We start from the raw sequence: 72,089 nt of genomic DNA on the forward strand, positions 1-72,089 counted from the left end.
TGTGTGTGTGTGTGTGTGGATGCATTCACACACATTAGCACAGCTATATAGATGCCTGTTATTGCTCATCTCATGCTCATGTCTACACCGACCTGTTAGTCTCCACCGACACACACACACACACACACACACACACACACACACACACACACACACACACACACACACACACACACACACACACACACACACACACACACACACACACACACACACTCACACACAGTGTGTTTGTTTGTACACACCACATTATATATATATAGAGACGTACACATATCAACTCATGCGTTCATGTACACACACTTTTAGTCAGACCCACATAAATATTGTTGCATGCACGCACGTACGCTCACACACATACTGTACATAGGGCTGCATGCAACCATCGATTATTTTCTTAGCAATTTCTCTATGGATCACTTTTCTAATCGAGAAGCACATTTAACATTTAAGAAATGTCATGCAATAATGGGGAAAATAGCTGAACTTTACAAGCTCACGTGTCGGTAGATCGGCTATTTTCACTGCTGTACATTATCATTTTATTATATTTTTTTAAACTTATGTTGCTATGTCAGTGGTTCTCAAACTTTTTCATGTCAAGGACCCCAAAATGTATATGTATTTGGACCTCCATCTCAAAAAATGTGTTCCAGGGACCCCCAGAAGCAAAGATTTGAGTTACAAATGTTCGCTTTAAAAATCTATATATTCAAAGATTTGCAAAAAGAATCACATTTTTTTTTAAATATTTTTGAATAGCCAAAGTGTAAAACAATGCTTTTTAGCTCAAATCTAAAAATGACACAAATGCGTTCCAGGTCTTAATGGGTTAATAATATGCCCAAAATATAAAATCAATTATCGATATTTTTTTTTAATAATCCGTTACATTGATTAGTTAACGGGGAGAACTGTTTATGTATTAACACTGGCAGCAATCGTCCCAACAAGTTCCGTCTGGTCAAGGCGATTCCCCTCATAAGGTGGATCTTCCCTAAATCCGGTCTAGCGTCTTAGAGGCAGATTAATGGGGGCCCGAGTAATCAATGGCGGGACAGAGTTGAGTCGGTCGGGTTTATGAGGTCTTAGAATCTTACTTAACTTGTCAGAGTCAGCCTTCCTCATTTCCTCTTTAGTGGCGATATTAATGAATCCGACACTGTTCATATCATTGACTGTAGCTATTATGCTATAGGGTGGCCCACAGGCGATGACCACATCATACGTCATTCATATCATTGGTGTTAATGGGCAGAAACCTCTTATCTCCATACTCTAACTTTTTTGAGTTTGTTCGTAAAATGAACGCCCTACTCGATCATACCGCAGCGTCACACAAAAGCATCAAGCTCGAAACGTGAAGTGACGCGCTTTGAGCTTTGTAGATCTGCTACTTTAGCTATTTTTGAATTTGAATCTTGAAAAGTACCAGTTTTGGACACACGGGGTTTCCACCCGACAGAGACGATATATATAAGGGAATTCCCAGACATGAGGGGATTCTCTAACCCCTTTCTGACATATCAACTGTTGCAGCCCCTAATACACATACTGTACATATTTCCTGCACACACACACTCTCCCGCCGTAATTCACAGGGGCCCGTCGTCTCGAACAGTGTGTCAGATCTTTCCAGAGGCGGTGATACATGATCGGGCCCCAGTCTCTCTGCCTGCTCAATCCTTCTCGCCTTACTGCCTCCACAGTGTACTGCTTCATTTACACGTGAAATATTGATGTGCTTAATTTAACCCCCAGGGTGCTCAGGTATCCCTTCCTCCCCCGAGGGGAGGGGATGGGGAGGAGGGGTCCCAGCCCTCCACCCTCTCTATCTACAGCATGCTCACTTCCTTGCTGCAGGCATTAGTTATTAGGCATTAACTAAAGCAAACAACATTAGAATTGACAACTGAAATAAAAACAAGGCTTTTTTTTTTTTAAACAAACTAAATGAAACTGTATTGTGTTTACAGAACTAACTAAAATGAATACAAATAATTGCGAAAATCCTTAGTCCTTAGTTTTAGTCTTGGTCAAAAACATTCAAAAATATCAGATCTACAAGCTCACAACGCGTCATGTGACGTGTTGTGGGCTTGTACATCTGCAATTTCTTTGCAGTTTTTCTGACCTTGTTGAATCTCGCCCCCCGCCTATTCCATATTACAATGATAAAAACGACTACAAAATTATAATAATAAACCAAACAAGCAAACCCACTTTGAAAAGTATTTCAAACTAACAAATTGAAAAAATAAAGTCAAAACTAAATAAAAGCTATTTATAATAACCTTGCTCTGCTGCAGAGACTGGCTGGCTGGCTGGCTGGCAGGGAGTGTTTGGGCTTGGCTCTGATTTGCCCGGTCTGCCGTGTTGGGTTGTGTAGCGTGGCTTTCTGCACCGTCAGATCCCTGAGTGTTTAACTTTCATTCAACCCTGGGAGTGTATGTCACTGGTATTTGCCCACGGACCCCCCATCTGAAAATGTTTGTGCCAGGGACCCCCAGAAGAGATTTCTGTTTAAAAAAAAATCAACTCTATATTAACGAATTTTGCTGGGGACCACCTGGAACCCCACCAGGACCCCTGGGGGTCCCCAGACCCCACTTTGAGAACCACTGGACATTAAGTCTTGGTGGCACCACGTATGAAAGTGAGTGAGTGGCTAAATGTACACATTACACGTGTGTGTAAATGAGATCATATGTTTGAAATTGTTTTTTTGTAGGTGTGTGCTGTATGTGTGCAAGGGAGTGAACGAGGCTGACTGAGAGGCCTTTGAGAATGTGTTTGCATAGGAGTGTTGAGTGTATGTGTCTTCATGTTCACAGGAGTGTATGTGTCTCTTCACAGTAGTGTGTGTGTCTCTTCATAGGAGTGTATGTGTGTCTGTACATACAGTAAGTACGTATGTGTGTGTGTGTGTGTGTGTGTGTGTGGGTACATGCAGTGCAGCTGTGGGGTGGCTAATGTCATGATCCTGAGATGAGGTGAGAGGATCTGAGGGCAGATATAGGTATCAGCAGCAGGCCTCTCTCCCGGAGCTCCTTAACATTTAACTGCGGCACTATCGAGCAATTTAGCTGACGCCGTCTCATCCAGGATGACCTGACAACAGGTGCAAAGTACCGAAGAATGCGATTTCAGACGCTATACATCGACCAGCGTCACACCGAGTATGCAGCACAGGCAAAACTGGAGTTTTTCAGACAACATTCACGTGATTTGGGGTCAAAGTTTACGTTTCTTTTAAATGCAGAAGACCTCTGTGATGTTTTATTTTATCAATATTTTTGGGGGCTTTTCTGCCTTTTTATTGATAGATTTTCAAGTGAAGTTGGGACAGGAAAGAGGGAGAGAGAGATGGGGGAGAGAACGGGACTCGAACCCACGACACGCTGTCAGGCCACTTTAGAGCCTATGTGCCCAGACCGCTACGCCAGCGCTCCGGGCCACCTCTGTGATGTTTGACTAGTAACAGGAAGAGTGGGCAGTTGGGCACTAAGGAAGAGTGGGCACCTCGATGTAAAATTGCCAATTTTGTCCAAAATGTTTTAAAAAATTACATTTGAGAAATTGTCTTCAGTAATGTAAATATACATGATATAAACAGTACTGGGTTTTGTGATGTTATATACAGTCAGAATCAGCTCTGTCCGCTCTAACCTTTTGAGTTACATCATGGCAAGGTAACTACAAAACCCAAACCTCTACCAAAGTGGTCTTGCCCTTTATATATGCCACTATATATGTCTATGAATTGAATACCAAGGCCCTCATTGGAAACAAGTCCGCAAGGACTTTCATGAACAGACCTGTTAGACAAAGTATTTTAAATTAAAACTGTGTTGTAATAATAAAATATTCAATTAATCAATCAAAAGGGTCAAACATTTTGGACCACGGTTTTCTTAAGTTTTCTATGATGTTATAATATCTTAGGATGAATGGTACAGTAGAAAAAAATCGTTTTGTTTTTGGTGAGATTTGACGTTGGTGAGATCTGACGATAGTGACAGAACACTATGCAACCGAAAAAAGAAGAAAAAATACCGGAAGTCTGTCTAAAAGAGATTTCAATCTCGAGATTACAATCTCGTCTAGCGAGACTTCCCTTTTTTCTTTTTTTTATATATAGTGTTCCGTCACTATGAACGTCAGATAAAAAAAAAAAAAAAAGCTATTAAAATACAATCTAAAGCAATATTTTTCAAATATATATTTTTAACATTTGACAAAATAGCCGATTGCTAATTGTCATCATTGACTCACTGTCTATCTGCATTCTACTGTATGTGACTAACTTGCTTATTGTAAGCTGCTCTGGATAAGAGCGTCATGCTAAAAAATGACTAAATTGTAAATTGCATCATAGACATAAAAAAAATCAAAAAGTGACACATCGCGGTGCGTTGTAAATCTGCTATTCATGCTGTTTTTTTAAGCCCGATTAAGAACGCTGTCGAAACTTCGCTATTATATAAATCAGTCTGTATTTTTACATCAGAGCTATGAGTGTGCGGCTGCTCTCTCTCTCTCTCTCTCTCTCACAGGACGGGGGGAGAGAAATGCACACCATTGTTGAGGTAGTGCTGAGTGCTGACCACAAGGCAAGTAGAAAGTGTGAAGTACCACCATTCACACATAAGCAGTGAACTGTTTTTAGCTAAAAGGCATCTCCTACCCTCCCCGATCCCCATGGTGGTCACCGAGTGATTAGTGGACACCTTTCTACACTTGTTCACGCGGTGTTAATGAGGATTGGTGTCTCGGGGATCCATTGCCTCTAAATGCCATGCACTGTTTATGTGCGGTATTATGTGTACATGATGGATAGCTTTACAGTAAGTCAAACTTAAGACAGTGTGTCACGCATGGACACTTTCCATACTTCCATGCCAAGCTTGGTTAAATCCCTGCCCAAATATGGTCAAACAATGTGCCAAAGTTACAAGACTTTTTAGACCTTTATGTAGCATAGTGACGGTACCGAGCCTACGACTAGATCTGCTCAACTCCCCCTGTTAAGGTGCATGTTGGTATGCATCCAGTGCCTTTGTATCAATGCCTTTGGCACCAACAGTGCCGTCAGTATATAGCCTGGTTTGCCTTACTAGGAGAAGCACAAGCCAACATGGAGTCATCACCGGCAGCAGGAGGGTTTATTCAAACTCCCACTTGTCTTCTTTTTTTTTTTACCCCCTCCATACACCCCAGTTACAGTATGCTCCTGTTGCTTAGCAACCAGCTGGGTCTTGGGAGAGCTGGATAAGTGTCACTGTTGTGTATGTATATCCACGGATCAGCGAGAGAGCAAACAGTGCTCTCTCTCTCCTGCTGCTCCCATCATCCCACTGTCACTTGCTGAGCTGAACATTATCCACAGTGAGTGAAGCCCCGATTTATACTTTGGTCGTGCGCCGGTCGGTGGCATGCACCGGAAATAGCAGATCTACAAGCTCCATAACCCGTCACGCCATAACACGATGTGAGCTTGTAGATCTTCTATTTTCAGGGTGCATGACAGTGCACGCAACGGATTATACAGTAAAGCCCTTGGCTGACCACTGCATGTATAATAACACCCGTGCCATTTTAGATTTTAGCTATACATCTTTGCTGTGGGGCAGAAACCTTGCATCTCATGTTTCAACTTTTAATGTTTTTTCGGAAATTAATGCCCAACATCATACAAGAGTGTTGTGTCACACAAAAGTAGTGAAAATAGCAGATCTACAATCTCTCGTAGATCTGCTATTTTCACCATTTTAAAATGATAAAAAAAGGGAACAGTTTTGGACATACAAGTTTTCCACCCGACAACGACGATATATAGCAACTTATTTTTTTTCTTCCGAAAACTGTTTTTAGAATCGGCCCCACGTGTAAATGGACTAGACATGATGCTTAAGTTAGACTAAACATATAACATACAGACAGACACGGTATATAAAGTTTATGGTCTTTTTATTTGAAAAAAAAAAAAAATTAAAATAAGGACTAGCATGTACAACTTGGAATGAATGTAAACTGAACTCGGGGCGAGCGGTCGCGATGGCCCGTGCGCCGAGACCCGTTTACAGTGTGTGCACTGCGGTACGCGGCGCACCTCCTCGCTACGCTCGCATTCCGAGTCGAGAAACAGAAGAAAAGAAAAAAGAAAAAAAATAGAATAAGTGAAGGCCAGTGATTCTCTCTTGCCAGAAAGAGGACACTCCATCTCAGCAAAAAAAAAAAGAAAGAAATATTAAAGAAAGAAAAGTTCACCATAAGACTCTTGAAGCCCCGCCCCCTCTTTTAAACAGGGCAAGGACACACAACTAGAAGATGGCTGCCCAAATAACATTTAAAAAAAAAAGAAAAAAAGAAAATTACATGCCAAACATTTGAAAATGTATTTTTTTTTGTACATTTTTAAAACTCTTTATCTAGCATACAATTAAGTCCCATTCCACCTTTTTTTCCCCCCAGCTTGGGTCAGAACCGGCTTATATTCTCGTCTGGTCTTAACGGATTATGGGGGGGGGGGGGTTCCTCTCCAAATACAAAAAAAACTGTACCAAACCAACAAGAGGACAGCTTATAGTGGAATCAGCACGCTCTGGTCACCCGGAGGGAAAGGGGAGGGTGGTGTTTGGGGGTCTGAGGGGCTGGGGGGTGGGGGGTGGTAGTGCTCCGGCCTCAAGCTGCATGCATGGAGAACAGAAAACAGAGAAATAAGAAGTAGTAGTAGTAGAATTGAAGAGATGGCCAGCCCAGACATTTACCACTAGCAAAAGGGAACTGGAAGGAGTTCACCAAATGCGTCCGCTTCAGTTTGAAGGTAGTAGTTACAGGGTTTGTTGTTACCGTTTAGTCTTATGTTGTTAAGTACTGATGCTAAACGGATCTTCGGAGGGTTATTAAAGGGGGACAGGATCACTAACCATTGTTTTCATGCAGATATTTTTTGTATATTTTTCTCTTTTTTTTGTTTGGTTGTTTTGTTTATCCTGTGTGGACAGAAGGATATTTTAATATTTCAACATTCAATTATTTTCTATACAGAAACAGTATGAATAAATGAACATTTTTCTTTTTTTTCCCAAGAGGTAAGTAAAACATTTTGGATATTTTTTTTGTTTGTTTTTCTTTTTTTGTCGTCTTCTAAGAGGGGACAGGACAGGGCAGGCAAGCTTCACTTCGCAGTCATCATCTGTACAAATTCTGCAGAGACAAAAACAGACAGAGAGAGAAGGATAGAGAGAGAAAGGAGAGACAGAACAAGAGAACATTAGGACAGAGGCAGCAGGGCCAGTCACCTGCTAAATTGTTAAATGCTTTGTTAATTTTTTAATCAACTCGAGCAGGTTCGGAAACACGCGTCCTAATTAGTGTCCCCTTTCCTAACAGCTTCCGTGTCCATCTCATTAAGCCTGTTTCATTTTTAAAAAAAGAGAAAAGAAAAGCTGCTGCATTGTAGTTAGTTACTGCAGTGACTATAATGACACACACATTCAATCAATCAGAAAGGCTTTGCAAATGTCCACACTCCATCAATGAGCACAATGTGAGTCAGGCACATTTATGCAAATAACTGAAAAGACTTTTACAAATATTAACGCCCTGCAAGAAAATGAGAGCATCCTCTCATAATGTGCCGAGAGAAAAAGATAGGAGTGTGAGAGAGAGAGAGAAGGGGAGTTTGAAAGAGAGTCAGAAGGCTCTTGGCAATGTGATGTAATTCAGAAGGACGTTCTTTCTCCCATCTCTACTTTAGTAGCCTTCATCTATAGCCTTCATCTAATAGTCGATATTACGCGTGGCTGGCTGTGCTCTGCGGCTCACTGTCGCCCTTTTGACAAACTAAATCAAGAGCCTCTTTCTCTTCATGTACGGTATAACGGAGTTTAACTCTTTAAGACCGGGGAAGCATCGCTTGCGTAATTTTTAAGATTTCTTTGGCTATTCAAAAATAGCAGATCTACAACGCGCTATGAGCTTGTAGATCTGCTATTTTAGAAAAGTCGTGATAATGTGTGCAAATCTTGGAATATATATTTCTTAAAGTGAACATTTGTAAAATATTTAGTTCCAGGGACCCCCAGAAGCAAAGATTTGAGTTACAAATGTCTGCTTAAAAAAAAGAAATTCAAATATTTGCACTCAATGTTCATGATTTAAAAAAATTTGCAGATATACAAGCTCATAGCGCGGCACCGAGTGCTTTCCCCGGATTGAATGGGTAAACCAGTCAGTGCAGTGGTCTCGAATATAAAACGATCTGTATGGTGGGTAAAATGAGCGTACAGTATACAAATATTTCAAAAAGACGAGTTTTTGTATCCATGGATCGTTCGTTACCTTCGTAGTTGACCTGTCCATCTCCGTCAATGTCTGCTTCTCTGATCATCTCGTCCACTTCTTCGTCCGTTAGCTTCTCTCCCAGGTTTGTCATGACGTGACGGAGCTCTGCGGCGCTAATATAGCCATTTCCATCCTGGTAACACACACACAGGGGCAGGCCAAGGTGAGAAATACAAGAGGGAGAAAAAAAACCCCGTTGGGTGTTAAGTGGCAAGGCAAAATTCCCACCGGCTTGGTTAATGAACTGACATAGCAACAGGTGCTAAGCTAACAGGAAGTTGGAGAAACGCCTGGGCATATTTGACGAGGGTGTTTGTGCTTTAGTAGAGTAAGAGTCGTGACCTTTTAGCATATAATATAACTGGTTTGTTGGGTTTTAAAAAGGACCATACCAGTCATTGCCTATTCACAGCTTTGGCCATATATATCGTACATAAACATAGACCATTTTCCCTTTAATGGCTTGATTTCACATTTGATTTCACATTTTCACAATGGCTTCGTTGTAAATCAAACCCAACCACGAAAAGATATGCCAACCTAGTTCTCCTTTTGATCTCCATCTCATGAGGAGATAAAGCCAGGGAAATTAACAAAGTGCTAAACCGGAAGGACAGGAAGTGCAGTGCCCAGCCAGCTGGAACTTCCTGTAGTCAAGTACATTCTGTTACACTACACTTTTCGACAGTAGCTCTTGTCCAGCCTATGCCAGACCATTGGTGTGGTCTAATTTAACCTCAACGGTCATCATGCAGCGATGCGTCTTTGTTTATTTAGTTGATTTAGCATTAGCTGATGACACAGCAGTTAACACATTGGCTGCCAAAGACGCATATCTGCGTTCTAATTAATTTCTCGCCTGGCTGCCAAAGACACAGATCTGTTTTTTTTACCCAAAGACCAAGGAGATATGATTTATCGAAGATTTAAACTCCTATCCACTTCCTTGTTAACTTAAAACTTAAAAATTCTGTATCTCGGCTCCTGAGTACTATTTTTTTCAATGAAAAATCTCTGGCAGGCAACAGCTAAAAATCTGAAATAATTGGCAGCCAATGTGCTAATTAGTATCACATCAAATGGAAAAAACATATTTAATTGTTATAAAAGGTACAGAACAGGTGTGGTTAGTAGACACAACATCACTGTCATTTAAAAAGGTCACTGCGCTGTGTCAACTTGCTGTGACAGACACTGAAAACATTCAGATGGGTTACCTTGTCAAATACCCGGAACGCCTCGCGGATCTCCTCCTCGCTGTCTGTGTCCTTCATTTTTCTGGCCATCATGGTCAGGAACTCGGGGAAGTCGATGGTTCCATTACCTGGAATGAGAGATTACAAAAATCCTTCATCAGATAAATTGCTCTTGTGTAACACCTAACGGATAAAAATAAATGAGCGTTTAGTTGATTAGATCAATAGTATAATTTGGCTCCCCGCTTGTCTCTCATAATCATGAACTGATTAAGCCTCAAACTTCTGAATATGTACAAAGAAAGGCCAGCGTTTCTCCAAGCCCTTGAGAGGCTTTTCTCACACGCTGAGAGCAACTTGAGACCTGAGTCATCGTGGCGAAGGGAACACCCCTCGAGTCATTCTCTGTACACAGCTTCCCTCCTGCCGTAAACAGCCTCGCCGCAGGCACAGAAGCGAGAGGATTTATATCGTTGCTGTCGGACAGAAACCTTGTATCTCCATATTTCAATTTTCGTAAATCAATGCCCTATTTTGTCATACTAGTTTCGCACAAAAGTAGCCGATCTGCAAGCTCGGCTACTTTCACTTGAAGTACTGTGCATTTCGATACCAATACTTTTACTCAAGTACATTTTGAATTCTGGACTTTTACTTGTAACAGTGTATTTCTGCATTGCAGTATTGATACTTTTACTAAAGTAAAACACGCAAGTACTTTTCCCACCACTGCACGGGGAGAAGCACCATGGCAGGGAGGATGCTTAGCAGGTCATCCATAATGCAGACATATAGCCTGGCCTTCCTGGAACTTCCATAAATCAGAGGCTCGTGGCCCCTGCTTCCCCTGTCAGGAGAACCTGTTTGTATAGAAGCATCTCTCTCCAATCCATCCACCCATCCCCTCTCTCTCTCACTATCACTCTCTCTTCCTCCACCTAATCTGTCCATCCCTCTTTTTCTACCCTCTTCATCAACAACTATAGCTTCTCCCGTTGTATCCCTCCATCCCCTATTCTCTTCTGTTCCATTCAACCCTGGCGCCTCGCTCTATCCCTCTTTTCATCCCCCCTCTCTTCTGCCGAGTCCCTACACATCCATAGTCTATATACCTCTGCTCCTCGTTTGTTTCGATCACTCAGCGTTTTGTACGTATTGTATGTATGTGCGTGCACTTATGTGGGTGGGCTGGAAAGCATGGGAGGATGGATAGGGGGATCAGTGAACCACTGTGCTAGTGGTGTGTGTGGTGTGTCTGTGTGTGTGTGTGGTGGGGGGGGGGATCGATATCCATGTTGCTGTTGTCAAGGCGGGATTAGCCGGGGATCAGGCCCTGTAGACAGGGGGAAGGACCAGTGATCTCCACAGCTCCATGAAAGCCCCCCCCACAGACAGGAGGAGGGTGAAGGGTGGGGTGGGCAACCTGATAGCCGAATAGTTAGGGCACACATACCACATGGGCTCTAATGCCTGACAAACGAGTCCTTGGTTTGATTCCCAGCCGGCCCATTTGCTGCATGTCACTCCCCTACTCTCTCACTCCGTGTTTCCCTTCTCTCTACACTGCATACTTGTCAAAAAGACTCAGAAAAAGCCCCCCCGAACCCCCAGAAAAGAAAAGTTAAATATAAGAGCCTTGCTTTCAGCAAAGATGATTGATTTAGAAAGACCATTCCAATTGGAGCCACTAGAGGCGAAATGGTACACAAATCCTACAAAATGGTCTCCCAAGTGGGCACCGTCTGACGGCAGATGTTTGCTGGTGCTAGATTCTGTGAAAGTGTGTTGCTGGGACAGAGAAAGGTCGATAATAAAGTTGATTTTCTCCTTTTTCTCTCTGAAAAAAGCAATTTTTGTATGAAAATATTGGGAAGATCGTGTGGCTTGTGGTGATCGGGTCCAATATTTGGTTCAGAAGCTGTGTTCACGTTCACTCTTCCATTGGAAATAATAGACCTGCTTTTGATCTCCTAACAAGGCTGCAGCTTCAGGCAGATACAGGAAGTAAACCGGAGATGGCATGTCTTTATTTATTTTTTGTCTTGGCTTTCAGATATAGACCTGGAGATGCGCTACACAGTAAAATCCAGAGTGTTAATTGTACTTGTGTACGATCTGGGGCGTAAGACTATATGTTGGGATTATAGGGAAAGGTCAGGGACTGTGAGGGCGGGGCAAAGGACCCAGTGGGATTAGGGAGGGGCTGTGGGACTAGGATTAACCAGCAATACAACGCACCGCAGAGAGAGAGGGAGAAAGAGGTAGTATAATGGATAGGGGCGGGCAGAGAGAAGCAGAGAAAGAGGTAGAGAAAGATATATTACAAGAGATCAGAGAGAGGGAGGGAGGTGTGGTGTGGTGATGCGATGGGGCAGATGGTGATCTAATGGCCCGCGGTGGTGATCTAAGGACCTATTATCTAACACACAGAGACAGTCAGCAGCATCGAGGGAACACGTGCTGCCACTGGGGATGGGGGGGGGGGGGGGTTCCAGCTTTGGCCAGGGGAGGAAGGAACGATAACTAGAGAAGAAGTGTGGGCCCAGGAGTTGTATCTGCTCTGCTGCTCCACTAAAGCCTGGGGGCTCAATGCTGCTGCTTCAGTCACTTGGAGAGGAGAAGAGAGGGGGGGGGGGGGTAAGGGTGCAGGGAGGGAGGGAAGGAGGAAGGGTTGTGGGGGGAGGGACTGAGGCGAGAGAAGAGGTGGGAGGGAAGGAGAGCGACGTTGTCAATGAGTGAGTGGGCGAGAGCTGGAGTTGGGGAGAGATGGAGATGCGGAGAGGAGAAGCGTACGTAAGGAGCGAGCCGTGTGGGAGAGGGTAGTAGGACTACACATGAAGAGAGAGAGTGCTGACGCAAAACTAGACAGGGCTAAAGCATCTCAGTGGACTTCTATATATATATATAGATGTGGTCGTGGAGTAGAAGGCGAGGCGAGGAGAGAAAAGCATCGTCCTGACGATGCTGAAATGCTGTGGGGGTTAAAAGCTACTGTTGTTATCCTTGATCCCTCGGACAGACCTAGGCGAAATAGCTGTTGAACCCATCGTTCAGTATTATATAAAACATGAAAGAAATTCCATCTTCATACGATAAGTGGTGTGCACTCGACTATTACTGACAGAACTAGCAGTACACGTTGAATAGGGATAGGGTTCCAAACCATAATCAAATAAGATTTTTTACCTGTAACCGTGTAGTGAAGCAAAGGCAGACTTGATTCTGACATGAGCATTAGCAGAAACAATTGCCATCCAACAATTCTTTTCATCAAGTAGCCCAAGAGGTCATTCCTCATCTTCCTCAATTCTTCCTCTTGTCTAAAGCAAACTGTACCGTTTCTCATTCACCATCAGTCATTCGCTGCAAAAACCCTCATCGGTTGGTAAATAAAGCTGATGTTCAATGGCCAGCTGCCATCCCATTGCTTCCTATGTGGGTACTGGATGTGCAAAGCCTGGAGAGGCCTTATGTAACCACTTTTATTTTCCATTACTAGCTTCGTTGCTGTCTGACCTAGATTGCATCAGCCAGGGGAGGCAGAGGCAGAACAAGAGGAGGTTAGCAGTGGTTTGTGCGAGCGTGTGTATGTGTATTATGTGCATGCATGCACAATTGAGTGTTCGTACTTGCAGTCAGCTGTGACAGGGGGGGTGGGGGGTTGGGGAGAGAGTTGGCGAGAACGACGATGGTGGGAGGACATTTCGGTGGAGGCAGTCGAGCCGCGGTGCAATTGATTTCTCCTGATCAATGTGCTCCCCATTTACAAAATCCTATAAGCTGACAGAGCACCGGTGAAATACGGGCTGGGTTTGACAGTTCCCATTCCCCTACCTTACAGTCCCAAGGACAGACGGCCAGCTGGCCTGCAGGCATGCAAGCCAAGAACCAAATTCTTGGCTCATTCCCTTTCTCTGTCCATCTTTCTCCATCTCGGTCTCTCTCTCAATCACAGTGCAATTAGACGGTCCTACAGTAAAGGGACTCAACATTCCGAGAGCATGAAGAGGATAGAGGAAGAACACGTCTATCTGTCTGTCCGTGTATTTGTCCGTCTCAGTAATAGCACCCGATGGCCTCACAGCGCAGGCTCTAACGCTACCACAGTCTTTGACACTAGCTCTCACTTTTCTCTCGTGTACACGATTCTTCTCTGACATTGTCAACATTGATGGACCTTAACACACAGTGACTGAACTGCTGACACCCATCTGAGGGTGGGGGGGCTAACTGGACAGTTGATGGGGATGAATGGTGAGGAAGGACGGTTACAACACTGTATTGCAATGGCTCAGGAGCTAAAGCAGTCATCTGAGAATCGCAAGGTTCCTGGTTAATCTGGGAAGTCTTCAGATGTCAAAAGCATGAAAACACCAGATAGTGATTGCTTGACCTGTTATTTGGAATGTTCTCGTAATTCCATGTCTCACGCTTCCTCATTTCATGCTAATCATGAGAAATTGAGAATCATTTCCTCATCCCCATTTCCTAATTTGACATTGACCTGAAGTGACCATTAAGAATCCACATATACATTTTTGTAATATCTTTGGAACCCTGCTTCTCCACCGTGTGCGTGCGTGCGTGCGCGCGTGCGTGCGCGCGTGCGTGCGTGCGTGTACTAACCGTCTGCGTCCACTTCATTGATCATGTCCTGCAGCTCAGCCTCTGTGGGGTTCTGACCCAGCGACCTCATGACGGTGCCCAGCTCTTTGGTGGTGATGGTGCCATCGCCATCCTTGTCGAATAAGGAGAAAGCCTCCTTGAACTCTGGAAGAGGTGGAGTGGAAGGGTAAGGGTCAGAAAACTGAAGGCATGGCGTTTGGTGAAATGGGTTGTGTTAAGACTAGAAAAACTGAGGTTTTATGGAAGACACAGGAGAAATCTGAGTTTTCATTTTTGTATTGAGCCCTAAAGCTACGTAGAACATAATCACAGAACGGCGCAAAGTAGGAGCTTTCAAGTTGCTAAGATACAAGCAGATTTTACTCTGAATAACTTAAAACGCATGTGTCTATTCTGTGTTGGTACTGATGGGGTTCTGAATAGACACGGTACATGCGAACACATTCAAACTAAGATATTTGAAGTGGAGGCAATAGAGAGCATTAGCCTCAGAACCTCGGAACAAGCTAATTACCCACCAAGGGAGTTTGGCTGAGAAGAATCTGAACACTTACTCACGCCTGAAGACTTACAGCAAAGCCCAAAAGCTGAAATTAACTATTAGTCATTTATCAAGAATGTCACAACATGCTTGTCCGGTTGGTGTAAACCATTGCTTGTCTGGAAAACTTGTTTTACACTAACTGCTTAGGTTAGAGTCCTGACTCATGCTACTGTTTAAAAGCCCCCCCCTCCCCCCTATCACTCCACTGTCTGACAAGCTACCAAGGGAGGTACCAAGAGAGGGCCGACTGCCACCTTGTCCAATATTCTGATTCCTGACGCTTGATGGTGTAGACACGTGCAGAAACTGGCTAATGAGACACATGCACGTGAACTAGAGATGTAAAACATTAATCAACAATCGATTGATTGCCGTTAAGAATTCACTCGAGTAAATTGATCAAACATTTAATTGAAAGTTACGCGGTTCAGATTTCCCAACGTTCATTATCGGAAACTAAGGCTACATAATTATCTGTAGGACATACGCGGCTATAATCTGTCAGGACCAGGACCTACGTTACGTAGCCAGAGCCAGCTCAAACAAGCTATAATATACCAGATTCATAACATGACAGAAAAACATCAGGCGCTGACAGTCTTTGAAACACAGAGCCAAAGCCGTGGGTCTGTGTGTGTAGCCGTTCAGCCGAGAGCGCACGGTGACGCCAGCCTCTCACCTCTAACGAGCCAAAACATATTCCACGTTCATAACATAACTGGACAACAGCGGCGCCTCCCCTGATTACCATGATCTGATTGTTTGTATCTGTCCGGTGTGAATGCACGATTCAATGCCAAATACACAACACCAAAGCCTGAGGGATTTGGACAGGCAGCGGACAACTGAAACTATTGCAGAGTTTAGAGCCTAATTTATGCTCTGCAGATCTACAAGCTCACAACGCGTCAACAACTATTTACTGTTTCAGAGTTTAAGGGATATTGCTGGTTGGAGTGACCATTAGGTTAATAATAAACAGAGTCGCAGTCATGACAGCAATGGCACAAGCAATTGGCTAAATGATAATAATGAATGAGTAAAATAAAAGTGTTTCCTCATTTTCAGTCAGGAATTTTCATTTTAGTCAATCTTTAAAAATCATTGCTCATTAACTAATTGATTGAATGAATCGTTATGATAACTGCATCCCTAATGTAGATGATGACAGTATGCATTGTCAACAGCAACAGTTTTTACGGGGTGCCACTGTAGGGGCAGAGCTGTCTGGAGAGGGTCTGCCGAACTTATTTTACACTGGAAGTCACTGGAGGTGAGATTGGCCCAAATATGGAGATGACTGACGTGACGTCATAGAATGGACATCATAAGCCACGGCATTATTAGACCCCATCTCGTTTAGAGTGGCAGAAGGCTGAGCCGTGTAGAACAGGTTGTGTCTGTTACTTTACGTATGGCCCCACAAAACCAAACATTAACACATTGGGTGCCAAAACCGTATATATACGGTTTTGCGCATACTAACGTTGAGTGCCAAAACCGTATATATACGGTTTTTTTTTTTCATTTTTTTTTTTTTCTTTCACAGCAACAGGAAATATCACTCCTACAAGATTTAGACTCCAATCCACCTCCTGGTTAACTTATGACTTCAAAAACCTGTATCTCGGCTCCTGTGCACTTTTTTTTTTTACAATGTTAATTTAACTATTTTCAACTGGCTGCAACTATGGAATGGATTTCCGAATGTTTTAAATTTTTTCCCCCCGATTGTACGAGACCTGTATGTGTGTAATGAGGGGATCACCGTGAGGACGGTGATCACTGAAAATATTTTGTGACTACTTGAAAAAGGTTCAAAATGTTTAAAAAGTCCTGGCACTCAAAGTATAATATTTTAATAAACCTCTGGCACCCAATGTGTTAAGCTCACGCTGCAACGTATATAACGTCATGGAACAGTAAACTTAACAGCACATGTTCGTTCTCTGCTATAGTGAGTTACACCAAGCTGCAGCAGAGAATTGATACAGATATTTGCAAACTGAACTGCATCGCAAATTCTGTGGCTTCGTTCACCAGCTGCACCCCTAAAAAAAGGTAGTAACTTACCAACTAAAGATTGGGCAGTGTCATGACAGCTACTTTGTAGAACTTAATTTTCTTTGCACTCCATTTACTTGACGATTTACCCCTGTCGCTTGTTGACTAGGGTTCATGGCACTTCCGATCTTGCACTTTGTAAGGTAATCTGGATAAGAGCTTCTGCTAAATGCCTAAATTGTTATTGTAAATTGACCCAGAGGGATTTGAATGTCAAAAGTGTGTGTGTGTCGCAAATTCACTGTCTTCCTACCTGCGATCTGCTCCTCTGTTAGTTGGTCAGCCTGTGGTAGGAAAAAAAACGAAGAGGGAGGGGAGAAGAGGAAAGAAAACAAACAAGTTACTCAACAGGCGATTAATTCCAACCATTTCATCACTGCTTCCCACAAAATCCCCACCCTTCGGCCAAACTTCCATAACACAGGGAACAGTGTTCAGGGACCTACCCACTACTGAACTATGCCTGTGACAGGGGGTCCTTGGCCAGACCCCGCACACATCTCTCTTACAAGATCCCAAGATTTTATTTAAAATTTGAGTCAATATCCCTCCAGTCCAAAATGATGCCTTTTCTTAAAGGACATCCATTTGAGGGCGACATGTTCTTCTCCAAGCAGAATTACCCCTCACTCAATTGAGTTTGTCAAGAGAAGTGCCATTAGACCGGCATAAAACTTTCTAAGACCTTTGAAAAGGTCATTTTAATGACCATTATCGACTCCTATTGCCTTGGAATGGACAGCAACTCTATAAATCAAAACCAGGGAGGGATACTCGGATCCAACTGTTGCAGGTTTAGGGATCAAACAAGACTATATTGTTTTACAACCAAATTAATTCACAAGGTGCAGTATTACAATCAGTGAAAATATCACCCTAGTCCTTTAAAGAAAAAAGGGAAAAGGGGTAGGCAACAACAAGTGAAAGAAAGAAACTAGAGATAAAGGATCATCTGGAGGCCAGGAGTGGATGTCTAGGCAGGGTTTTTTCAGGACAGCATTGGGAGTATTTTTTTCCACAGTGCTTTTACTGCCTACCAACGGAGGGAATGGGGCTGCTGAGTTTGGTGTGGTTTGATTCCCTACCCAGGCTGTTCCCTGAACTAAGCGAGGCTTTCTGTAATGGCTAGTGATGACTCACACAATGGCTTTAAATGGCTTTGGTAGCCCGCATCTAGTATGGCAGTTGTTCCCGAGTCTCGAGGCTGAAGACAAAGGGTGACCGTGACTTTGCTGTCAGGGCTCCTTGACTCTTTGATGAATTCTTTTTTTTTAATGTACTTTCCAAGGCAGACCTTTGCGTAAATTATATTTTTATTTTTTAAATTTGTATTCTCTCGATGTTTTATTTCTCATGGCACAAAACATTCTATTGCTAAATTATTTCTTCAGTTTATATAATGCACTTTGTAACCTTGTTTTGATTGATGTGCTTTATTAATATTATTATTACTATCATCATCTAACTGGAAGAACCCCCCTCCCCCCCATGCACAGATGGATTGCATTGTGATTGTCGTTGCTTTCAAACAGACATCCCCCAGTAATAAAGTGTGAACAGTGCAAATGCCAGCTCCCGCAGGTACCCTCCCTTCCCCCATGTGGGAAAACACAAGCTTATTGTTATTATTATTACAGCAACAGGCCACTGACGTCATTCCACCTGGCAGAAAAACAGGGCCGCAAACAGACAAGCGCACAAGAACCCACCCACTCACTCTCTAAATGAACCTACAGACCTACATTATGAACCTACCCACACTGACTGACAGACAGATGGTACACACAGTCACCATCCCTATTAATGGCCATTCTTCCTCAACACCAATATTTTCCGTTCCCAAAATTCCTGTGAATTAGTCATGGTTTTGTGTTTGCACAAGGAGTCTGGCCTCAGATACAGCCGATCAACAGAAGCAGAACCATGCTTACATTCAAGGGTGCCGTAGGCTCGCCATGTGATGATGCATAATGAATAGAACTCGGTTTTGGACCGGATGCGATTTCATCCGATTGGCGTGCATACACCATCAGATGCTCTTTCAGCTCTAGCTTTTTTTCTAAACCATGTCTGGAGAATTAGCTGTGGGAGGCATCGATCTGCACAGACTTCAATGGCTTTGATAATATTACAGTAGCCCGACATGATTTGATCATGTGTGCCACCCACATAGCCTAATGGCCATTATGGCCTTACTGTAGCTTTTCATCTCTGTTGTTCCTCTGTCCCCGGCCTTAAGCCTGAGTTATACTTAGTTGCGAGCAGGTGTCTGAAAATACTAAATAGCCAATCTGCAAGCTCACAAACGTGTTGTGTGGGTGAGCTTGTAGATCTGCTATTTTCAGTACATACACGTGGGTGGCGTGTGCAAACACTGCTAGCATGCTCCTCCTCCTGTGTTCCCTCTCTATCCCTTTTACTTTCCCTTCTGTCCTACATCTATCATTCTATGTCATGCTCCTGATTCATTTCCCCCCCATTCATCTCTCTGTCTCTTCTCTTTTCCTTCCATTTCTAACCTTATCCCTCCCTACCCTCTCCCCTTTTCCATCTGCCTCTCCCTTACTTTCCCTCTCTGTCCCTTGTCCTGGGGTGTGGGGTTCAGTGACTCAGTACCGAGTATCCTCCCCTGGCTCAGACCCAGGCTGCTGGGCCTGAGCAACACTGCTGCGCCACCCAGTCCCGCTACCGGCCCATCCCTTCCTCCCTCCTTCCCCTTCTTCTTCCCTTGGCTTTTTGGAGCTCAGCCCATATGAACTACTCCTCCTCCTCAGGCCTCTCTCTCTCTCTACTTCTGATACACTGCTCAGAGGAAACTCCCTCTGATTCATGATCCATGCCACCCTATGGAGAGGCATGTGCGGTGCCAGGCCTCCAGCCCTAACGACAGCTTGTAGGGGCGAATAGGTGGTTGCGGGGGTGGGGGGAATGCTGGCAAACGCTTGTTGGCAACAGTGGGTCAGCCACTCCCGCGGTTGCCTGGGCAGCCAGCCCCTGCAGTGAGCTTCCAAACAAGAGCAAGGGGTGTGCATGTACCGTATGTGTGTTTGGGGTGAACATTTTTGAATCCCTCCCACAGAGAACAGTGTGTTTAGTTCAATGATTACAATGCAGAATTGTGTAAGGGAGGGCAACCAGGCAACTTGTGCCATAACAACAAACAACACAACAACTACGAGGTGTTGTTTTGCGGCCTGGCATCGTTGGCCTGTAACCACGTGTGGAAACATGCACAATAGTGAAGTAGCAGCTCTGTATGCAGTGACAGTCATGTGAAAGGTGCAAAACCAGCCAGTCACTCTTGACAGATGGACGTGACACACACACAAACGTCTACATACACACTCACAGCACGTGTTTTTTCCACACACAAAGAGTCATTGTGACAAACACAGCCACGCGCTCCCTTTCTATAGGAGCTTTCAGCTCAACAGAGTGCTGAACGCCTCTTCTCTATTGACCTAAGACAAAAGACAGAAAGGGGCCTGTTGCTCCAGGGGCGCAGGGAGAATGGGAGGGTGTAACCAACACCAGCCTCTCCATGCCCTGCAGGGCCAGGCCAGTCCACCATATGGCCCGATGGCACTCGAGGTGCTCGTGGGTGGCTGGGTGTACCATAGTGGTACACTACGTTATAGTGTTATAGTGCTGGACACTATAACATATAATAGGACATGGCGATGGTTTGGCCGCCAAGCACATCAATTATTCATCGCAGCGTATCAGATGTCCTCAGAGTTACTAAACATGCATCAGCAAACAAGGGCGTAACAGGAATAGGATAGCAGCCTCCGTATGGTCCGACTACTTATTGGATACTTCCACCTCAATGGGGGGATGTTTCTACTTCAGTGGGCGTATTGATGAGGACAAGGGGCTTACGCCTGTGGACTATAACTTCTCAGAGATGCTGATACGCAGGCTAGCTCCATAACAATTCCACTTTACACTCCAATTACTGCGTGGCGCTGCAATGTGAAACTGCGTTGTGGCTCAATACCATATATGGGATATTTGATCACAGCTGTGTGTGTGCTGGGGGGGGTTCTGTGGCTTCTTGGCTCCCTTGCGCTATCAATGATCCATCAAGGTTGATAATCAATGGATTTGCTTGAAGGCATCTATTCAATAATCAGATCCTGACTTCTCTTTGCATGACAAAGCCAGTAGGAAGATTCTGTTCATTATCTGTTTGCAGATGTCAGAAATGGCTGGTATGAGCATGTGTCTGTGCATGTGTGTGAAACATCTGGTGCAAATGGTTATACTAGACTAGAGAGTACGGTAACGCACATGTTTTATTTTATGAGCCAATTTAGGCCGATGGATCCCACATTATAGGGTTTACTGGTATTTTAGTTAGAGTTCCAAACTTAAAGTTACTACTACCAAAAAGAGACATTGCTGTAGTGTAGATATTATATTCATTTAAAAAACATATAACAAGTCATCCTAACTTTACAGCTGTTGATGTTTTGCACTAGCAAGTTCCAGAAAGCTTCTTGGACAAACTGGCACAGGATTTGCATACCATCGAGAATTTGCAAGAGGCAACCAAATCAACCAGCATATCATGAAGATAAAACCTATAATGCATGCATGACAGCGAAGGCGGATCTGCACCTGTTATCATTGTTCAGCAGCAGCCATATGCATGGGCCAGTCTAGCACATGGGTCTTCAACAGGGGGTCCGGGACCCCTAGGGGGTCCTCAGAGTAACTACAGGGGGTCCACCAAATATTTGCGTGATGGGGAACATTAGCCAAAAATTGCATATCTACAAGCTCACAATGCCTCGCAGCGTGAGGCGTTGTGAGCTTGTAGATCTGCTATTTTTAGTGTTAAAGCTTGTAGATCTGCCATTTTTACTTGTAGATCGGCTTATTTTCGGAGAGTTGGTGTAGAAGGAAAAAGAGCAGACCAAGTACAGAGCCAACGGTCAAAGTTGACTAAATATTGAGGGTTTAAAAAGGTGAACTGTCTGAAAATACACATTAACATGAATCCAACACTGATCATAGCTGTCGAACAAGTCTATGAAGCCATCTATGAAATCTATGAAAAAGTTTAATCTGCAACACAATGTTATAATACAATATGTATTGCTGGGGGTCCCTGCTTTATCTCTCTCTCAGCTAGGGGGTCCTTGGCCTGAAAAACGTTGAAAACCCCTGGTCTCTAAGTCTAAGCAGCAAATTGAATTGTAACATTTGCAATTAGAATATGGGGCGATTTCCGTTGCGGAACACTGACGATCATACGATGTTGCAATGCAATTCTCCACCATGGGTAGATCGTCTCGACAGACAGGCGCAACATGGTGCAACGCAGAGGGAAAGCCTATTCTAGAGACAGATTCATTTCCTCAACATGAGAGAGGAGCGCCCTTCAGGCATTCACCTCACTAGTGCCATTCTGTAAAAAATAAACTGCATGTTAACCTAAAACACGCAACATTATGGATGGTTCTGGTCCCCCCGGTGGAAGTTGAGTTATTGTATCGTTGATCGATCTGTCAGGACTCGGGAGGAATAAAAAATGCCAGCATGGAGCTAACGTTAGTACTCCGATCGTTCAGAGGCTATAGTGTGAACACGCCTGGTCTTCTTAAGGCGGATTGTGAAATGTAGCCCAATGCACTTATACGACTAGCCTACATACATTAATAACCCAGAATAGCTTCATCTAGCTAGAACAGTCCCGGAAATTAATTCAATCTGCACCGCGGAACCACAACATGATCACCCAATACAGACATATATATAGCCATATAGAATTGCGCAGTTTGTGGAGGAACAGCGTTCCATTTCGAAAGGAAGCATCGTCCCAGAAATGAGTAGTACACACCCAAATAAAATATCACACACACGACAATTCAACATGATCCCATACATACAACTTTTAAAAAAAAACGTTTAGAGGAATAGGCTTTTACGGGGCGTTCCTCGTCCTTTTAGTGTAAAGAAAAAAAAATCCTGCCTGTATGAGTATCTATCGCGAATAAATCCGGGGGAAAAAAAGACTTCAACACACCACTACCTAATGCTACACCAGACCGTGCCTAAACCGTGCCAAACGACCATTAAAACGCGTTTGCCCCGATAACACAGAATGAATGAGGAAGATATACGTACCATGTTGTCTGTTGGTGGTGGTGGAGGTGGTGTTTGTGTGCTTGGTGGTGGTGTATGGAAGCAGACTGTTCCTTAGATGGAGTTCCACTAGCAGCAGCGTGTATATCGGCCGTGGTGTGGTCTCAGAAACCCTGGGAGGGAGGGGGGGAGGGTTGTAGAGGGTGGGGGGGGTTGGCTCAACAGCGTTTTGTATCCCTCCGCCACAATGCTCTGCTGCTGGCACAGACCACTCACTTCCTTATTTCAGTTCAATTCAGTGTTGTGGTTCAAAGCTTCAAGAAGATTCGTCGGTAACAGGACAGTACATCTGGGCACCTCGGTGTTGAATTCATGTCGAAAAATAAAATATTTGGAAAATGTTTTTAAGTAAAGTAATGTAGGCTATACATGATTAGAACATGCTTAAACAGTAGACAATTGAGGTCTAATATTTCTACAATACTGCTACAAATTGCTACAAAACCTGTATATCCAGTCATTTTGGGGCAAAAAAATGAAGTTGAAGGATATTAGGGAAAGGAAATTAAGTATCATAATGATGTACCGTGCATGTTGTTCACATCATATACTTTAGATCATTTTTCAAATATATATATATTTTTTTCATTTTGGACAAAATAGACAATTTTACGTCGAGGTGCCCATATGTCCCCAAGTGCCTACCTATCCTGTATCCAACACTCCCTCCCTCCCTCCCCACGATGGAGTATATTGGAGTATAATACATTAAAGCTACTTGACTTGGCCCGGCACGGTTCTACTACTGCTGCTGCTGCTGCCGGAGACGTGCCAGTCACCATGTTGGATGTGTTCTGAAATGCATGCAGTGCAAATATTGTGCACCCAGAATCATCAGACATAGGCCTACTGTAATAAAGCTGAGAGTGGGTGGGCCTGTTTTGTGCACCATGGCACTGCTAGGGTGCAGACTTTATTACTATTACCACCATGACGGTGCAAATACTGCCCTGCAGGCTGCAACAGCTTGTTTAGCCTATGGACTAAAATAGCCAGTTGAGAGCATTCAGCCTAATTGCCAAACGTCCATAGACTGGACCAGGTCTGATTTTGTGAAGCAGATTAACATGTCAGTTTTATGTGGAGTTTTTTTTTTTATTCCTAAGCCTGCGAGAGCATTGCAAAATTCAGTGTTAAATTATTTAGCTCAAGCCCTTGAAGCCAGGCTGTTTGGGATATTACACTGTACTCAGTTGCTTAGGCAGTATGAACACAAGGGGCCCACATTCATTCATTCATTCATTCATTCATTCATTTTAGTTGTGGTAGGCTACAAGTGGACTGAATAGTTCAATCGTAGCCACTACAACATCCTGTTGGTTGGGTGGACTTATCTGTGTAGCTGTATGAAACAACATGCCTTTTCTATGGGTACATAAAGTAGGCTAGTAAAGTTTACATGCAGCTGTCTTCTCACGCAGTAGGCCTACACATATCCTGAACCCAAACCTGAAAATGGAAGAAATAGAAAAGACCACAACTTTTGAAGGACACACTTAATTCAAGTGTTTATTATTAAGATTCAATCACACCTTGACTTAAAAAAAAAAAAAAAAAACAGCACAAAAAAACTGTGCCGAAATGATCACATATATATTTCAGTTTTTACTGAATACTTTCTCTTACTAACTGCATTTTCTTAATCCTTGAAGTGTGTTTTTTAAGATTCTGCCTTGTTTTTTAACCCTATGTTAACACTTATCCTACCCAAACCCAAAAAGGGAAACACATAATTTCCCTTTTATATTTTTTTAATATTTGGAAGTATACAACATACAAATGAACACAATAGATTACATCTATATTTGTCTTTTTACTAAATACTTGTGTGCGTCAGTTTAAGAGTAGGCTAGGCTTAAGGACAAGGCCACTTTGGTAGAGTTTTGGGTTGTGTAGTTACCTTGCCATGATGTAACTCCAAAGGTGGACAATAAATGAAAATAATTGCTCCATTGATTAGAAATCTAAATATGCTCCCCATTGACTTACATTATACAGTGAAACAGCTCTTAAAGTCACTATTTTAGCATGTAAACGAACGTAAACAAAGTTGATTGAGACAATATAGAGCACCGAACCCAGTACTGTTTTTTTTTAATACAAATGTTAACTTCCTGTTGATTTAGCTATTTTTATAAGGAAGAAACCCGGACTGGATCCGCGGATCGTTTATGTGCTAAAAGAGTGACTTTGAGAGCTGTTTCGTTGTACAATGTAAGTCAACGAGGAGCATATTTTGAATCATCAATTTCTAATCGGTGGAGCAATTATTTTTGATTTCTTGTCCACCTTTGGAGTTACATCATGGCAAGGTAACTACACAACCCAAACCTCTACTAAAGTGGTCTTGCCCTTTAAAACGTTCCTTCCATTTAGGGAACAACAGCACCATCATCATCATCCATAGTCTCTAATGTCATCATAGCCAGTGCAGTGCACGTTTGATTATACCTCAGTAACAAATGACATGACCTGCCTGGTGAAACATGATCAACAACTCTTATTAACTCGTAGTGTGGTGAAGTAAGTATGTACATTTTATTTGTAAATAACACTTCTCACAGAGAGAACTCACAGTGCTATATCAAGTGCTATACAACAGAAATAAAAATTCAAATGATTAAAAACAACAAAAACACACAAAAAAATCTAAGACATTCCACAAGTGGTTCTTAAAAATGTTCACAGGGGCTGCAGCTCTCAAGACCTGTGGAGGGGCATTCCATACATTTTAGTTTTTGACCTTTTTTCGTCCCACGGGGGAATTATTAAAAAATAGAACGCATCACAGTGAGCTTTTAGAGCTGCTATCTTCACTATTATCCCTATTGTATTTACATTTCTGAAAATTCATTTTTTTTTCTTGGAAAGTGTCTACATTTAAATACAGCATTTGATATTAAAAAGAAAATCTACTTTTGAATACTTTCATTTGTAGTTGAGTAATGTTTCACCAGGAGTATCTATACTTTGACTCAAGTACTAGGGTTGAGTACTTTGGTCCACCACTGCTGCCAGTAGAGCCTCATTTTGAAGCATATAGTTATGTCCAATTGTCCAGGACCCTTCACTGACCTGCTACAACAATATTATGTGCCCAGCAGGACCCGTCCATAGTCCAGAGTCTATTGGTCATTCCTCGTACCAGGTTGGGTGGCCATAGTTGAATGGTTAGAGAGCCTGCCTGGGAAGCCTAAGGTTCAAAGTGTCCCTGAGCAAGACACTTAACCCCTCACTGCTCCCCCCTCCACGTTCTCCCACGAGATGAAGAAAGGTTAAAAAAACAAACATAACAGGTATGGAATGCCCTTCCACAGGTCTTGAGAGCTGGAACGAAAAAAGGTCAGCCTCTGTGGAATTTTTTAAGAGCCACTTACAAACATTAATGTTTAAACAAGATTTTTTTGTGGAATGTCTTCGATTTTTTTTTTATTGTTTTGGGTTTTTGTTGTTTAAGCTGGAGAAAACTGAAATTCTTCGCTTACTGAATTAAGATATTTTATAAACATGACTCAAAATCACGGTTATTATACCTTAAATTAATTATTATATTGAAAGCCTGTTTCAAAGCATAGAGTAGGCTAATATATCGTTTCAAAGTAGGCCTAGACTACGGAAAAAAAAGAAAAAGACTGCACCTTTAAAATGGGAGCACCTGTTTGGGAGGCATGCAACTAATGTAACTTTGGTCCAGGAATGATTTTCCACATTGTGTACATTAGTAGCTACTTAAAGGGATACTTCACTTTCACATAAAATAAACATTACAAAAAAATATTTAAAAAAAATGAAAGAAGTTATGGCAAAATAAAGGCCCCCTCACACATTAGTAGGACACTCTAATGTGTGAGGGGGCCATGAATTTTCCATTACTTTTTTCATTTATTTTTAATATATTTTTTAAATGTTTCCCTGACCCGAAAGTGAAGTATCCCTTTAATATGACGCACAATCATGCTCTAAAGCATTGGTTCTCAAAGTGCTGTCCGGTCCGGAGACTCCAAAGGGGTCCTTGGGGGGGTTCCAGAGGGCCCCCAACAAAAGTAGTTAACAATAGTATCACAATCATCTTAACCACTATCCATATGTTGGCTATTAAAAAATAGCAGATCTACAAGCTCAAAGCAAGCTTGTACATCTGCTATTTTAGAAAATATTTGACACAAATCTCCTCTTCTGGGGGTCCCTGGCACAAAACATCTCAGATGTGGGGGGTCCATGGCCATATACATATCAATTTGGGGGTCCTTGACACGAAAAAGGTTTGAGAACCACTGCACTAAAGCATGCATACATACCATAAATTCACCCATTCGACCGGTTGGTGGCGCCAACACGACTTGGTTTGGCCACAACCCGGGGGTACTAGTTAACGGCGGAAGGATACTTTCAGTGTAAGACGCTGCTTGGGTTGACACTGGAGAATGTGCTGTGCTGTTATGTGACGGGCTTTCTGATTGGCCGCTGCAGACCCGCAATATTATACTCCATGTATTGGCAGCAATTATTGGCTACGTGGGACCTGCATTGCACCAGGCAGCGGCACTTGATGGAAATGTAATAAAAATATAAATATAAGAAGCTTAAAAAGCCAAAGCATCTTTCTGCAATTATTGTTTTCCACAATCTTGTTAATTATCGAATAGATTTTAATTAACAGACTAGCGGTTAATCCGATGGTTTTTATTTTTTATTTTTTTATTATTAGCGCTGGGGCATTGCTTGATAGGTTAGGAAATGCGAGTATTGCTATTGGATGATAGGCAACCTAGGCTGATATTCTCCCAGACAGACCTACCTGAAATTTAAGAATGAAGCTAGTTTAGACTTTTGTACTCATTTAATCTACACATAACTGTGATAAAGGATACATGAGCTTCTATATTGAGGTTAAACTGAAACAAGCATAAGTTAGTAGGACATAATATATGCAATAGCCAGCCTATAGGCTACACAACACAGTAATAAAACTCAATGTTTACAAAGACAGCGCAAAAAGTGGTAAAGCTGGTGCTATAGTGTTATGGTCGTAAATAATAAACATGTGTTTTACACTAGTCCCAAAGCCTGGTGGATGGAGGGTGCAATGTGTCTAACAACAGCACCACCCAATGGACAGTGTTTAGAATTGCACGGTAGCCTTCTTATCAGTGGTGGAAAAAGTACTCAAATGTTTTACTAAAAGTAAAAGTATCAATACTGCAATATAGAAATACTCTGTTACAAGTAAAAGTCCGGAATTAAAAAAAAAATGTACTTGAGTAAAAGTACAAAAGTATTGGTATCAAAATGTACTTAAAGAACCAAAAGTAGAACGTACTCATTATGCAGAATGTCCCATTTCAACTTTTCAAAAGTATAATAATCTTTTGAAAATAGCAGATCTACAAGCTCACAATGCATCACGATGTGACGCATTGTGAGCTTGTAGATCGGCTATTTTAAAATCGCCAAAATGTATATAGGGCTGAAGTGATTAATGTATGTTTTGTAATAATAATCAAAATCTACAAAGTAACTATAGTAACTAAAGTTTTCAAATAATTATAGTGGAGTAAAAGCATGATATTTGTCTCTGAGATGTAGTGGAGTAGAAGTAAAAGTATAGGAAATTGGAAATACTCAAAAAATACCTCAAAACTGTACTTAAGTAAATGTGCTTAGTTAGAACACATGATGACATGACACATCTGTGTTCCAAAGAAAGCACTGCTGGGTTTGTGTAGCTATCAAAATAAGTCAAGTCAAGTCAAGTCACCTTTATTTGTATAGCACATTTAAAACATTTAAAAACAACAGAAGTTGACCAAGTCAACTTCCATCCATCCAGTACTTTCCATTCATGATAGCATTATAACAACCTCATAAAATACAACATAGTAAAAGAAACTTAAAAGCAATACCTCATACACATACAGCATAATTAAAAGAACATAAAAGCAATACAAAAAATACATTCAATGATTTAAACCTGTCAGTGGTGGAGCTGGACTTAATGTGCAGTGGAAGATTGTTCCTGTGTGTGGGGGCAATAACAGAAAAGGCCCGGTCACCTTTAGTTTTAATGCTTGTTGGGGGAATGGCAAGGAGCATTTGGTAAGATGACCTAAGTACCCTGGGTGCAGAAACCAGATCTGAAATGAATGTACTGTGGCGCGAGGCCATTTAAGGCTTTAAAAACAAAAAGTAAAATTTTAAAATCAATACGATGTTTCACTGGTAGCCAGTGCAGTTTGTATCTTTTTCCAGGACATTTATTGGGTGCTTTCCCCACCTGTCAACACCTTACACCAGACCCAGTGACACTGTAGAGCTGTCATCTCTCTAATGTAGTTTGAGATCTAGTGCGGTTCCAGTGGGTCCCCAGAATTATTTTTTAATATGGCATCAAAGTCTGTTTAACCACTTTAACACTATACTATTTGAAAATAGCCGATCTACTAGTTTTGCATTGCAACACCTTGTGAACTTAAAAATGGAAAAAGTTGGAATGTTTTTGAAACATTTTTACAAAACAAATCTTGTATGGGGGTCCCTGGCACAAAATAATTTCAGATGCAGGTCCTAGGCCCAGTACACATTCGATTTGGGATCCTTGACATGATTTTTTTTTGTTGCTCTGCTGAGGGATAATAATGATAGTTATTAAGGGAAGGGAGAGCAGCACTTGTGCATTCTCCCTGCACATATTTTCCAGGCAAGCCTAAATTGGCACGCCTCATCTGATCACAAGCACAGTCTTTGGTATAGGCTGTACAGCTACCTATTTAAAAGATAGCTTTATACTGAATTGATAAAGTGGTCAATTATACTCCATTGTACTATGCTACAGAGTACAAATGAGACATTACTTCCTGAAACAGCTGTAAACATGCTCTTGTCTAAACTAAAGCATATTCTAGAATGCTTATAAAAAAAGGTCTGTTAAAATGTAAGCACCAATCACAGTTTTTTCTTTCATCAGTTGAAAGGATATACTTATATACTAGTAGTAGATCATTTCCCTTTAAAAACTATTTAAATTAAAAAAGTTTAGCCGTAATAGGCCTATACTTATAACTTATAAGTATGCCTTTTGTGGTGTCCTTTTGTTTATGTTTAAAAATTTTGTCTTTGATAGCTAATTGCCATAGCCGTCAACATTGTATTATACCCTGAAATAGTCATGGAGTTGCAAGTCAATATTAATTGCTGTTTATCTGAAAAACAGGGAAGTTAGTTGCAAAAATATGATTTCATTACATTATTAATCATTTTAAATTTAACTAGTACATGGCTTATATCTTGCATAATTTAGAAGGTAATGCTGCACTTTACTCTCTTAAGAGGAATATGATCCAATGAAGCAAAATCTGTCCACATCACCATGAATGAATAATAATGTGAATGTGACATTTCAGAGAATGCCAAAAAACACGGTCACCACAGCCTTATCATCCCCCCATCAGTAACTCTGCTCTTGCGGGGGAGGTTTGCAAAATACCCAACCAAGATCTGCCTTGAGCTGACAGGGCAAATGCCTCATTATACACACACACACACATGCACATACACACGCACGCACGCACGCACGCACGCACGCACGCACGCACGCACGCACGCATGCACCCATGCACGCACTGCACACACGCATGCAGCACACACACTCCCCTTCTCATCCACCCAGCATCTGTGGTTCAACACGCCACGCTTGATTTGAAAGTGTAGTCTTTTCCCCCCTTTTTTCTACTATTTGCTGAATGTGCTGCGATGTGCGAACTGTGGCTGAAATGCGTGACTGATTTAATAAGGGTAGTGAGAGAGAGAGAGAGAGAGAGAGACAGAGAGAGAGAGAGAGAGAGAGAGAGAGAGAGAGAGAGAGAGAGAGAGAGAGAGAGAGAGAGAGAGAGAGAGAGAGAGAGTTAGTGAAGAGGGGGCTGCAGCCGCAGTGTTCCCACTCAAGCCCGAGCGGACCCCTGAGATGTAAATCAGTGGTTCTCAAAGCGGGGTCTGGGGACCCCGCTTTGAGAATGAGAGTGAGGCCGAGAGTGATGCCGTAATAACACATTTTGCTGGGGACCCCCTGGAACCCTCCTCAAGGACCCCCAGCAAAATGCGTTATTACGGCATCACAATCATTTTAACCATTTTTATCCATTTATACATTGGCAATTCAGAAATAGCAGATGTACAAGCTCACAGCTTGTACATCTTCTATTAGAAATCTTCTCTTCTGATTGTCCCCGGCACTAAACATTTTCTGATGGGGGTCTGCGGGCCAAATATATATCTATTTGAGGGTCCTTGACATGAGAAGGGTTGAGAACCACTGATGTCAAACGCCTCGCTTTGCAAGGCGTTGTTAGCTTTAACACAGCTTAACAGCTTTAACAGCTTGTAGATCTGCTATTTTCACAATATTTATCTGTGGAACCGAGTCAAACAAAATTGAATGCCTTAACTCCTACTCCAAGCGCTGATCAAGTTATCAGGGCCGGGGGTCCCCAGTTCAAATATATTATTGTACATTATTTTGGGGGGGTCACTGCCTGAAAAGGTTGAGAACCACTGGCATGACTTACAGAGAAGTTGTCCCGACCCAACTCCACCTCCAGAGGTGAGACGAGGAAAGATGTTTTAAATAATGCCCAATATCTCGAGCAGTGCCTCGTAGTCTCTGAACAGCTTTCTCTCGACTCATCCGAGTCGAGAGGGACTCAGGCTTCTTTAAAGGTTTAGGTTTCGTTTCACGAACCCCTGAAACAATTAATAGCCGGCCTTCTTTTTTTTGCCTCTGAAAAGCCTTGGATGCCAAGGCAAATGTTTTAATATCAGTGCAGTTCTGAGGGAAAACTCACTGAGACATGGTCAGCATGTTGACAAGTTTGTTTTCTACTTCAGTGGGCATGATAGGGCTTTCTGCCAGACGCATGGGAGAATCCACTGATGAATCCTTTCACCTGACTCTGCAGTCCCTTTGGGGACATTCTAATCTCTGGCAAAAAAAAACCTATACTTAGCCTACCTCCTTTTTTAATCAATTTCCCCTTTCATCCTCTTCTCACTCCACATATCGTGTCACATTCCTTTTCTTCGTCCCCGACTTTGTCCATCCATCTTCCTTCACCTTGACTCTCCTTGAGCCATTATGTATCAGAAGTCTAGTTTTACCAATGTGGAAAATCTATGTGTAATGTAGAAATGGGGTGACAGTTTAGTTGATTTGTTTTATATAATAAAGCATACAATAAAACCTTATTTGTTTTTCAGCCAGTGCTTAAACCAAGTGTGATATAACTATGAGAGTGACGACACTAGCGTAGACTCCCATTGTAAGAATGGAATGAGGAAGTTCCAATGTTTGGAATTACAGGAGGCAACATCCCGCTTTGCGACGAGATCAAAGCGTGGCGCAACTCTCTCTCTCTATGGGTCTGGTTAATCCACCTAATTTCAATTCCATTAAGACTTATCATTGAGAAATAGACTGTTTCGTCACTGAATTTACAGTGTGTTTGTACTGTACGGACTTCCTGAAAAGACAAACCAGGCCAGGTTAGTGGCAAGAAGTGTATCAATTCAAGATCATTTTTGGCAATTGGCTGTTGATAAATCAGATCATTACAATGAGATGCCCTACAGTACCTGAAACTGTTAATACAATACAATGAACTAGCGGTCTTCCATTGAGAAATTTCAACCAGGGTGTCGGATAGGACACCTACTGGTTGGCAATGGCACAGTGAAGCTTGGTGCCATCTAAAATCTTTAGACAGAGATGTGCTTTACGGTTACATTCTGGCAAGAAGACAATTTATTATAGGACTGTAATGTCTAGTGTATGTCTAGTGTAGTGTATAGCGGCCATCCAATGTTGACATTTAGGCTACACTGCTGGATTGCTGGTAACACTGGATTCATTAGAAATGGCAACGTCCAAGGATTGACACTAGATGCGCCGTCATCTTTATTGTAGTTTGCAATTTACTTGCTGAGTAGGAGACAATGTACAGAACACTTATGTATAATGGCTTTGAAACACTGGGCCATCAAAATATAAAAGGTTCTCTTTAACAACAAAAACTGAAATCAGAAGTAGAGGCCATTCTCAGCAGACTTTTTTGTACCCAAAAAAAGCCTACAAATTTTCACATTTTAGACAAATTTACTTTTAGACTTTACTTACAGTGGAAATAACTAAGCAATTGCAGCATTGCACAGGCACAATGCAGGCCATGGAAACTAAATCTGTGCAAGATGCTGCAATAAGGGTAGTTTTCTCCCATCCTGTAACCTTCTCCCACATTTAATTATGTGCATCTGTGCCGTCAAGTGTGTGGAATATTCTGGCAATTAGCGGAGAGCAGTTCTTTTAAAGGAAAAAAAGGGAGTGAGGAATGCATTTCAGAATGAGGGAGGACAGGCAGTCCCCTCAGGCCTTTTCTGTTATCTCACAGATGGTTTGCCATGAGAACAGGTACTTCACACAGTGTGTATGAAGGAAGTAGTGGAAAACAGAGATGAAACATGTAATGGTAAAGGGGGAGACCACTTGTCTTCATTATACCAAGTCGTGCCGCAGTTAGTGACAGCCTTGTGAATGGACCCAATTGCATACTTATATTTCACGATTATCCACAAATAACTGGAGTTATGCAGCAATCGAATGACGGGAAGAGACAGGAGCATGCGAATGTTCTCAGGGTCCTATGTTTCCAGGGTCATATGTAGAGTTTGAAGCCATGTTGGACAGGATAGGTTATCACGTGAAGCAAAATGAGCGCTCACTCTATGCTCTGTCCTGGGGAACACAGGACCCTGGGAACATAGGTACGCTTCCGCAGACGCATGTTGCTTCCTCTCAAACAAGACGGGAGGACAATGTACCACTACCAAGTCAAAGAACCAGCCGTCACTTCCATAAGTTTATTTATTCTCATACTGTGGATATTGGTATAAGCCAGAACATGACATGCACAAAAAAAACAAATATCAAAAACTCTCTCGGGAGGAGACAGACAATACAACGACTGACTCCTCTTGTTACTCTCTCTCTCTCTCTTTCACACGGCGATGGGCGGGTGCCATGAGGGAGGGTGGCCGGGGGCGTGAAAGCAAAAAGAGGGTGAAATGGTGGTGAAAGGTTAGAGGTACAGTCCCTCTGGTGTGCCCTCCTGTTTCTTGTAAAGGACGTTCTCTTTTGACTTCTTGAAGTCCTCGTTGGTGACCTTCATTCGGCGCTCTCGCAGTGCCATCAGGCCCGCCTCCGTGCAGATGGCCTAGAAGATGGGACGAGAGGAGGACAGACGGAAAACCATGAGAGATATTGTTGTTGTCGGACAGAAACCTCCCATCTCCATACCTGAAGCCGATTCTACATGTCTCCTAAATCCCAACAGTTTTCTGAAAAACGTATGTTTCTATATCAGTGGTGCTCAATCTTTTTCATGTCAAGGACCCCCAAAATTATATGTATTTGGCCGCGGACCCCCATCAAAATATTTTGTTCCAGGAACCCCCCAGAAGCAAAGATGTGAGTTAAAAATGTTCACTTTAAAAATATATACATTCAAAGATTTGCACACATTTTCAAAAATAGCAGATCTACAAGCTCGTAGCGAGGCACTCGGTGCCGCGCTATGAGCTTGTAGATCTGCTATTTTTGAATAGCCCAAAGTGTAAAATAATGCTTTTTAGCTCAAATCTAGAAATGACACAGTTCCAGGTCTTAATGGGTTAACTTTGTGTTTTTTCGTAAATTTACACCCTACTTGATGACTACAGCGTCACACAAAAGCATCAAAAGTAGCAGATCCTCATGCTCGAAACGCGTCTCGAAGCGACGCATTTTGAGCTTGTTGATATGCTACTTTTGCTATTTCTGAATTTGAATCCTGAAAATATGAGGTTTCCTCCCAACTAAGATGATATTCAGGAATAACTGCCCACGCAAAGCAAAATTATACTTCTTAATACTGGCAGCCTCTAATGACGTTCTTCCCCCTTCCTTTGCGATTTAATTTGGTCCAACATTTTGTCTCCATTCCCTGCAAAGTCCCTTTCGGTAAAACGGAGGCAGTCGAATATGCCAAGAGAAAATTGCTTGTGTGAACTACAAAGTGGTTGCTACCGATTTGACACACTGATCTTTTCATTTTTTGGCAGAGAGAAAGCTGTTTAGTGACCAACGATAAAAGAGCCCCCATTATTTTTCAATTTAAACTAATACGAGTGCCATTTACTGTAAGTGGGCCACACAGGTGCACACGATGCTGCTAAATGTATATTCAAAGTGCCATTGTGAAAGACCCCACAAGAGGGCAGCAGAGTAAAGCAAAGTGGGGTTCCACAATGTTGGCCTGTTGTACACAACACAACAAATGACCTCCGCACTAGGATACCTTAAGACGGGGGTTCTCAAAGTGGGGTCCGGGGACCCCCAGGGGTCCTCGAGGGGGTTCCCAGCAAAATGTGTTAATACAGCATCCCAATCATTTTAACCCCTTTATCCATGTATATGTTGGCTATTCAGAAAAGCAGTAGTTCACGGCTCGTCACTTCTGCAATTTTTGAAAACTTTTGAAAAATCTTGAAAGTGTTTGAATAACAACATTTTTTAACACACATTTGCTTTTCTGGGGGTCCCTGACACAAAACATTTTCACATGGGGGTCCGTGGCCAATTATATATCAATTTGGGGGTCCCTGGCGCGAAAAAGTTTGAGAAACACTGCCTTAAGAAACCGCGAACCTGGTGCTTCTCATCAGGACATGCTGGAAATAATTATTACAAGTTAAATCCGTTCAATGTGGCTTGGCCAAGAGCTAATTGAACTCAACTAATCCATACATGGCAACAAAATTAGCAAATTAAAAAAGGCAAACAGAATCCAGCCTAGATTGTCCAAAAAAAAATTGTCCAACTCCAAATGCCATTGCAGCTAAGGAGGAGCGGCTTAGAAAGGGTACAGAGTAATGGAGCAATTTTCTAAAAAACACTCATACATGGGAAGCATAAAAGGAAGATATCTTCTACTAAATGCAGCTCGTCTTTTACATGCAGCCCGTGTCTTTGTCAAGTAAATAATGTCACTAGCAATTTCTGCTCTAAAAATCTATTTGGCTCCAAGAGCCACCAAGCAAAAATAAGTCAGCTTGCTGCAGTGATATGAAGCTCTGAATCATGCAAAGTAATGTGTTCTAAGACTCTATTTCGCGACACGCATGCTCTCCCTCCTGTAGTCCCATACCTTAATGTCTGCTCCTGATAGGTCGTCCTTGGCCAGGATGAGGTCATCAAGGGTGACGTCAGCAGCCACCGTCATGCGGCTGGTGTGTATATTGAAAATCCTCCTCTTGGTCTTCTCATCTGGCAGGGGGAACTCAATCTTACGGTCGATTCTCCCTGTAGGATGACAGGTTCAGTCAGTGCATGAGATGACAAACGAGCAATGGAGCAATGAGTATCAAAGCGAGGTCATGAAATCGTACCTGGTCTGATGAGGGCCGGGTCCAGGGTCTCTATCCGGTTAGTGGCCATGATGACCTTGACGTCTCCCCGTGAGTCAAAGCCGTCCAGCTGATTGAGCAGCTCCAGCATGGTCCTCTGGATCTCTCTCTCACCACCAGAATTGGAGTCATACCTACAGCAGACACACGGGGACAGAAGAAAATCAGCCTGGCCTCCACACAGCCCAACATATCTTACCTAGGCCTCTCCAATGTGAAGACCGCACACAGAGCCGCACCCATTACATTTTTTATATTATTTTTTATTATAAGTACATTGTTAAATAGTGTTTTTGTGTTTGTTGCTGCTCACACGGGTAGTTGACAAAAATAGCTTTTGATTCTGTGCTCTAAACCATTATTAGTTGCCCCTGGCAACTGCCCAGTCTCTTCCTTGCCTCTGCAGAGTGGCCCTCGAAATGAAGGGCACCCAAACTTGAGTAAAGTGAAGTAGGCTAAGAGGACATGCCAGAATTAGACTCCTGAACTGGACATGTTCCGTCGTTATTAGCTGGGTTTGCATTTGGCCATCTTGTGCGACATGGAGAAAAGGTAAAATCATGATTACCAATATACCGACATCGTCCGACTGTGCGAGTGGAATCGAATCTACCCGTCACATGCAATGCTTATTCTGGGAGCAATGTTTTACCTTGAGAAAACAAAACAAAAAAAAGGACCCGGTCTCGTCCAGGCAGAATAAGATGTTATGGGTTTGCAATTCCTTATTAAATTGTCTGCACATAAATAAGCAGACAGTGATCAATTCCTGTAATTTGATACATGACACCGGTAAAGTTGTGGCAGTAATTCTTCTGGTAAAAGTAACTAAAACAATGAACTTCCGTGTATTTGTATGTGTTGGTAGCTGTTATACACACACACATATATGACACTACCAACACAAGGCCTTGAAAATGCATCTGCTATCTCACAATTCTCAACACCAAGCCATCTCCTCGGGACCACTTATTACATTAGCACCTTGCTCTGATGTTGACACACACACACACACACCTTTTAGTCCCGATGGCGTCTATCTCATCAATGAAGACAATAGAAGGGGCATGTTCCTCTGCCACCCTGAACAACTCTCGCACCAACTTGGGTCCATCTCCGAGGTATTTCTGGATCAGTTCTGAGCCCACCACCCGCAGGAAGGTGGCTGATGTCTGGTTGGCTACTGCCTTGGCTAGCAGGGTCTTACCTGGAACAAGGGCAGCAAACAACAATCATCATCAGTAACAACAGCTAGTATTCCACTACTTTTCTTTTTTTTTCTCTTACATTTTTTATCCCACGATTTTGTAACCCTTTTCCACCCGGTGCCAATTATGAAAGTGATCCTGGGCGCTACACTCCCCCCACCAGCCTAGGGAGCCCAGGGCCGAGCTCATGATTCCTTCAATGCATGAGAGCCAACTGACCTTCCCGTCACCCGACAGGGGGGAGTTTACCCGGTAGGACGCAGCGCGTGGAAGGAACACGTTATTCCAACCAGTTCCCTTCCATCAGGCACCCCGGCTGTCATGGGGGAGACGGTATAGCGACCAGGATTACTACATGTTTTTGTGAGGGTATTAACTACCCTAGGAGACACGGGGAGAACATGCAAACTCCACACACTACTTCCACTACTTTTCAAGAGGTACATCTCTTGAAAAGAAATGTACGTCTGGTGGTGTGGCACAGCACGTGTGTGTGTGTCTGTCTGTCCGTCTGTCTGTCTGGAAGTGTACCACATAGGCACAGACCTAACTGTGACCCCATGTGTTTGATCTATCTCTACACCCACAGCATCACAGAGTGCTCTTATGTACTTATATTGCATTATATTCTTGTATGTAGAGACTGCAACCGTTTTGTGGAAAGTTCTGCTTTCCCCTTGTATAGTGCCCTTCAAAAAGGTCCCTCATGAATGGATGGAATTTACCAATGCAGTGTAACCCGCATTGCTATTGGCTACACCTCCATCTGAACGGATGTTTATAGTGACAGGAAGCACTGGAGAATTAAAAGGTTAGACTAGGTACAATTCCTGTACTACATATTCATAAAAACAGCACATATCCTTTTCAATCCCTTACACACATTACCCCAGAGATTTGGGAGGCTGACCAGAGATGGTTACTGATACAGCTTATCAATAATCAGTTATTACTACAGGTTACACACACACTGCATTGGCCTTGAGTAGACCATTCTTTTTGTGGAGCTTAGTATGTGTAAGCCTTGCGTTACAAATCAGAATCTAATCAGTTTAAACTTTGACATGGACCCATTGGTCCCGTCATCCCAATGAATACAAATAAGCTATCAAATTAGCCGAATGAACACCTTCTGTTACACCTCCATGGAAACAATCACAGATGATAGCTGGTCCACCACCACCAGTGTCAAGGCTCAAAATGGTGACCGGATTTTGACGGAGCACAGAGAGGATGTTCAAAAAGGTCAGAGTGACTTCAAGCCGCCCAGACACGCAGTAAAATCCTCAACAATGCAACAGGAGTGCATGATGGATTTCCACCGTCTCATCAGATCCCACATGTAATTCTGAACCGATTGCTGTCATTGAAATGTCTCTGTCATCCGCCAAGTCTGGTTGTTAATGCCTTGTGTCAGTTATATTTATATCATAGTCAATCAAAGGCTATGATTTGAAATGGAAGTGTCAGGTTTTCCCTGCCCCACACACACTCGCTTTGCGCATCCTTTTAGGGGGGGAAAGAGAGGGAGGAAGAGAGAGAGAGAGAGAAAGAGGACTGGGCGATTAGCCCGCAGGTTTTATTATCGTCAGTCTTATTAAAAAGACAAGGACTACGTAAAAAACAAACTTGGATAGTATGTTTTGCATCGTCGTTGGTGTCCATGGTGCAAATTGCACTGACATAAAGGGTTCACGGGGTACTCAAGTTTCTAGTCTCTAAACTCATCATAGGGGATGCATTTGTGTCAAAAAACGGGTTTCGGACACAGGCCTCCAAATGGCAGCAAAATGTACACCTTTTATTTGGAGCGGAGCAGAGCGTGGATTGGAGCGTGGGCAAAACAAGGTGAGCGATGGAGCGGTTTGTAGCGGAGCGGAAGGGAATCTCTTTGAGGGGGGAGCGGAGCATGAAAACAGCCTTGTGAGCACGGAGCAGCATCTGGCCCACACACTCACCCCAGGGGGGTGTTCCACATCTATTTGCGGGGTTTCCTATACCCAATGAATGGAATCATTGCATGCACATGTGAAAATCGGCTGTATTCATAGCACTCACCTGTGCCAGGTGGACCATATAGGATGACACCTTTTGGTGGCTTAATGCCCATCTCCTCATAATATTCTGGATGTGTAAGGGGCAGCTCCACAGACTCCTACCAACACAACAGAAAACACAACAGTCACATTAGTTCATTTTTGTCTGGGCGGAGCCAGCCAGGTGTTTGTATGTTCAGGCTGGAATGAAGCGTGCGTGTCAGTGTGTGTACCTTGATCTCCTGGATCTGAGCATCAAGCCCTCCGATGTCGGCATAGGTTTCTTGGGGGGCCTTCTCAACTTTCATCACTGTCACCAGGGGGTCTGTATCATCCATCAGCACCCCGATCACAGCATGTACCTACGGGGGGGGGGGGGGGGGTGACACGTGTATCAACATTTTTGATTAAAAAAAAAGAATACAGAAATGAAATATGCATGAATGCAATCATGGATATTTGAAAACGAAACCACCGAAGAGATAAATGAGACCTACGGCTTAATACATTAAAAAGAAAGTGAAAATAGCAGGTCTACAAGCTCAAAACTTGTCACGGTGCGATGCGGTTTGTACACCACCACTGTATAACAAAGAATAATACAGGGTTAAGTGGTTAATAAGACTAATCGATGTGGTCGATTATTATAAAAAGATCTATTCGTTTTTTTTCGTGTAGATTAGTTGAAAAAAAAAATGCAAAATAATTATCAAAAGAAAAACGTGCTTCTCAAATATTCAATTCACCCACATGAGCAAGATTAAGTCGGTTATTGGTTCTCTAAAATGTGTGTTTCAATTTGGCTTAACTGTCCAGCCAGACCCATGTGTCCTGTTACCTTGTGGTTGAGCAGTACAGAGCAGCCAGGCTCCAACAGGTCCTTATCCACGAAGGACAGGATGCTGACGTAGTGCTCCGAGCCCACAGATGTAGACACTATAGCGTGGTTGTCGTCAATGATTTCCTCCAGGGTGCCCACCGACATGGGGGTTCCCCGCAGGTCATCAACCTTGGACCTCTCCTCCTGAGTGAGAGAAAAAAACAAAATGGATCATATTAGAATAGATGAGGGACCATTTCAAGACATTTTCTTTTCCTAATTCAGGTGAAACCGCAACAAATCTTTGAATTGAACAAGGGGGCCAAAATCTGTGTAATTCTTTGAGCAGGCTGAATCTGTGACACTTCTCGCAAGTTAACAGCCTCTTATTCCATGTAAAACGGAGCCTTCCGACGAGTCTGAAGTAGGCTGGCAGAGAGAAAGCTCTCGACACACACTGAACACAATGGGAAGTGTTATGTCAGATTTTCACTTCCTCACAATTCCCAAAGTGGGTCACAGGGACCCGCAGGGGTCCTTGAGGGGGTTCTAGGGGATCCCCAGCTAAATTATTGATAGTTAATAAGAGGAACCAAATGGACCCTTACAGGTCTGTAACTCAGAGAAGGTAAAATGTGACCTATAAATTAAATTGCTTTTGTCTCTAGATAAATATTTGTGTGTATGTGACTATGCAGAATACTTTTCTCTTTTGAATTCCAGACTATGCAGAATACTTTTCTCTTTTGAATTTCACCTTTATCAGACCACGTCACCCTGACATCATACACAGGCAGGCAGGTTTGCGAAAAGAACCCAACCACTCATAAGACACAGTGGAAAGGCCATGTGTAAAAATGCATTCCATCAAACTTTCAGCTGCACTTTGCCTCCAGGGTGCATAGGAAGAAGGCCTAGAACGTGTACTGTGCCTTCTCCTACTTTCATTAACATATACTCCTGGGTTTCTTTGGCACCTGCAGTCTTGCTTGGGTGCTCCTGAACGAAAACGATCCCTCTTAAAAACAGAAAAATAGCAACCTGTACGTACGTGTGCACGCAGTCTCAATGTTTGCATACAAATCTGTGATAGCGGCAATAACTAATAAAAACGGAGCGGAAAAACTAAACGGCAGTGCTGAGGAGTCTGACCTCCTGTTTCTCCTCCAGGGGTTTCATCTGCTCCTGGTTCCTGATGAACTCCTCCTCCATCAACAGGTAGTCCTTGATGCGCTCCTGCTTCAGAAGCTTCAGACGGCACTGGGTGTGAGGCGTGACTGAAGGACACACACACAGACAACTCGTTGTGACACGTTGTGAGCTTGTGGATCTGCTTTTTTACATATTTTAAACTTTTCACCTGTAATGACATGCTCAAAATAGGGATCGATTATTAATTGATTATTTAATTAATTTGATTAACTGTTGCACCCCTAAACTTATGAATGCATCCTCTTCAGTACCATACCTAATGGAAGCTTGCTGGCAGCGTCTGGTCCCTTGGACTTCTTCTTCCTCTTGCCAACTCTGGTAGGAATGGGAGGTTCATACTTCTTTTTCTTGTCCTATCGAGGTGAAGACATGGGTCAGAATAGGTAAAAAATATGGATAATAATAAATAACTGTAAATAATTCAATTTAATTGCAAAGTGTTTTCCACTCATTTCCTTACTATCACCTCAATATATGAACTAGCCAGGCATTTCAAAAAGTCATGCTGTTCATCGTGAGCTTGTAAATTTGCCATTTCTGACGAACGTTTGTCCCAGAATAGGGACGCTAGGGTTCATGTGGTCAACTCAACTCTTGTAGAAAAACACATCTACACACTTTCTTACAAAGCTCCTTTAATTAACAAAGGCATTCTGATGTGATCCAAAGGTTTGTAATGGTAGTTACGGTGATTACATGGTGACAATAACAGTCCAGAAGTCATACAGTACAAGATCCAGCTGTTTTCCTCACCAAAACAAGCTATGACCTAAGCTAACAGAAGCTGTGTCATTCTCACCTTGTCATCCTTCTTGCCACCTCCTGGACCGTGACCTCCACTCTGACTTTGACCCTGAGAAACATACATTAGACATCATTAGACATATGAAGTACCAACTCATAAATGTCAATATTTAAAGAGCCCATTATGTTTTGATAGCTGTCATGCTAACAACTGCCAAGCTAACTGAGATAATGTAGTTTCATAACCAGTGGTGTAAAGTAACTAAATCAATTAATTAAGTACTGTACTTTGAGTATTTCCAATTTCCAATACTTTTACTTCTACTCCACTACATCGCGGATCCAAATATTGTACTTGCACTACATTTATCTGAAAACTTTAGCTAACAGTTACTTCGTAGATTTTGATTATTATTACAAAACTTACATTAACCACTTCAGCCCTATATACATTTCGGCCATTTGAAAATATTTTCAATATGTGCCCATTATGTTTTGATTGCTGTCATGCGAACAACTGCCAAGCCAACTGAGATGTAGTTTCATAATAACATACTTAATAACGAACATAACGGATCACAGCTTCCAGTGAACGTCATACATGTGATCAGATCAAAGGGATCTGAATCATTTGGTTCATATTAGCAGCAGGAGGTTCTTTCAAACGGACAGAGTCATGATTGCTGTTAGCAACGAGCTAACGTCAGTTAGCAAGCTCGGAAAGACTTGTTATTCTGTAGTTAATTCTCGTCCTGAGACATTAACAGCCCCCTGAAGCGATTCAACAACACTCAATGCGTCGTTGTAAAGCACAGGGTGCGATGTAAATGCGGTAATATTCGTATTATTTTCCTATTCATTAATGAGCCATAAGGAAAAATGCTTGCTCACTTACCATTGTTGGCTTGTCGCTCTAGAATGACGTCAGAGAAAGTACGGGACGCTCTGTAGGACAAACTGCACAGCCTAATCATTTCATAAATTCCAAAATTGACTCTTCTAATTCAGTGGTTCTCAAAGTGGGGTCCTGCAAAATGTGTTAATATAGTCACAATACTTTTAACCTTTTTTTACTATTCAAAAATAGCAGATATACAAGCTCATAGCACTTTGTAGATCTGCTATTTTTGAAAAATCGTGGAAATTTGTGCAAACCTTTGAATATATATATATATATTTAAGCAAACATTTGTAAATCAAATCTTTGCTTCTGGGGGTCCCTGGAACAAAATATTTGAGATGGGGGTCCACGGCCAAATACACATCATTTTGGGGGTCCTTGACATGAAAACGTTTGAGAACCACTGTTCTAATTGTCAGCATGTTTTATTTGGACTTAAAAAAAAATCTAAAATAAGCGTAGACAAAATATATGTTATCAACCTTCTCTTAATTCTTACAAAATGTCATATTCATTATACCAAATTTGCTAACCAACGTCCAAATATTGTTGTTTTTACTTTTCAAAGTCTTATTATTGTCATACTTAGAAACCTTAAAACATTGTACAAACACTAAAGCTATGAAAACCAGAAGAATCTTTGATGAAAGTATTGCCTACAAGTCTATAACCTTGAGCTTATTTATTACATTTCTTTCTTTCTTTATATTATTTTTCCAGTATTGTAACTGCATTTTGTCCTGTTAATTGCAATGTTGATATTTTGTCAATAAAATAAATAATAATAATAAGATAAAATAAATTGCACACCCATACGCGCACGTTAAACCCTAAGTCACATGTTTATGTTCCATCAAGGCATTACGAGATGTTTGTGCCCAGCAGCAACGATGACGACGACGTAACACACAGAAGAATGCTCACTTCTGGTCAGACGAAAGAGGAGCCAGGCCTGGAGGCAACCCACACTGTGCCTAGAGCCTCCCAGTGTCGCCAACACCTGGTGCTCTGTAGGCCCATACAGTAGGCCTACTGTACGATAGGCTCACAGGACACAATCTTCTCAGCAGTAGAACTAATCGCACTTTGAAATACCACAGCATCGTTCACAACATTTGGGACAATCAGGGGTCTTGCACAATGATTCGTAGACTGTGAAATAACATTAATTTTTATTTGCAGATTTTCAGTTACAGTCACAGTGCAGGGGTTCATATGTTACATTATCAAGCATCATAGTCCAGTCCATTCACGAATGTCCATCATTGTTAGTGGTGTCGTCTTGCTGGGTTCTATATACAGTCCATTTCTCCCATTTTTCAAGAAATAGAGTCTCTTGCAATCTCAGTTTATCCTTATAGTCAGTTTCTCCATTACAAATATATCTTCCACAATGCTCAGCCACTGCTCACTAATTGGAGGATCTGCTTTGTACCATAGTCTTGTAATTGCTTTTTTGCTGGCTGCCAATAATACTTTCACTAGGTACATATCTTCTCTTTGTGTATTATCCTGATATCTGATAATATTCTTCCAACAGAGTTCTCTAGAGCTTGTGGCTGCACACTGTGTTTTACACATTGTACCAGTCCCCATCAGTAATTTGTACCTCAAATCCAGTTTCCCAATTCTCCTTAATATACAGAGTAATAGTTTCCTTACTCTATGTAAGGAAAACTCATGTTTTCCCAAATCAATATTTTGTCCTTGAATTTTCAAAACTCTGCATCTCCCTCTTCTCTATCATTGTACATACTTCTGTAATGCCCTTTTGTGTCCATTGTTTAAATCCCTGGTCATAGATTCCCGGTTTGAAACCTGAGTCATATGCCAACCAGTTAAGAATTTCTGTTTATTTTTCCTATTTGCATTTTTTATATATTTCTATTTATGAGATTGGAGAGGTCTTTCTCCAATCTCATAAATAGCGCCTTATTAGCCACCAAATGTTGTACCAGGTATCCTTCAAATTCAATTTCAATATCCTTCCATTTCGCATTGTATTCGTGAAATAACATTCTAATTCTATTAGATTATTATAAATTGTATTTATTTATTTTGTATTTATTTAGATTTTACTCAGTTATGCGGTCGTGAGCATTTGTTCCTGCAACATTGAGGAGCAGACATAATTGGGTCAAGGCTGGCAGTTTTATCAGTCTCTTGGGAGCTGTCTGTCTGTCACTCAACTGACAGCATAAATAACAAACTAATTGTGCGACTATGGATAGCCAATAGCTATTACACGCACACGCACACGCACACGCACGCGCACACGCACGCGCACGCGCACGCGCACGCGCACGCGCACGCACACGCACACGCACACACACACACACACACACACACACACACACACACACACACACACACACAGAGTCACGATGTTATACATAACAGCTGATGTCTCTGTGGGCGCATGTTCTAGGCCTACACTGTGTGTGCACGCGTGCGTGCGTGCGTGCGTGCGTGCATGTGAGCATAATATTGGCAACAGACAGAGCGTTGGCAAGCCTTTTGTTTAGGCCTTTATGAAAGGCTTTGTTATCACTGCTTCAAGGCTCATTTTAGTTCAAGTGTGATTTTCTTCTTAGCAGCAACAGTCCATTTCTCATTGTTATGATACAATAGTATCTGTAACTCACATTGTTCATCAAGTTTTCCTTTTCAGTTAACTCAGATTGAGCTGTTATGAACATGTGACCATCATACTGCAGTGCTGTGCTGTTTCCGCAGATGTTGTGTCAGTTCAGTTGCTGTGGTGTGTTGTTGCAATGGTTGTTTTTTGGGCGGTGAAACCGCCCCTATATGTGAGGTTTGGATTTTGCACCCCCCCAACCCTGCGCTGTGATTGGCCACCAGTGTACCCCCCTAACCCTGCACCGTGATTGGCCAATCACAGTCTATTCAGGACTGTGATTGGCTAGTGAAACATGACACATGTGCATAGCCCTATAAATAGGACTATGCACTTAAAAAAAACACATTTATGTTTTTTTTTAAAGTTAGGGGTGTACAATGGTTGGTCCACAGTATTACTTTTCTTTAAGTGAACTTCCATCACTGTGATGACCACTGTGACCACGCCGCCCACTTCACACTGGGTGTGTTTTTTGGGTGGTGAAACCGCCCCTATATTTGAGGTTTGGATATTTGCACACCAAATCCTGCGCTGTGATTGGCCACCAGTGTACCCCCCTAACCCTGCACCGTGATTGGCCAATCACAGTCTATTCAGGACTGTGATTGGCTAGGGAAACATGACACATGTGCATAGCCCTATAAATAGGACTATGCACTTAAAAAAAACACATTTATGTTTTTTTTTAAAGTGAATCACACATTGTGGGTGGAAAGGGTATTAAAAAAAACACATTATTCTTTTAAGTGAGCTTCCATCACCGTGATGACCACTGTTAAATAACAACAGTGACATAGTGCTCCAATTCCACATGCTGTGATTATTTTTTGTACATGATTGGTTGACTCCATTCAGTATTGTGATTAGCTAGCAAGACACCGCCCACTTCACACTGGGTGTGATTTTTGTGTTGTATGTGAGACTCCCCTCCCCCCATACTACTGGGATAGATTGTTCATGCACAGTACATGCAACTTGTCGGTCCAAGTGCAGATGGCCAGGAAGATCTTAAATAAAAATTTCTGCGCCTTATTTTGAATCCCTGTATGTTATTGTCTGTTTACTTCTTTCATATTATTTTGTACTCTTGAAGCTTAGATGTACTGTATCTCTCTATCTATCTACGCGCTCTCACACACATACACTCACACTCACACACACACGCACACGCACACGCACATGCACACGCACACGCACACAATGATAATTGGTAAAGTGTGTCCCCCGCATAAAAGCTACAGGCCAAGAGAGAGAGCGAGAGAGAGAGAGAGAGAGATGATCAAGATGTGGGAAATAATAGGTCTGTAGTACCGTTCATTTTCAGAAAGCATGTACACATTCAGCCAAATCCTGGACTGAATTACAGGGAGCACCATTGACAGTCGTACAGCGCGTACCACATAGGCTCTGATGCCTGACAGCAAGTCATTTTCAACTCATTTTCTTTGCCTTATTTTGAATCCCTGTATGTTACTGTCTGTTTACTTCTTTCATATTATTTTGTACTCTTGAAGCTTAGATGTATCTGTATCTCTCTAACTCTATCTATGCACGCACGCATGCACGCACGCACGCAAACAACAATAATTCTACAAGTTATAAGTTGTGAAGCACTTACTCCCAATGGGATATCCCCCCAACTGATGTGATATACTATATGTTATATTACCATAATACCAATGTCATCATTGCTACCTTCAATACACAAAATCAACAAGACAGGGTGAACTTTGATTTATTTGGACCATGTCCTCTGTATCCTACAAGTTGTTGAAATGCTTTAAGCTATAGTCACATACTGTAGATTGTGAATGGATTAATTAAATAAGCAAATAATAATTGTATAGATTATTTATTTGAACATGAATAAATAAATTGCTCAGTATATGCTTTACTAACTTTATTAGCCACATGATTTGTTGTGTCTTTCCAAGGAAATCACAGTAATGAGACGGCTCACAGAGTTGGTATTTCTACAGCCATTCTTTTTAAGATATAGCAAATAATTGACCCATACAAAAATATTATAGCGCATTCTCTGCTGATTTACACTGTAGGCCTCGGTAGGTACACTTATGTCTCCAGAACATGACTGTTTTCCTGGTCAGCGTGTTCACTATAAAGCTAGCTTCTCTTGGCTATTTGCCTGTTGGGTCTATAGATCCACTAAAATCAGACACGCACTATCGGCTGAAAGAGCGTCGTGGAGCAGCCTCACACTGTAAAGTCAGTATGCAACAACAACAGTCTGAGGAAATGCACACCGTCCCCCAAAATCATGTAAAGCAAGGGTTCCTGAACCTTTCAGGCTGCGACCCCCCAAAATAATCATATTTGAACTGGGGACCCCCCACCCTGACAAGCACTTGGAATTATAGGCATTACATTTAGTTTGACTCAGTTCCACAGATAAATGTTGTGAAAATAGCCGGACTACAAGCTCACAACACCCTCGCACTGCAAGGCGTTGTGAGCAAGTTGTTGTTGTGAATTTGGTGTTAAAAAGGTGTTAAAGGTCATTAAATTGTAACTTTAGGCATGTGCAGATACCCCGCATACACTTATACTGTGTGTTGGTTTGTTTACTGTTGAGTGAGAAAACAATGTTGCACATTAAACTAATCATCTGGGGACCCCCCAAAATCATTTGGGACCACCAGTATGGGAACCACTGAGAGTTGTGAGCAAGTTGTTGTTGTGAATTTGGTGTTAGAAAGGTGTTAAAAGTCATTAAATTGTAACTTTAGGCATGTGCAGATACCCCGCATACACTTATACTGTGTGTTGGTTTGTTTACTGTTGAGTGAGAAAACAATGTTGCACATTAAACTAATCATCTGGGGACCCGCCAAAATCATTTGGGACCACCAGTATGGGAACCTCTGAGAGCATCATAGTGTCTTTCTCCCTCTGTTTTGTTTCTATCTTTGACCACATGTAGCCAGCCCGGAGCCAGCCTGGCTGCGGCTCTCTTTCACAGGGACCTTTCGATCTGTTTTCCTGCACTTTTGCTGCATTCAGAATAGAACAAACACTTCCGTGGGAGCGACAAGCTTACTACGGATAAAATAGCCTACGGTAAAGTGTCCCCCCCGCATTAAAGCTACAGGCCAAGGAACCTAACCTAGACAGGGGTTGAAGGTTTGAAAATGTCCTATTTACCTATCTAATGTCCATGCTACATTGTGTGTGTGAGCCAGAATGCATAGAGAGAGAGAGAGATAGGCAGAGAGAGAGAGAGAGAGAGAGAAAGAGAGAGAGAGAGAGAGAGAGAGAGAGAGAGATGTGGGAAATAATACGTCTCTAGTACGTTCATTTTCAGAAAGCATGCTCACATTCAGTCCAAATCCTGGACTGAATTACAGGGAGCACCATTGACAGTCTGCTCATAACTTTACACGTCCTGGGCGCTGATAGCCATGCAGTTAAAGGAGAATTTTGGACTAAGGTTTTCTTACCTTTTCTATGATATTATGATATGATATCTTAGGATGAATGGTACAGTAGAACATTTTCATAACTCCATCCCGGGTCCGCCACAGCTTAAAACGTGCGCGGATAGGCCTTGCGTAAGATCGCGAGGTAGACGAGATTGAAATCTTGAGATTTCAATCTCGTCTAGCGAGACTTAGATATTTTTTTTTTTTGGTTGCATAGTGTTCTGTCACTATGAACGTCAGATCAAAAAAAAAAAAAAGCTATTAAAATATGCGATTTACGTTTTAAGCTGTGGCGGACCCGGGATGGAGTTATGACATTTTACTACTGTACCATTCATCCTAAGATATCATAACGTCATAGAAAAGGTAAGAAAACCTTAGTCCAAAATTCTCCTTTAAGGTGCGTACCACATAGGCTCTGATAGCAAGTCCCGGAATCTATTCCTGGGCCCAGTGGACCTTTGCTGCATGTCACTCCGCGACTCTCTCTCCCTGTTCCCTTATCTCTACACTGTGGACTATCAATAAAGGGGGAGCCTGAAAATATAACTTTAAAAAAAGTACACCTCCTATAAATTGAGTTGAATATAGACATTCAGGAAACTATAAAGTACTTCTCTTGGATATGATTGTGCAAGAGAATGGTCTATAGAAACAGTTCTCAGCACCCACAAGGTGAATTTTCTTTTAATTTGATTATTTACCGCAGCAGCAGTCTCTGATAAACGGACGCCTGAAACGCTGATGAAGGCCTGAGTAGCCGAAGCGCGTCCGTTTGTCAGAGACTGCTGCTGCGGTAAATAATAAAATTAAAAGAACATTCACCTTGTGAGTGCGGACTGTTTCTATGGACTGTTCACTGAGAGACTGCACTTGACAGTAGAGCACGCTCAGCTCGGGACTTCTGCCCCCTAGTATTTGTGTGCAAGAGAATAGCCAGACTCTAAAATCAGGACGGCCATTTGAATACAATGACAATGTTGGTCTTGGTGATGGACAAGGCGGCAGAGAGGGGTCAGAGTTACAGCACAGTAGTGCTTTAGAGATGAGTCAAGGTTTAGGTTCGGCTTAGATACAAAGTACAATGTCAGTTTGGAAACGCGTGGATACAAGGTCTAAAACAGGCTGTTCCGTCACCATGGAAACTGCTGTCCCCGGTGGGGGAACATTCCGGCACGTTGGGCCCTGATCCAGATGTGAGACTCCGGCAGACTATGATTTATCTTTGAAGTGTCTGTATTCTGCCGTGGTTTGATTCCTAAGTGTAGCCCCATGGGGCGAGCTTGCTGTTCGATATCATGTGATGGAAATATGATGTATTCATTTATTCACTCTGACAACGATAGTGAGAAAATGATGTTCCGAAGAAGGCAGCCCCTTGGCTTTGACAACCCTCCCGGTGTGTCTGTGTGTCGACAGTTGTCTTGTCCCCTTTGCGTCACTCTGAAATGGTCCCGAGTCCCTTTGCCCCTATCTGTCCTGGCTGGTTTCTGCGAGTCGGTTGTTCATGATGCCAAGGGCGCCCACCCCTCCGGAGAAACCGTTTTGTCGCGAGCTGGAGCCGGACTGGCGAGGGTGCCCGTTGGCCATCTCTGACAGCTGCTTCTGCATTATGGCGAGGTTCACCTGCGGAGCGGGGATAGACGGAAAGGACATTAATAGACAAGGAAGAAAGCAATTACTGTCTGTTTCTGGCAGCGCTGCGTGATTCTGGGAATGAGAGATAAGTGTATAAAGGCAAGGCAAGTTTATTCATATAGCACATTTCAACAAGTGAAGTTCTTTACACAAAACAAAGCATTGAGACTTTGAAACATTGAAATGTGCTATAAAAATAGACAGGTCTGTCTGTCTATCTATCTAGCACATTTCAACAAGTTAATTCAAAGTGCAGAAAAAAGAGAGAAAGGAACCCATCTGTTTGGCTGGAGTAAAAATCCCCAACAAGGTGCCCTTTGATACAACTGGGTGACAAAATCTATGCAAAAAAAGGGATGAGACCAAGGCACTCTTGTGGAAAAAATAAAAAGCCTTTAATAGTCTGGCTAATGCATAGCAAGAATAGAAAATACACCTACGCGTTGCGGCAACAATGCCTTCATCAGGGTGACTAAGATAATTCAAAGTGCTTTGCATAAAACATTGAGCACTGAGACGCCGAGCATTAAGCATAAAACGAAACACATTATAATAGGACGTACAGTTGAATACAATTAAGAAAATGCATGTTGGCCCCAAACCATTCAATGCTTTATAAGCCAATAGTAGTATTTTGACAGACAGGGAGCCAGTGGAAAGATCTCAGAACTGGAGTGATATAATCCACTTTCTTGGTATTAGTAAGGAAGGACTTGTCTTGAGTAGCAGTGTTCTGAATCAACTGCAGTCATCTTTAGGGAGACCTGTATAGACACCATTATAATGGTCAAGTCTATACATTCTTCCTTGGCTCCAAAAACAATTACTTTGTTTAAGAAAGAAGAACATTCGGGCATATCCTTGTTGATTTGTCCAACGCATTTACTCAGTCCTTTTATGGTTACGCAAATGTGTGTGTCGTCTGCATAATTATGGCATCATATTTTGTGGTTTTCCATAATAATTGGGAGTGAGCCTGCAGTTCTGACTGCAAGGGGGAGTTTGGGAGTTTGAGAGCCAGGAGCGAGAAGCGTCTAGGACGTGTGGAATGTTGGCCAGGTTGTTTTAGGGAAGGCTCAAACAGCCTTCCTGCTGATCTAAGTGAGCGGAAAGGGTTGAGGGTTGGATCATGTCCTGAAGGTAAAGGGGAGCCAGTGACTTTGGTTCCCTTGCAGGCCATCATCAATGTTTTGTACTAGGTGAAGGTAGCAACCCAGAAGCCAATGAAGGGAACACAAAAGGGGGGAGACGAGAACATTTTGGGAGGTTGAGACCAGGTGTGCAAGAGTATTCTGGATTATTTGAAGGGACACTTCATGACCTGGCCCCTAATTACATTTTTGAGTTATTAACCCCTTACGAGCCTGTGTGCAGCCTGAAGTCTTCAGGCAGGAAATGTTGGTTGTTCCTGAGTCGAGTCTGAAGATAAAGGAAGACAAAGTCTGAAGACAAAGGTCTGAAGACAAAGGAGAGGAGAGGGGCTCAGGCTTGATGAATCAATTACTTTTTTTGGAAGGCCTTTCCATAATTCAAAGATTTGACTCCCTTAATGTTTTTATTTCTCAGTGCACTTTATATTTTGTACATGATATTACTCTGTTGCTGATCCTTTTTGCCCTTCATTTTTATGCACTTTGCAACTTTGTTTGGATAAGTGCCTTGTAAATAAAGCTTATCATTTATTATTTGCTATTATTGTCATTATTAAATGCTCACCTTGTTGGCGGCCAGGAAGTCCCTCATGGATATCATCTCTCCGGACATTCTTCGCCCGGTGTCCGTCTCACTGTCATTGACCGCGTCTGTCTCAATGGAGGGGTCTCGACGCGCGCGCAGGTGGCCCGGGGCCACCACGTTCCGCCGGGGGTGCCGATGTGGGCGCTGCCCGCCCTGCCCGGTGAAACAGCGACAACAGGGTGCCTCCAGCCTCCTAAGCAGCCAGTTGAGCACCTGCTTGATGATGATAGAGATGACGTTGAACAGGGAGTAGATGCAGCACACGCCGGTCAGGATGAATAAGAAGTTGCCCAGCCGGTAGGCGGCTGTGGCCTGGCCCTCGTAAACGGCCCGCTGGCTGCTCACCATGTCCCCGAAGCCGATGGTGCTGAAGGCCACGAAGCAGAAGTACAGCGAGTCCAGGTAGCCCCAGCCTTCGGCCGCCGAGTACATGAACGAGGCGCAGCAGGACACCAAGATGGCCGCCATGCCCAGGATCAGCATCACGCAGTAGACCGAGGGCTTCCAGCCCGCCAGGCCGTCCCCTCTGCCTCGGCCTCCTCCTCCCCCACTTCCCTCGGAGACTCGGCGGCCATTTTGTGTCAGCGCGGCCTTGCTCTGTCGCCGCTCGTGGCAGGACTTGAGGACGTAGGCGATGACGGTGATGACGCGCTCCAGAAAGAGGTTGAAGAAGAGGATGGTGGAAGCGCAGCCTATGAGGCCGTAGAACATTAGGAAGACTTTACCTCCGATGGTGGCAGGAGTGGTCATCCCGAACCCTAGGAGACACAGGAAATTAACATGAACATTTTAGGCATTTAGCTGACAGTGTCATCCAGAGTGACTTTAAATGAGTATGTATATGTAGGGCCCAAGTGTCACGCTAGAACACACTTAAACAACTGGATCCATTAGCTGTTGATGTACACTTACACAAATTACTCTAATTAAACCAAATACTAGTGCGTTTAACGATAAAGCATGTAGACAAGGACTTCCGGTAAGATGGCGGAGAGAGGAGAAGCTTAACAAACAAGCTCTCTACAGTCGGTAAAAATACTATGATTAAAACAGGACCAAAGTGGGAAAAATATGAAGAGAAATGAACAGTAAACAAAGATGAAGCCATAGAAACAACCGAAAACTTATAGCAGAAAGACAAAGTAGCGAAATCATCGACAACGAAGGAGGAAAAAGAGACGAGGAAGACGAGGGTCTGAAAATGGACGAGGGCCTTACTGAAGTGCTTCGTGCGGGACTCGCAGATATAACTGCGGAGCTAAAATCCTTCAAACAAGAAATACAACAGGAGCTGTCGGCTTTTAAAGACGAAATAAAGAAAGAAATGAAGGAGGAGATCGCGGGCTTTCGCAAGGAGGTGGACCTCCAGGCGAAAAGACACGACGAGGAAATAGCAACGCTAAAGTCGGATACAAACGAAGCACAAACGCGCATTTCAAAGGTGGAGGACTGGAGAGTGGGGGCGGACGGAGCCATGAAGGTGTTAGTGGACCATGTGGAGATATTACAAACAAAACTTTTGGAGCTCGAGTCCAGGGCGAGGCGGACGAATTTAAGGGTCTTCAATCTACAGGAAGGAATTGAAGGGACCTCGGTAATAAAGTATATGGAGAAACTATTTCAAGAGGAGCTAGTCCTACCCGAAGGGACCCAGCTCCAAATACAGAGAGGTCATCGAGCGCTATCCCAGAGACCAAGCAATCCGTCTGCACCCCCCAGGTCCATTGTACTGAACTTCCTACAATTCGAGACGAAAGAATTGATATTAAGAAAGGCGTGGGAGGCAAACATTCAAGTAGGAGGCAAACGAATAGGATTTGACCACGACTATCCTCCCGAAATTGTCCGTATGAGGAAAGACTACCTTCCAGCTAAAAAAATCCTAAAAGAAAAGAGAATTATCTTCAAGACGCCTTTCACAAAGATGAGGATCCACTGGCCAGAAGGGATAAAGACGTATAACAGCGCGGAGGAAGTCACCCAAGCCTTGGAGGAGAGAGGCTTCGTGGAGGGAGAGCCGAGCGGGGAACGACGCGCAGATTCGCCGGGGGAGGAGAAGGGCCATGCAGGGCCAACGGCGGAGACAGAGGGAAACGCGGAGCCGGCGGCGGAGGCGAGGGAACAAGCGAAAGCAAGCCGTGGATCACCGGAGTGGAAGCGAGAGACGAAGACGAGAGGAGCGATGAGAAGAGCTAAGGAAAAGCTGGAAGTGTATAAAAATCAAAGAAAACAATGAGTACTTTCTGCTGAAAATAAGAGTTAACATTGAGTTGATAAGAAGGGGGGGGGGGAAGAAAATGACGAGGGAAGGTAAAATACGAGGAGGAAAAAAAGAGTAAATTATGGACGTCATATCTGTTTAAAAAAGTCGAAGCAAACCCTCCTGTATCTGATGTAATGGTAATTATAGGATCAGCACTAACTCAGTAAGGGATTTATGATAGAAATTAGGGCTTCATCTGATAACAAGGTGGATTATTTTCTGTTTTTTCTTTATTTTGGGTTACAAAATACCGACGGTGAGGTCTGTTCTGTTTAGAGGTTGATGGCTAGGCGCTGGGGAAGCCCAAGGGTTGGGTTTAGTACTAGTTGCCTAGAGGGGAGGCCCCGTGTAAGACGGGGATTACTCCCACACCCTATTATGAGGGTTTAGGGGTCACGGTGGTTTTACCCCGTGTTTGGAGGTCACATTTTTTGTAATTTTGTTTTAGGTTGTATGTGTGAAACTGATAACTGATGGCAGATACTATGGAATGGATATGAGAGGGCTACATGTAACAAGAAGAGAAACAAGATATAAAGATGACTAATGTGGTTGGAATAATGTCGCCTAATGTGAATGGCCTGAATTCTCTGATAAAAAGACAAAGGGTGATGACAAAATTGAAAAAATAAAAAATGCAAGTATTTTTTTTACAAGAGACTCTTTTAACAAAAAAAGGAACATGAGAAATTAAAAACATCTATACACCCCCAGAAAGTGATAAGAAAGACATTTGATGCAAAAAGAGGGGAAAAAAAAGAAAAAAAAAAGAAAGGAAAATCACTTGTGATATGCCATTGTAACAAGAAGGTGCACATCTGAAAAGTTGTCGGTTTCAAAATGTTTGTCCTTTGGTGTTTGTTTCTTTTGTTGTGTTTCGTGTCTATGTAGTGTATTGTATGTATGTGTGTGTAAAAAAATGAATAAAAATTCTAAGTGACAAAAAAAAAAAAGCATGTAGACAAAATCACTCTGATTTCTCGATTGTAGCAATTACTTGCTCCTCTTCGACACTAGATTCTCTTTCTGCATGAGCACAATCTGAAAGCATTACTGTCACAAAAGGACGCCCTCTCCACCGCTTTCCCTCTCTCTTATTCACTCGCTGTCTCATGCATACATGGGTGTGGGGGAGGCAGAGAGAGATGCTTCATAGAATCAGCTGCTCAAACGTAACCTTTAAAACTACACGAGTTGAACTCGAGTTTGTCGGCCATTAATTAAGATCGTTAATTACCGACCTCCCCTCACTCTGCCATCCTCCTCTCAGACAGTACAACCTCAGATATCCTTTTATCTCTATCCGTCTCTTTCCCTTTGCTATATGCACGCACAAACGCGTGCACACACACGCACACGCACACGCACACACACACACACACACACACACACACACACACACACACACAGACACACAATATAATTGCTGTTACTCAACCACGCACCGATTCTGTTTTCAGCCCATGGGCCCAGCAAATCATTACCACCATTCCCACGGGGTTTGATTAGTCTTGTTCTATACTGTCATTGAATTCTCTTTAATTGTTTTGCAATAGCTTTTGCTATAGGCTTAGATTGTTTTGTGTACTCTTAAAAAAAGGGCCCAATCGCTAGTAGACTTTACAGAAAGGACAATACAGAAACACACATTAAATATTTGAATATTTTTCAGCATCAAGGTTGCAGTTGCAGAGTGACTCTTCCCACCCAAAAGCCCACTCTTATTGATTCTTGCAGGCATTGTTTTCAGGTCAACGTACAATAGCTGAAGGCAATGGCAACATTTCACCTCAGATTATGCACTGTAGTTTTCAGTATTCACTCCATCATATTAAGTATATTAACTGTTTGCTGATTGTAGTGATGATAGCTTACTTGTATGTTTGTATGTTTGTTGGTTGGTTGTGGTGGTAAGGAGGTTATCATAGTATTGGGTCTGAAGACAGATACCTGCCATATACCATGTTGATATTCAACCAGCTCCAAGCAAAATAAATGCCTTATTTTTTCATCCATCATTTGACACCTGATTGCGCTGCGTTAGCCATACCCCACCTGTCTCTCTCTTCTCATGAACACGTACTGTCTGTTCCCACATCAGAATCTTCTGTTGCGTTTGAAAGTCGTGGGTGAAACCGTGTTTACTGAAACATGCATAATGCAGGTTTCCGTAAACATCGGGATTCTTAAATCTTAAGAGTAGCCGTGTTCCAATGTATGATGCATTGGAACTCTTAAGATTTAAGAAGCCCACAGATTTCTATGGGGTTGATGTTACAACGATATTGGCTGTGCATTCAACACCGACAGGTGTAGCAGCAATATAAATTCTTCGACATTGGCTGCACTGTTGCTGAGCTACAGAAAAGCAAAGTGCCAGCTTGCGTCATAATAAAAGCATACTCCTCAACGTGGCTCTTTAACACCAAGTACACAACAGACTTAAATTTGGAGAGGATGTGATTGCGACCTTATAATAATAGGCTCTCCAGGCACTAATTGAGGTGGATTTCTGTCCACAGAACAATGACAACAAGCAAGTGTAGTCGACTGTATTTTTTACAGTTATTGATGTGCTAGCTGACCTATTGAGTAAGATATATAACCTACTGTGCACAACAAGGTCAAACTCAAGTTGTGTTACTGTTGGCCAAATAAATCTGGATGTAAAATGTAGGTTTAAAGCAGCCTAGCGATGGATTTTATTGTGTAAATGGAACTTTTATACCTCACAGGTTTTGCTTGCATTTACCATTTGTTCTATATTGACCATATTGGATTCAGCTATATACCCCAGTGACACAGAGCCCTCCCCTAATCAATGATGTTACATATCAAATTATCAATGTAATGACAATGGAAATGAATAGGAAACATTGGAAAAGCTATAATATTGATAGCATCCAGAAGGGTGTATTGTGAAGAAAGACATTTCTGAGCGGTACATAAAATGCCCAGACAAAATGTGTATGATTAAACCAAAGTTACTCCATGCATAGTCCACAGTGTAGCAGACAAAAATGAACTCTAAACTTACTAAAGTTATATTTCTTTGGGTTTGATTGGAAATAGTTTGTTCACAAACACTGACTAGTGGGTTGGCAGGGCTGCCAACCCTCCTTGATTCTGCAGGAGTGTCCTTGATTTCAACCACATCCCCTTGAGGACTCCTTGATTGACATCTTTCCTTGATTTCTCCTTGATTTGGTATCAAACTCCCAAAATTCACCAGAACACAGGAAATTACACGATACATCTACTCTGTTTAAAAGTACAAGATAGGTCTTTAATTGCTTCAGACATCAAATCAATTTCTTAATGGATGAAATTTCTAAATGTACCCATCATTTTGCAATGCTAGTAAAGCAAGCCTGATAAAAGTATCACACTCCCCAAATTCACCAGAACACATGAAATTACATCTACTCTTTTTTGGGGGGAAGACAACTAACTAATTAAATAAAAACAATTATAAATTGATTCTCAGTCAGTCGAATGTTGGCAGGCCTGATGAAGCCTTAAATCAAACGGTGCTTTAAAAAAAATAAAGAAAAACAAATAAACATGGGGCCATCATGATCTCACCTATGGTAGAAACCACAGTCCCCACGAAGTAGAAGGCTCCGGGGAAGTCCCAGCGAGGTCTGATGGTGTCCACGCGGATCCCGGCCACGTTCGCCTCCTCGTAGCTCCTGAGGAAGTTGTTGAGCTCTCTGGTGCTCAGGTTGTACTTGTGGCTGAAGTGCTCGAACCTCTGCGCCCATCGCTCCTTGGCTTCGTGCTCCTTGGGCTGCTCCAGAGCCGAGAAGACGGCGGCTCCGCAGAGCAGGTAGGTGATGATGAACAGAGCCAGCAGCAGGAACCTGGCGTTGTCCTCGTTCAGTGGCCCCACGCCACCGCCGCAGACACAGCAGCCGCTTCTGCATGCCATTATGGTGGGCTAACTGTCACCTACTGTGTGGCATGGGCTGCGATCAGGGACCTGTGACATGATGATGATGATGATGATCTCAAGATTACGCACGCTGTAAAAAATCCAATAAAAAAACACAAAAGAAAGCACTGACCATCATGAACTTGATGGTAAACCTAAATGTATTGCGATGTACTATATATTCATATATCTGTATGTGATGATGTAAAATTGTGGAATAAAAAATAGAAGAAAGAAAAAGATTACGCACGCAGCTGTTATCGTCCACCGTAATGCGCTTCATGGAGGAGAGAAGACAAATCAACAACGAGAATATGCTCGATCAGTTCATGGTGAAAAAAACTCCTGCGCGGTTTGAGGATCTTGAGAGAGAAGCTTAAAAGCGGAAAACAGAAAACGGAGGAAGTTTAGCTCCGCTATAATATATTGACAGCAGGCTCTCCACCTGGTGGCATTCTGTTTCTTCACTGGTTCCTTACAGGAGCGATCATCTGCGCACGAATCACGATCCAGATTCATCGCCTAAAGCGTCTAATAACGTCATCAAGCTCCGCGGATACCAGAAGAAAAATATCGTTAACCAACTGCCGGGTGAAAGTTGTCAGTGACAAAGTTCCGTTACCGTGAGAACGGATACCAAAACGCTCGCCCCAAAACACGGTCCCTCCGGGGCAAATCCGGCGACCTCGGAACGGTCGCCACCTGGTATTCCTAAACGTCGTAGGGGCTATCCTAAACGTAGCCTCTGTAAAACGGTTCCAAAACCTAACCTTAGGCTCTATTCCTAAACGTAACGTCAGTAAACTATGCCTAAAACTAACCTTATTCCTAAACGTAACCTCAGTAAACTATGCCAAAACCTAACCTTATTCCGGCCAAACTTCTCCTCAGTAAACAAATACAAGAACACAAGAACCGCTGGGGGCGAGCGGTCCGCGAAAAGAAATGGGGGTGAGCGTGTTTTGGGGCGAGTCTTCCGGAGCTTCAACCTGTGGCTGCACACACGCACGCACGCGGGCGCACGCATGCACGCACGCATGCACGCACGCGCGCACACACACACACACACACACACACACACACACACACACACACACACACACACACGCACGCACGCACGCACGCACGCACGCACGCACGCACACACACACACGCACACACACACACACACACACACACACACACACACACACACGCAGTTGTGCTGTTGTGTCTAGTCCTCCCCAGAGCGCACCTTACAGGCGCTGTAGTGTTCATTTAACTGAGACAATGTGTTAACATTTGTAAATTCCTCCGAGTAAAATTAACACTGCGGATTGCACTGTGTATGATTTGGTTAAACATAAGAACAAGTTGTGTTCCTATGCGTAACGGGCTTTTTGATAGTTTCCCTCGACACATTTTGCCGATTTAATGGATAATTTCTCATTAATTTAAATGAACAACACAACCAAGTTGGAAAACAAGAAACTTCCGTCCAAGTATATGCCCGACACATAGCTCTTGTAAACTTGGGAGAGACAAATTCGGCAATTATGTCAATATGTCATGTAATGTGTTTGCATAACCAGATCAATATCACTTGACCTTTTACAAGCTGGAATCAGAGATTTATGCATCTGCTCATGCTTATACCCAGGGAGATGTGAGCAAATGTCACGGCGAAACGGGGGTAAAAAATAAATTATTCAAACTCACACTGACAACAGAAGAGGTCTTTTTATACATTTTAGAGATTGAAAATGAAAATTTCAGCACCACGGACAGCTACAGTTCTCTGTCCTGTTCCCATGTCATAACGTAGGCCACCCGCCATAGGCCTACACTCATTCTGGTTTTAAACTAATATACAGGGGTTTCACTTAAGTAAAAGTATCAATACCACAATTTGGAAATACTCCGGTATTCAACATATACTTGAGTAAAAGTATAAAAGTATTGGGGAATACCACTCAATACCACTCCGCCCCCCTCAGCCAAAATGTCACTGATCACAGGACCTCAATCAATTATCCAGTTCTAGGCAACACAGAAGGGGGGGGGACTTTTTTCTTATTTCCACACAACAGCTGGTGTATTAAAGACATAGTTCAATGTTGAAAATTAGTGGTCTTTCCCTTTAAAGTGCCAAAAGTAGAGGTAGGCCTACTCGTTATGCAGAATGTCCCGTTTCACAAGGTATCATATAAAATGTATTCAAATCTTCTGAAAATGTTCTTCTACAGAAGAAAATTCACATCAAGCTCACAAGCTTGTAGATTGGCTATTTTCAAATGGACGAAATGTATAGGGCTGAAGTGGTTAATGTATGTTTTGTAATAATCAAAAGCTACAAAGTAACTAGTAACTAGGCTATAAGTCTTCAAACATGTGTAGTGGAGTAAAAGTATCATATTTGCCTTTGACATGTAGTGGATTAGAAGTAAAAGTACTGAACATTGGAAATACTCAACTCCAGTAAAGTAAAAAATACCTCAAAATTGTACATGCCAATATGTGAAGATCACTGACTATGTATTCCACTGAGGTTTGGACAGAATCTGTAGGAGTAATGTGTTTTGCAAAAAACTGCCTCATGGTGGCGTTATAACAGGCCGAAGTGAAACATTTGTGGCCTCCAGTGTGCGTGTACAGTTTCATGCCGATCAGTCCAACGGTGCCGGAGATTAGCTGTCCACAGACAGACGGACGAACACACACACACAGCACACATACACACACAATAGTCAAATATTGTATGTTAAAGGGATATCTCACTTTCAAACATGTTTGAAAGTGAAATATCCCTTTAACATGAGCATTGCTAACACCATAACAGAAACGTCTGCTAAATTGAATTGTCATTGGTCTGACTTTGGTAGCCTATATGCTGCATACTGTATACACATTCTTGATTGCTGGAGATTAATTGCAATTGTGGTTTAGCATGCACAAGTGTTTGCTGAGTGGACATGCACATCATTTGCTGATTTGTGCACATGTATGCACACGTTTGCATTTAATTGCAATCAAAGTCATGTGTCTTTCCAATACCACTTTCCATTTGTTGATTGATTTTCTGCGGTCTCTCTTTTGTTTAAATTAAATAATAAAAATATATAACTAAAGTAATAGTGATATTAACTGCATTTGCAGCAGTTTTATTATCAAAGGTACCTAATACTGTATATAAACATAGAAGGAACAAAACATTGGCTAAATACAGCGCCAACAAGCAATCCGTGATCTGTTAATACACTCAAATCTACAAACACATGGGACTTCGAACAAGCATACTTATCCTTCCTTCCTATATTAAAATAGGCTTAAGGGGCACTCTGGTGGCGCAGTAATACAGTCCCTGCCCACCACCACGGAGGTTGTGGGTTTGAATCCACCGTGGTGGATCCGGCTTTGTCGGGTGTCTATGCGAACACAATTGGCCCATGTTCGGGGGAGGGAAGCCGGGCCGGGTCGGGCCGGCGGGGAGGGTGATATTGGTCATTGCACGTACTCCTACGGGCTGGGGCGGCACCTGTCAGGCAGCGGGGAGTGTTGGGCCCTACGTCCTCCCGGTGGGGGCTCCTCACTGGCAGGTGAGTCAGTAGGATACAACAGCTGTGACAACACAGAAATGTGTGTGGGGAGGGATAAATTTAGCCTGGTAAACCCCCCCTCCCTCCGGAAATCTCATTTGCATTTGGTTTCAGGAAGGAGGGTCTGGGATTGCTCACAGAGTAAAGCTGCCCGAACTGCTGCACAACAGAGCCAATCAGCGGCTGCTAGGGGCGGGATCATCCAATCACCTGCCTAGTAGCTTGAAAAAATGAAACTCCGTCTGTCATCGATTCTGCGCCCGGAGTCTCAGATGCAAGTACGCTGTGAAACAAAATGTGTGTCGCAAGCTTCTTCCATTTGACGGAGTGAGGTTAGGATAAATTGGCATAACGACTAAATTGGGGCTAAAAAATGGCTACTCCAAATAAAATACAAAATAAAAAACAAATTTGGCTTAAGGGAGGACCGGCCGGCCGGCGGACCACATCGTCACGCTCATGTCACTATGACTCAGCCATAACCATATAAGGAGTTCTCAATGCAGCTATGCCCAAATATGGAGTGTGTTGTCTAACCTGATGTGTTGACATGGCATTAGGCTCAAACAAATCAGTCAGCTCCATATATGGGAACAAAAGGGGGCGTTTCAAGAGCTGTACCAGCCAATAGGTAGAGTAGGCAATTGCGTAGGGTGCCAGGGGGGTCGCCCACCAAGCCACGATTTAAGTTTTCTTTTTTTTATTGAAAAATATACATATTTGTGTATTGTTTATATAACATAAAATATAAAAAAGAACCCTCGAATTTGTACATTTTAAGTATTTGAAGAACTAAAAGTTAGGTGCGCCCTAACAATGCACCCCTCTCTTTCGTGACTTTTTTGGTTTCACCCAGCCATGCGCAGCGTGATCTAATGTGAGAGTGACGACACTAGCGTTGACGCGCAGCATTGACTCCCGTAAGAATGGAATGCGGACATGCTCGTTCTATCTCAATGAGATAGTTCCACTGTTTGGAACTATAGCCCCTTGCGGCCCGCTTTGCGGCGAGATCAACGCTTGTCATAACTCTCTCTGTCCAGGGTCTGGTTGGCCATGCGTACCTGTTTCAACAGTGTGAGTGTGGCAGTCGTGGAGTTAAATTAACACTGAGGATTATGTGTTCTACCTTCTCGGTTTTTCACTCTCTGTGGGCAACACAGAGGATGTACAGTAGCCTATAGAAAGGTTTCTTGTTTACAAACATTAGGCTACTGGGTGTGTGCGCATTCAGGGTGCAAAACCACTTGAACACACACAGGGCACAGCTGAGATTAATAACCTGATTGATTAGAGTCAGCTCGAGCCATGAGTTATACAGTCACGTTACCGCAAGTGTCTCGAACTAGATAAGACCTTTATTGTTAGAAGGATGCATTTTAGATCATGTAAAGAGTGCTGCGTTCATCCATAGCTGTGCAGAAACCTGTTTATTAATTTCAATGGTACAGTACAGTATACTACAGTACAACATACTGTACACGAACATGCAACACAGCAACAGCCACCCATGACATGGGTGTGAATGGCAACGATCGTCACGTGCAGTGCAGGACGTAAGTTACATTTCTTTGACATATTTTAAGACAGAGGTCTTCTAACTCCAGTTTGTTGCCTCCCATTTTCATTCTCTCTCTCTCTCTCTCTCTCTCTCTCTCTACATATTATTTATTTTTTGATATACCGGTAATAATGTTTTGGTAGCGGCCTGAACTCTAGATCGTTTCAGCTAAATGCATATTGATAAAAATTAGTTTCTGTGTTGTACTGCGTGTACTTTTAATAATCATATTCAAAAGTATTCAATCAATCAATGAATGAAACACTGTGTGGATATTATTTTCCTGAACACATTCATGCGTCACAGATTCTTGCAGATTTTGGTGACCCCATGACCTTTGCTCTAGTGCCACCTTCAGGCCAAAATGTCATCTTTGTACAGAAGATCTGTCTCATGATCTAATTGCAGATTGCAAGATCATCCCTACTGATTTTGGTGACCCCATGGCCTTTCCAGTAGCTTGATTGAAACATGTAAACATGATTGATTATGTTTAGAGCATTTCTGCTTTATTTTATTACAGTCAGTGAGCAGAGAGACAGGAGAGCGGAGAAGACATGCGGCAAAGAGCCTCCAGTCAGATTCTAGCCAAGGCCAGCTTGGGGAAGAAGGACCTTAGCCTTATTTACTGTACATGGCATACATACGCTCTTACCAGGTGAGCCACCTTTACACCAACATACACTCTCTCATTTCAGATATGAACTGTTATTCAGAACAAACTACAAGTTACAAGTTTGAATATTAAACATTCCAGTCACTGTTTTCATATATCCCACCAGTCACATATGACTGGTGTTGTTTTTGATTTATAGATTGCATGCTCCTCTGCCATTAAAGTCTTATACCTAGTACGTACTGTAAAATGCCCTGTAAAAAGACCCCCAGGTTATTGCAGCATGTATTGCTTTTTGCAGGAAGGTCTTTTATCTTTTTCATGAATCGCTCTCTTATTATGTGTGAATTGACCTTTGACAAGAGACTTTATTGGACATGATTGTCCTGTAAAACTAATCCTATCCAAATGGAAAACAACAACATCCATTGCTACTGTATATTTAGTTGGGGGAGGCGCACATACAGTAGATAGACGACATGTGTATGTTATACTTGTCCCTCATGCTGTAAAAAATATTTGAGCATGCTTGTGTCCAACACAATTGTATGGCATCATGATAAGGCATAATACCCATATACTGTAGGTTTCACAATCATAAAAGGCTTAGTGATTGAATTGAATATGAATTTAACACCAAAAGTCCATCGCCACGCTGTTTGCCCGTTTCCCCAAAATAGTCTTGGTTTTAGATTTTTGGAAAGCATGCTGTATGTTTCTGATGACTTTGTATTTACCACAGGAGAGAAGGAAGTGTCCTATTCTCCATTTCTCCTGAGTCACAGTGAACACATGCTCTTTCTGCACTTGGTATCTAGGTTCTTTGATGTCTCCCTGCTACGGTCACCGAGTCCTTGTACATTGTCAACAGCTTCTTTTGTCTGGCCAGGAAAAAGTCTCCCCATTTAGACCTGGAACCCCTATACGTTGTTCCAGGTCTTTAAAGCTGGGAACACCTCAGTGTGTAGTTGTCGCTATATACAGTATATAGCAACATTATTAGATCTTTTGAATAATTATTTCCCCCGAAAACGTAGTCAGGATTTTGATTTGTTTCCGGCCTCAGGTCTAAATGGGCTAACAGGAAGAATAGTGATACAATTGTTCTTGTCATCATGTGTTGTTGAAATAAAGCTTTATTATTATTATTGTTTTTTATTTGTCAGAATTTTGTCAATTTCGATTGGATGGTTAGATTTACTTTCTTGGCTAAGTGCTGTGTGTACTCTCTGGGAAGTTTGTCCTAAACATGGTTACTCTTTTCTCCATAGGTAGTAGCAGAGGAAATGTCACACGCTCTGCTCTACAAGTCAAGGTAAGACTAATTGTATGCATGCTTAATATGTATAGAATTCCAAATGCAGTTTCAATAGTGCTTTTATCCATGCGTTGTAATTCTACTTAAACGGTGGGCCCCAGATGCAACTACCGCAAAGAACTAGTAGTTTAATTACCGTCGGCCATAATTGTCAGATTGTGTAGTACGCTCTGGGCACCTTATGCCTGCATTGAATCAAGTCTTTCTGTGTTGTGATTCTCTCTCACACATTCTCATTAGAGAGAATCACCGAGCAAAAGGTATCCATGGGAACTAGAAAGTGGGTTATAAAGTATATGTAAACAATAGCAAAGTGCATGGGAGATCACAGTGCACCTTCAGTACTACTCCATAAAGGCCTTTCTTCCAGCAATGTATTTTTTTCTTCTTCCACGTCTATGTGCGTGTGTGTGTGTGCGTGTGCATGTGTGCTTGCGTGCGTAAAACTATTCTTAGCCCATTGTTTTATCCTGCTTGGGGGAATAGCCGATGGATTGGGGTTGTCCTGCCAATAAAATTAAGGTGCCATTTGGAAACGTATAAATTACAGAGAGCGATTACAACTATAAATCAATAGTCTTTGTGCAGCTGAGGATAAAAGAACAAGCAAAGTAAAGGCAATGGTGTGGTCCTCCTGATAGAACATTTGTGTTTTGCTTCAACCTTCCCTTAAGTAACTGCCTCAGGTTCATTCATATGTCTAAATTAGTTGCCCTAACAAATTCTACGCACATTTTGTCTGCTCATTGACATTTGATGTAAACGCATGAATGTTTCATTCTGCATTGTATGATTGTAAGTCTTAGTTTGTGTGCGTGCTTGCATGTGCGTGCGTGCGTGCGAATGGCTCATGCCTTCACCAGTACCCTCGCCAACTGTCATGAGGCACTACCGTTAAATTAATTTATCCATTTGTAACTCTGAGAGTTTACAAATGTCCATTTGGTTGCATTTGTACACACTCAGAGTTAAATGAACACTCAGACTTTTACGGCCATACAGGCAATTGTGGTCAGCGGAGGCAGCAGCCTCTTACTCTTCTAGGACTAGGTGCACCATAATTAGAGTGGGACTGAGGGAGGGTTGTGGTTGGTAGGGAGGGGGTTAATGAGTTCCAACAGGCTGACGAACAGAGGAGCTGTAATAGCCTCCATAAATTGGGAAGAACTTGTCCTTCATTCTGACACCATACTTGCCCCCAGCAGTTGGTTATACTTGATTGATAGTGATGTTGAGACAATTACCACAGTGTCACAGCCTTATGAGGCATATTTCTTGCTCGAACTCAGTACTGATGGTTTAATATCAGTTTTTCCTTTCTTGCTGCCAAACGAACCAATCAATTATTATTTTTGCACACCTAGTTGGCAAGTGCCGCAAGTTGGCAACAATATAAAACCTAATGCCGACGTGCATTACTTATTATCGTATTACATCAGAACTGCCTTGTTCCACTTATTATCCAGTCTCATAACAGGTACATTAACTCCTAATCAATCTTAGTTTAAGCATGGAAATTCCATTTAATTTCCAGGAAGATGCACGGCGGAAATAACCAAAATGTTCACTTTTTCACTGAATCACTTTTACATCAAGGTTTGACTACATTGTGATAAATGATAATTGTGGGCGCGCTAAGGTGAGAACACTAATGGTATCCTCGCTATGTATTTTTGGGCACGTATCTTTTCACCATACTTTTAGCTAGAATCTCTGTTCCAACTTTATAAAGTTCTGCTTGTTTGTGCTATAACTTTTATTCTTAAAGGTAGGGTAAGTGATTTTCTTTGGTTAAAATAAGTGTTAAATAGCTCTATATTCTGATAGTACTCATTGCTATAGAGTGTTTGTTCAGTAAAAGGAGTCTCCTTGTCTCTCCAGCTCTTTATAAAACAGAAAATGCATTTTCGTTTCAGTTTCAGTTTCATTTCCAATTTTATCCAATCAGGATAGAGAACTCAATCAGGATATAGATTAAACAAGTGAAATTGGAAGTGATGCCACTAAGAAAATTGGAACTGGAACACTATAAAAATTAAGCTTAAAAATTGGTACTTTCTCCTGATTGGCTGAGATTTTGACACCTACCGGAAAATGTATTTTCTGTTTATTAAAGAGCTGGAGAGACGGGGAGACTCCTGTTACTGAACAAACACTCTATAGCAATGATTACTATCAGAATATAGTGCTTTAACCTTTTAACAAAATACTTTTTGTTTTAACCAAAAAAGATCACATACCCTACCTTTTAAGTTATATACTTTTTGCGATACTACTACTAGACCCTAGCAACAACTTGTTCTACCCGAGCAAACACATTTTTACCCCATCAACCACAATTCTTAAAACACTCTTAACTCTAGCAATTCTTAAAATCAACAACAGTCTTGGCTTTAATGCTAACAACTCTATTAACACTACCAACACTTAATATTAACAACACTCTTAATACAAAACTCTTAATATGTCATTATCGTGAGCGTCAAGTTATTAAACCTAGTAAGTTATTTAGCTAGTAATAAATCTTAGTAGTTTATAATGGCATATGATATATATATATTCTGTTTCACAAGACAGTACTTGTAGTAACAGAATATAACCGAATTGGCTGGAAATGCTCTAACCAGGCTTTAAGTTTATTTTCATGCTGCGCTGTTTCTGCTGGAGGTGAAATCTCCAGCAGATTGTAGACTGCAGGCTACCTAGAGACGGGGCAAAAGACTACAGCTTCGTCCGTCACTAATCACATGACCCCCCCCCCCTCCCCTTATTTCCACACAACAGCTCTAAGATATATATAAATGACATAGTTTAATGGTGAAAATTAGTGGTATTCCACTTTAATGCAATAGGAGATTTCTTTTTTACTGATGTATATAGAACATGAAACCACCAATCCCCCCCCCCTGGCTTATCTGTTCTATAAAGCAATTAAGCAGATGTGCCAAAGAACATTGTGAATAAAAGAGGCACACACAGAGTGGTTTTGCCTTTCCTCTTGACATCAAGGCGTAGGGTGCTGGTTGCCATGGCTATTCCCACTGGTTGGCCCTTTGATGTTCTGTTGTGTGACAGCTTTCCCCACCTGTGTTTTACTACACTTCCCAGCCCTGTCTAAGCCTTGAATGACACTGGCAGTCTCCAGTGTTAAGTCTAAAGGCCAGTCCCACACCAATGATTCGCAACGCAACAAAGTTGCAATTGTCAACCATTTGCAACTGAATCCCCAAACTGCACTGACCTGCAACAGGTCAATACAGACCACTGCAGTTGGTTGCAAGTTGCATCTCGTTGCGTTGCGAATCATTGGTGTGGACTGGGCTTAAGAGGCAGCACCTTGTTATCTGTATAGACATGACACAAGCTGTTTTGTCTGCAAATTATTTTGCACAAAGCATAATCGCTAAGTAAATAATCAATAGTTGTAGCCCTACAAGCTAGAGACCAACATTTGTGTCAGAGCTTGAGTTAAAGAAGAGAGATTTTAGGAGAGATCGTGCATAATGTTCTGTCTTTCCAAAGGGAAAATACACAACACTTCATAACATTGGGTCTCTCCTAGTCATATCAGATTATTATTACAAATCATCTGAACACTCTCTGCCGCACGTATGTATACTCTGTATATCCTGTGTGCTAATGTATTCTCCCATTTTATTCTGTAATCTTTACTGCATATCTTTCCTCTGGCTGCAACATGTAGTTCTAAGCCTGCAGTACTTTTCTTTTTTTTGCACAGAAATAAGTATTTTTTTTCCTACACTTGCATGCTGTACACATTTTAAACACTTTTCCACTTTATTGCTATTGCTGCTAATGTTTTTACTTTTTATAGTTTAGTCATGTCACACCAACATTTCACAGCACACTGAATGAAAAGGGGGATAATTTCCCCACATATATAACATTTCTGTAAGTAAATATAGTATTCATGCCATTGCACAAGAGAGGCGGACATTTCACTGCTGTCTTCCTCATGGGGGAATGTCGTCGGCTTCAAAGGTTTGAGAAAGGTGGGTGGATGCTATTTGTAAAAGGGTCTGTCTGGGGGATGAGAGCCATGGAGTCGATGGAAGGGACGATAGAGAAACAAACCAGACAGACAGAGTGAACGAGAGAGGGAGAGATTAGCATCAGGTATGACAAATGTGAGGGTAACATTTGACACAATCGTCCAATAAATAGACTCAATTGCTAATGTTTTTTTGTTTTTTACAAAGGAGGTGTTGTGAATTTTGGCAGATTTTTGGAGGATTTGATTGTTGTCTTTTGCCTCACCAAGCCAAGGCAATACAGGGACATGGTGGGGACATTCTGACATGCAGACACGTTTAAGTGTGGGTGTTTGTGTGCATGTGTCTGTCTGGACCGGCCTTCTATATAGTGTGACACACAGCATCAACGTGTGTGTGTGTGTGTGTGTGTGTGTGTGTGTGTGTGTGTGTGTGTGTGTGTGTGTGTGTGTGTGTGTGTGTGTGTGTGTGTGTGTGTGTGTGTGTGTGTGTGTGTGTGTGTGTGTGTGTGTGTGTGTGTGTGTGTGTGTGTGTGTGTGTGTGTGTGTGTGTGTGTCTATTTTGGCCATGTCATTATAGGCAAAATATTTTAAAAAAATGTGAAAATAGCAGATCTAAAGCTTACAACACATTTCATTGTGACATGTTGTGAGCTTGATGATAAGCTATTTAACTATTTGTCACACAACTTAGTATATAGGGCCTTTGTGGTGAACTGTTTGAGGGGGAAAAAGATACAGTGAGGAGGCAAATTAATGCAAGTAAATACTGAAAAAGGTAGTATGCCGTTTTTTGTGGCTTAAGCCTATCACAGATAGTAATACTTCTTGTCGTTTATTTCATTTTGATCATTCAGATCATTCTGACTTTGGAGTCTCGCCTCCAAGGCTCCTGAACAAGAATCGTGTCTTATTTCCTTTTGATTAACAACTCCAGCGGAGGACAGAACATTCTGTCTGCCATCTGCTCTGTCATATGAAGCTGGCAGGATAGTTCACAAACACTGCAATACAAAGAACAGCGGTCATTTTGGGGAGATGCCACAGGGATGTACTATTATATTTAATGATGATGTCCTGGAGGTCACATGCATGCAGCGGGAGGGAGGGGGGGGGGGGTACAGATTGTGAGTATCATATAATTGCTGTATATGATACAGCAAAACTGTAAAAATATGTGGTAGCTGCCCACCACCAGAAGCTTGGGGGTTCGATGCCACTGTGGCGCATCCGGCTTTGTCGAGTGTCTCTATACTCTATACAAACACAATTGACCCGTCTTCGGGGGAGGGTGATACTTGTATCGGCACGTAGTATAGAGCGTCGCAGTTCCCGCCCACTTCCTGTTTTTTTTTGGTGCCGGAAGAAAAAACTCAATGCATTTTTCCATTGACATTTCCAAAAATATTTATATCTATTAATTTAAGCCTCGAATCAAGCCATCACGAGATGACATGAATCATGACCATAAAACGTTTTTTTCTGTGATTTTTTTTTATTTTATATTTAATTATATGATATACTATATTTAATAAATACCCTTTGTTTTGCCGTTTTCAACAAAAAAAAAATCACAGAATCAAACGTTTATGGTCATGATTCATGTCATGTCATGATGGCTTGATTCGAGGCTTAAATTAATAGATATAAATATTTTTGGAAATGTCAATGGAAAAATGCATTGAGTTTTTTCTTCCGGCACCAAAAAAAACAGGAAGTGGGCGGGAACTGCGACGCTCTATACAGGCTGGGGCGACACCTGTCAGCGGGGAGTGTTGGGCGGGAGAAGCAGGACGGAGGCCCCACGTCCTCCCGGTGGGGGCTCCTCACTGGCAGGTGAGTCAGTAGGATACAACAGCAGTGACAACACACAAAAGTGTGTGGGGAGGAAATAGTTGGCATAACGACTAAATTGGGGAGATAAAGGGGTAGAAAGCTTATTTTCTTTTACTGTACTATACAGGTACACTGTAGTAATGTACTCATGTACTATGTACCCATTACACTATAAAG

The 72,089-nt window shown here is 42.4% G+C and overlaps 3 protein-coding genes across 3 annotated transcripts; all 3 read right to left on the reverse strand.

Moving 5' to 3' along the window:
- Positions 1-5,953: 5,953 nt before the first annotated feature.
- On the reverse strand, positions 5,954-23,046 carry LOC308102560 (calmodulin-1). The gene is made up of 6 exons (XM_080452328.1): positions 22,915-23,046; positions 17,033-17,063; positions 14,172-14,315; positions 9,567-9,673; positions 8,347-8,482; positions 5,954-7,209 (listed from the first exon to the last, which is right to left on the reverse strand). The coding sequence occupies exons 1-6, from the start codon at positions 22,915-22,917 to the stop codon at positions 7,181-7,183; spliced, it is 450 nt and encodes a 149-aa protein (XP_080308454.1). The 5' UTR covers positions 22,918-23,046; the 3' UTR covers positions 5,954-7,180.
- A 10,777-nt stretch (positions 23,047-33,823) lies between these two features.
- LOC308102557 (26S proteasome regulatory subunit 4) lies at positions 33,824-43,374 on the reverse strand. Its single transcript, XM_080452324.1, has 11 exons — positions 43,336-43,374; positions 42,496-42,549; positions 41,953-42,049; positions 41,637-41,761; positions 40,503-40,688; positions 39,898-40,026; positions 39,687-39,783; positions 37,438-37,627; positions 36,403-36,554; positions 36,162-36,316; positions 33,824-34,190 (listed from the first exon to the last, which is right to left on the reverse strand). The coding sequence occupies exons 1-11, from the start codon at positions 43,336-43,338 to the stop codon at positions 34,056-34,058; spliced, it is 1,323 nt and encodes a 440-aa protein (XP_080308450.1). The 5' UTR covers positions 43,339-43,374; the 3' UTR covers positions 33,824-34,055.
- A 7,518-nt stretch (positions 43,375-50,892) lies between these two features.
- Positions 50,893-59,290, reverse strand: kcnk13b (potassium channel, subfamily K, member 13b; the record flags this gene model as incomplete). Its single annotated transcript, XM_080453673.1, has 4 exons — positions 59,245-59,290; positions 58,646-59,085; positions 52,777-53,555; positions 50,893-51,048 (listed from the first exon to the last, which is right to left on the reverse strand). Exons 2-4 carry the CDS (start codon positions 58,989-58,991, stop codon positions 50,893-50,895), a joined length of 1,281 nt encoding a protein of 426 aa, XP_080309799.1. The 5' UTR covers positions 58,992-59,085; positions 59,245-59,290.
- Between the last annotated feature and the right edge of the window lie 12,799 nt (positions 59,291-72,089).

Source organism: Gymnoscopelus braueri (genome assembly GCF_963280865.1).
Source record: "Gymnoscopelus braueri genome assembly, chromosome: 16".
Taxonomy (NCBI): Eukaryota; Metazoa; Chordata; class Actinopteri; order Myctophiformes; family Myctophidae; genus Gymnoscopelus; species Gymnoscopelus braueri.

What these genes read in the sequence shown, in the direction of transcription:
- LOC308102560 (XM_080452328.1), bottom strand. An exon ending in AACAGAGGAGCAGATCGCAG is followed by an intron (nt 14,316 to 17,032) that starts GTAGGAAGACAG and finishes CACCTCTTCCAG; the next exon opens with AGTTCAAGGAGGCTTTCTCC. An exon ending in CGTTCCGGGTATTTGACAAG is followed by an intron (nt 8,483 to 9,566) that starts GTAACCCATCTG and finishes GTGTGTTACCAG; the next exon opens with GATGGAAATGGCTATATTAG.
- LOC308102557 (XM_080452324.1), bottom strand. An exon ending in CCCTGGAGGAGAAACAGGAG is followed by an intron (nt 40,689 to 41,636) that starts GTCAGACTCCTC and finishes TCTCTCACTCAG; the next exon opens with GAGGAGAGGTCCAAGGTTGA. An exon ending in CTCAGATCCAGGAGATCAAG is followed by an intron (nt 39,784 to 39,897) that starts GTACACACACTG and finishes TTGTGTTGGTAG; the next exon opens with GAGTCTGTGGAGCTGCCCCT.